This window comes from Mirounga angustirostris, unplaced genomic scaffold (assembly GCF_029215605.1).
Source record: "Mirounga angustirostris isolate CCGP_5_RB_7025 unplaced genomic scaffold, mMirAng1.0.hap1 SCAF_1, whole genome shotgun sequence".
NCBI lineage: Eukaryota > Metazoa > Chordata > Mammalia > Carnivora > Phocidae > Mirounga > Mirounga angustirostris.
This window is the reverse complement of record NW_026991709.1, coordinates 122101947-122174035: the sequence shown is the minus strand read 5'-3', so window position 1 is coordinate 122174035 and position 72089 is coordinate 122101947. Positions and strand designations below refer to the sequence as shown.

The following is a 72089-nucleotide window of genomic DNA, read 5'->3' as shown; positions in this document are numbered from 1 at the left end:
TGGGATTCCAACCCATACAGTCTGACTCCAGAAGTCCCCAAACGAGTCAACTCTCAGAAAAAAAAAAAAATAGTTTCAAAACGTAGCAGGGAACTTTGTAAGGCTGCCTAACTGAATACAAACAAAAACAAACAAACACAAAACAAAACAGACTATAAGTGAGCACAAAATTTAAAATAAACAATTAAAAATTGAGATAATAAATTTCAGTAAGCCTGAAGGCATTGGGATTTCACAAATACTGATGCTTACACAGATCTGAATTTGTCTCCATAATAACCGAGTACAAGTCAGGACTTGGGGGCTCAGGTTCTCAACTAGTAGAGAAGCCGCTCTTCCGGCTAGGTCTTGCCCTGAGCCATTAACAGTTCCTAAGTGTTGACCCAGAAGCACAAGCCCTTGTTGGTCATCAGTCTTCATGGGTTCCAAGCCTGAGACAGCCACCTCGCCTGCATTTTCCCCTTCCTCGCTAACAACATGAATCAAGAAATGCAGTAACTGAGAGCTTCTTTAATTTGTTACCTCCATCCCCTTTCTTCTTTTCCTACTAACCATTTCAAGTTCTCCATTGGATTTCCTGATTCTGGAACTAAGGCTGATACTCACTTCAGTCCATTCACTTTGGAGAGAGGAATAAAGAAAAGAATGGGAAAACAAAATTTAATTCTTTTTAAAGAAAGAAACGGTAACACACAAGCCTCAGTGGATAGATGGGAGACCAAGTTCTTTTTGTTCTGTAACAATCACCGGGAGAAGCAGGTGCCATCATGTTGCACAAGGTTGCAGTGCAGGGTCCATTGTGTGGGATGTGAATGAGTATCTGTGCCTCTGCCTCCAGAGCCTGTTCTGTGCTCAGAATGGTGCCCATTGTGCCCATGTTGCTAGAAGGACTTAGGCTCACCAATGGAAAACCCTCGTTCCCACCTTCCCCCAACCTCTGCCGTGCCATCCAAATCTACTGTTATGGATATAATGCGGACCTCTGGCATTCGGGCTCTTGCCCTGTACTTCTGAAACAAAAGCTATTATACTGCACCATGAAAGCATGGACACAGAGAAATAAAGCCTCCTGGAAAACTAGTCTAAGAGGGGGAGTGTGAGCTGCATTTGAAGCTTAAAACCCAACGAAAACAAAACACTTCCGATTAAAAATGGGCTTTCATGCCTTTGTGTACACACATATATGTATTCGTCAGAACATTTCATCTCAATGTTCACGACAAAAGCGAGTGACCTGTCCTTGCTTTCAGAAACCAAGAGAGGTATAGCTAGAGAAGAGGGGTAGAAAAAAGAGGAATTCAAGCTTGCCAGATAAAGCTTGTTCTGATTAAGGGGCTCCAATACAGAGTGGGGAAGGAGGTAACGTGTGCTTTTACTAAGACATGGCAGACAGGGAACATAATGTGTTTCATGCCTCTGTACAAATGAAGGATGCAACCAGAGCATTTATTTACAGGCCCCCTCCTTTTAGGAGAGAAGTAGCAAGAAGCAGGTGGAGTTTTGCTTTCACTGAGGGAAATTCAGGGTGTGCGGAGATGCTGAAGGCACTACCAAGTGGTTGAAGTGTTTGGCCCTGGAGTTTTTCTGTTTGGGGAGTTTTTTGATTATTACTCAATCTCTTGACTCATTCTTGGTCTTTTCAGATTTCCTATTTATTCTCAATTCAGTCTTGGTGAGTTGTGCCTTTCTAGAAATATATCCATTTCTTCTCAGTTATGTAAGTTTTTGTTCATCATAGTTCTTTCAAGTTGTTCATAGTAGTCTCTTATAATTCTCTGTATTTTTATCAATTATAATGTCTCCTCTTTCATTTCTAATTTTATTTACTTAAGTCTTCTCTCTTTTTTTCTTAGGCTGAAGGTTTGTCAGTTTTGTTTATCTTTTCAATCAACCAGCTTTTAGTTTTGTTGATCCTTCTATTGTTTTTCTGGTCTCTGTTTCATTTATTTCTGCTCTGATTTTTATTATTTCCTTCCTTCTGCTAACTTTGGGTATAATTTGTTCCTATTTTTCTAGTTCCTTGACATGTAAAGTTAGGTTGTTCATTTGAGATCTTTTAAATTTCTTTTTTTAAGATTTTATTCATTTATTTGAGAGAGAGTAAGAGAGAAAGAGAGCACTAGAAGGGGGAGGGTCAGAGGGAAAAGCAGACTCCCCGCTGAACAGGGGGCCCCCAGATCATGACCTGAGCCGAAGGCAGCCACTGAACCAACTGAGCTACCCAGGCACCCTTAAATTTCTTAATATATGTGTTCACTTCTATAAACTCTCCTATCAGAACTGCTTTTGCAACATCCTACAAAATTTGATGTTGTAGTTTCATTTTCATTTGTTTCAAGATAATTTTTTATTTCTCTTTGACTTTTTCTTTGACCCACGGTTGTTTAGAAGTGTGTTGTTTAGTTTCCACATATTTAAAGATTTACTCACTTTCCTCTTTATTGTTGAGTTCTAATTTCATTCCATTGTGGTCAGAGAAGATAGTACGATTTCAGTCTTCTTAAATTTGCAGAGATTTGTTTTGTGGCCAATCACATGGTCTATCTTGGAGAATGTTTTATGTGCACTTGAGAAGAATGTGTATTCTGCTGCTGTTGCATGGGATGTTCTATATATTGCCTGTTAAGTCCATTTGTTTTAAAGTATAGTTCAATTCCAGTGTTTCCTTGTTTATTTTCTGCCTGGATGGTCTATCCATTCTGATAGTGGGGTATGGAAGTCCCTTACTATTATTACATTGCTGTCTATTTCTCCCTTAAGATCCACTGGTATTTGCTTACTGCATTTCGGTGATTGGATGTTGCAAGTGTATATATTTATGATTGCTATATCTTTTTAATGTATTGACACCTTTATTATTATATAATGACCTTCTTTGTCTCTTATTACCATTTTTGGCTTGATGTCTATTTTGTCTGATATAAGTACAGCTACACCCACTTTCTTTTGGTTACCATTTGCTCGGAGTATCATCTTCCACTGCTTCGATTTAAGCCTATGTTTCTTTGAAGCTGAAATAAATCTCCTAAAGGCAGCATACAGTTGGGTTTTGCTTTTTAATCCAACCAAGCACTGTGTGCCTTTTGATTGGTGAATTCAATCCATTTACATTTAGGGTGATTACTGATATATGAGGACTTACTGCTGCCATTTTATCTTTTGTTTCTAGTTGTTTTGTATCTCCATTGTTTCTTTTTCCCTTGTGTTTCTGTCTACCTTTTTAAGTTGGTGGTTTTCTATGATGATTTGTTCAATTCCCCCTTTTTTGTGTTTTGTGTCTTTGTTCTCTATATTTTTTAAATTTTTTATTTAAATTCAATTTAGTTAACATATAGTGTATTATTAGTTTCAGGGTAGAATTTAGTGATTCATTGGTTGCATATAACACCCAGTGCTCATTACATCAATTGGCCTCCTTAATGCTCATCACCCAATTACTCCATCCCCCTACCCACCACCCCTCCAGCAACCCTCAGTTTGTTCCCTATAGTTAAGAGTCTCCTATGCTTTGCTTCCCTCTGTGTTTTTTTTTAAAGATTTTATTTATTTATTTATTTGAGAGAGAGAGAGAGAGCATGAGCAGGGGGAGGGTTAGAGGGAGAGGGAGAAGCAGACTCCCTATTGAGCAGAGAGCCTGAAGCAGGACTCGATCCCAGGACCCTGGGATCATGACCTGAGCTAAAGGCAGATGCTTAACTGACTGAGCCACCCAGGCGCCCCTCCCTCTCTGTTTTTATCTTATTTTATTTTTCCTTCCCTTCCCCTATGTTCATCTGTTTTTCTTCTTAAATTCCACTTATGAGTGAAATCATATGGTATTTGTCTTTCTCTGACTGATTTATTTTGCTTAGTATAATACCTTCTAGTTCCATCCATGTCATTGCAAATGGCAAGATTTCATTCTTTCTGATGGCTGAGTAATATTCCATAGTGTGTGTGTGTGTGTGTGTGTGTGTGTGTGTGTGTGTGTGTACCATATCCTCTTTATCCATTCATCTGTTGATGAACATCTGGGCTCTTTCCAAAGTTTAGCTATTGTGGACATTGCTGCTATTTTTGTTTTGTGGTTACCATGAGGTTGGTATAAAACATCTCATAGACAAAATAGTATTTTTTCTGCAGATAGAAACTTATTTTCATTTGCTTATAAAGGTTCTGTCATTTTCTTCCTCCCCTTTTATACTTTTGTTATCACAAATTGTCCCTTTTCATGCTGTGAGCTCATTGTCAAATGGTAGTGGCTATAGTTATTTTTAATGTTTTTTCCCTTTCATTTTGATGCTATAAATTGTTTAACACCCTATTCTAAAATGGAGTTACAATTTTCTGATTCTATGTGACTATTTAACACCTTACTCAAAGTGTTGTGTGCTTTTGTCTTATTGTTTCAGGTGGAAGAGCTCCTTTCAACATTTCTTGTAAGGCAGTTCTAGTGGTGATAAACTCCTTCATCTTTTGTTTGTCTGGGAAAGCCTCTATTGTTTCTTTGTATCTGAAGGATAGCTTTGCTGGATAGAGTATTCTTGGCTAGCAATTTTTATCTTTCAATACTTTGAAAATGTTGTTCCATTCTCTCCTGGGTTGTAGAGTTTCTTCTGAGAAATCTGCTCAGAGTCTAATGGGAGTTTCTTTGTAAATTACTTTCTCTCCTCCCCCAGCCCTGGCTGCCTTTAAGATTTTTTCTTCATCATTAATTTTGGCAGTTTCATTATAATGTGTCTTAGAAAACTCTTTTTGCATTGAGATAGTAAGGCGATCTATTCACTTCATGGAATTGTATATCTAGTTCTTTCTCCAGGTTTGGGAAGTTCTCAGCTATTATTTCTTTAAATAACCTCTCTGCCCCCTCTGCTTCACTTCTCCTCCTGTTATGCCCACTATTCTTATATTGGCTCTCCTAATGAAGTCTGATAGCTCTTGTAGGGTTTCTTCAGTTTTTTAAAATTTTAGTTCTCTCTTCTCTTCCACTCAAATCATTCCTAGGTTCTTCTCTCTGTTCTGCTCTATTACCAATGCTTTCTTTTTTTTTTTTTTTTATTATTATGTTATGTTAATCACCATACATTACATCATTAGTTTTTGATGTAGTGATCCATGATTCATTGTTTGCATATTACTAATGCTTTCTAATGCATTTTTCATCTATCTATTAAGTTCTTCAGCTCCAACATTTCTTTTTGATTCTTCTTTGGAATTTCAATCTCTTTGGTAAAGTACTCCTTCTGCTAACTAGTTTTATTCTTGAGTTAATTGAATTGCCTTTCTGAATTTTCTCGTAGTTTACTGAATTTCCACATGAGAGCTGTTTTAAATTCTCTGTCAGTTAGGTCCCAATCTTCCATGACTTTGGGTTTGGTTGCTGGAGAATTGTCATTTTCTTTTTGTGATACTGTATTACCGTGATTTTTCATGGTCTTTGAAGAGATGTGCCTTTGCAATAGTGAACACCTTTCTTATTTAGGTAAAGCTTTGTAAATTACTTTGATTTTAGCGGTTTAACCAGTTGGCAACTAGAGGTCTTTCTTTTGTCTTCCAGCCGGTGGCGCTATAGCACAAATTTACTGCCACAAACTTACTGCCAATCCCTTCTCCACTCTACACCTTAAGTGAACATCCTCAAATGCAAATCAGAGGCTTTTTTCGCTTATGATTTTTTTAAATGTTTTCTCACCATTTATAGCTATGGCTTTAATCAGACCTACTAAATAAGAAATTTCCAAGGGTCGTAAGGAAACAGTCTTTAATAGGGATACAGATAGTGTACAGTTGGAAATACATGAGGAACAGACTGACATCACATAGAAGGACAGCTAAGCTGGGATAACCTAGCTTCTGAGATAAAAAAAATGCATTTTTAGTTGTAACTGCAAAGTTATAAAAACTTCTCCAGCAGGGCTCAGCATTCTGTCGTCGGAGGTGAGTTGGTAATGGATAACGTGGGTTTACATATAGGCTACATCTAACAGTTCACCCACTGACCGCCCAATTCAGGATTGTACAAAATATGACCTCAACATGCCTTTCTTTTTTATATTATTATTATGTTATGTTAATCACCATACAGTAGTACATCATTAGTTTTTGATGTAGTGTTCCATGATTCATTGTTTGTGCATAACACCCAGTGCTCCATGCAGAACGTGCCCTCCTTAATACCCACCACCAGGGTATGTGCTATGGTGAGTGCTGTGAATCGTGTAAGACTGTTGAATCACAGACCTGTACCTCTGAATCAACATGCTTTTCTAGCTTTATCTCCTATGCAGTCAACCCCCAAACAACTAGGTTCTTTCCTGTTTCCTTTAATAGCTCCCTCATTCAGACTTTGCTCACACTCTTCCAATCATTTGAAAATCTCCCTCTCTAGGAACTTCACACCTGAAGTCCCTGCGGCTAACCAATTCAAAAAGAGATCGCTCTTCTGGTTTCCTTCTTACCAAAGTATAAAATGAATTTGTTAAAATGGTGTTTGTAAATATGGCTCTCCTTATGCCTTGTAAATAAAGAAGAACAAGGGGCTGTTTATGTTGGTCAAGTATTATGAACAAGAAGCAAAAGTAACAACTGTATTTTTTTAAAGATTTTATTTATTTATTTGACAGAGAGAGACATAGTGAGAGAGGGAACACAAGCAGGGGGACTGGGAGAGGGAGAAGCAGGCTTCCTGCTGAGCAGGGAGCCCGATGCAGGACTCAATCCCAGGACCCTGGGATCATGACCTGAGCTGAAGGCAGACGTTCAACGACTGAGCCACCCAGGCGTCCCTAAAAGTAACAACTTTATACCAGCATCAAGTATTTACACAGGAATAATTTAGTTCCAGTGTTTTACCAAACTTACTAAGGAAGGTAAAATAAGAGAGCCAATGAGATTTAGACCCCTGCTTCTACTAGGTGGGCCTTACATATATAACAGCCAATGAAAAAAGAGTACCAGCTCCTGGATAACTACCCTGGGAAGAAAAACATAAGAGAAGTGAGCCTTGGTCCCAAAGTGGCATCCCTGCACCGTGCATCTTGCATCCTGCTTCATTGGAAGACATGTTGATGTTTCTGAAGGTGGAAAGTCCAGCAGCTGCCAAGACTCGATCTGAGAGGTCATCACCATCACGTCTGTCAGCAGCCACATCCATCCTAGACAAGATCCAGAGAGATTAGGGAGAGTGCAGATCAGTCTTTGCTTCTTTCTGTGTTGTACCCACAAAAAGGGCTTATTTGGGTTTGGTTTTGTTTAAAGGTTCTGATATTAAGAGTGCTTGATTAGAATGGGACATAAGGGTGGGTTAGGGATAATGGACTAGTAGATTTCCTCCAGCTCCAACTCCCCTAAATAACCCTAGCAAACAGCTTCATTGACCCTCATCCTCCTCCTTCCAGGGAGTTTAGCACTGAGGTCACAGGATGTCAGACCTGTGAACACCTTAAATCCAGTCCCATTTAATCTGATCTTTCACAGTCTGGCCTCTTCTTAGGACAAGACATATTTGAAAGCACATTTGAAAAAACATTGTCTCCCAGTAAGGTTATGGAATGATATCTGCACATACCACCTGATTGCCCAGAGTTATGGAGACTCAACGAATCTGTGTGCTGCACTAGGCTGGGGCCATGGATCGGACAGTTAAAGAGTTAAATTCTAAGGGGCAACATGAGTGGAGGACCATGGGTGCTGGGAGACAGGATCCAGTGTGGCAGATGAAAGTGTGGTTTGATGCAACAACAGCAGAAGAGAGCACCTGGATGGAGCCGGACGCGAGGACTTCCCCAAGGAGGAGATGCTCCAGCTGAGCCCAGAAGGAAAGCCTGGGTCTTCTGCAGGATACCTTAAGCCCAAATACGGATAGGAAATGGCCACATCTATCTTTAGAAGCAACTTCAAGTCTTCCAGAGTGGATTCCTGCTGATTCTATGAACTAGCATGGGGACAAGTGGATGGCTCTATCCCTTGATAAAGAAATAGTTTATGCCACAGTTAGCTCCACTCACTATTGAGATATCCTTCTCAATACTATTTTTATATCAATTTCCTGCTCAAGAATTTACCAGACTCACTTCTGTCCTTTGGGACTAAAGTAATCCAAGTTTCAATGCCATCTCCATGTGTACATGTCCAAATTATTTTTTATTCCCAACCTCATATTTTGTTTCAGCCAAACCTGTTGTCTGACTCATCCCTGCTCCAAAAATGCTTCTTTCCTCCTCTTTATCTTAGATTAGACTGTCCCCCCATTTGGACAGGAAAGAAAGGAAGGAAGGATGGAGGACAAAGGGAGAGACAGAGGACGAAAGTGGTAGAGAGTGAGAGAAGATGGAAGAAAGAAAGAGAAAAGGAAATAAGGAGTTCCCCCTGGGTTATCTAATCCCTCCCAGCAGGTGCTTTGTGGTTTTCCTCCCTACAGAAAGGAAGCAGGTCAGTTGGTTGACATACTTCCAGTAAGTACTGAGTGTTCTTCCCCAAAGTATTTTATCTGGTCTAGTCGATTCTTTCTGTGATTTCTATGGTCAGCTCTACCCTTTAGAAAATGACACAGAAAGAAAACAAGTTAACTTTTAGCCAGAGATGCAAGGAGCAAGATAGGTCCTCTTAGACTCCTTTCTTTACCCAGCACTTGGTCCCTTGTGTATCTGTATTTCCTTTTGTTCATTCCCAATCCTCGAAGCAACTGCATGTGCTAATCTGAGCTATAAACTGAAGCAAAGATGCAATATACTGGGTTTCAGCAGAGTTATCTCCAAAGTAGTGATTTCTCAAGTGAGTTCAAGAAACAGCCTATATATCCATGGCCATTCTCCTTTCCTTCTCAGATTTGGCACTCCCACCAAAACCCTGCCCCTGAAGCCTCCTCACATGTGTATATGTGATGGCAAAGCACCAAATGAAGGTGCAAGTAATTCAATCTAAAGCCAAAGCCAATTCTCAATGACTTGTCTTGACAGAATTAACTGAATTTGCCAAATGTTCTGATGTTCTGTAACTATAATTACACTTCATAATTTGTTGCAATACAGTCACTTGGAGACAGAAATGCTGAATTAATTGTACCATTTTTGTGACCTCTAGACTTTCTCCATTAAGACCAAGTTCATTTCTCAACATGGGAAGATTCATTTTGTGTGTGTGCAGAATAGTATCAGTAATAAACCCAGAGCATAAGTGAGCAGTGGGCACAAAGGGCTGCTATCAAAAGCTCTGTGATCACACCCTGGTTCCGCTTCAATGCAATTTATGTCAAATACATTAACAGAGGATGTGGTGAGTATTTTATTTGTTTTGGCTTTGTGGGGAAATAGCATAATTTCTCAAGGTTTTGGATATGTGTTTGTGATGAGGGAAAACTAGTAAGTGGGAGTGCTCACCAGGACGGTCGATTATGGGGTCTTCATGCATTTCTGATAGATAGGTTTCTCTGTGGACACACCTGGGGGCTCTCTCGTCTGAGGCACTGCAGATCAAGAGGCCATTAGGCATGTGCTGCTTTTGAAGACATCTCTTCATCCTTCAGGTTTTCCCTAAATGTGTGGACAGCAATTGGACAATCCATGCCAACCCCTTGGGCTGAAGCTTTAACACCAATGTGTCTGCGAGGCAGGCAGGACTGTGGCCTGACAGTCTGGCTATGAAGAGCACTTTAGCTGATGACTTAACAAGAAGCTTCCTTCAGAACATCATTCTGTTGCAGACTGAGAAGTGACCCATGCACTGGCCAGGAGCTGACCAAGCTCCATCTATTTCTCCACATAAGATTCAGGATGGCAAAGGTTCTCACTTGTGGGTAATGCCAGTAACCAAGGGGAGGGACTTAGAACTAATCAAGACAAGTATTCAACTCTCCATAACTTCTGAGGGACTGGCCGATTTTCCTTTAGATGATGTGTTATTTTTCAAAAGCTAACATCAATTTGGTTTGGTTTTAAGTGAGGAGTGGGGGATGTAATCTAAATTATTCATGGCCTATTTTAAGTCAGCTAGAACTAGTTTTTCAGATGCTGTCTATTGTTTAGATTTTTTTCCATTGATGATGTTGAGTATGAATGCTAGTTAATTCTAGGACATTACACGGTGATAAAATTTATGTTATTTCTACTTATAAATTCTACTTAACTCTAAACAGTAAAGGTTAGTTTGTGTCAACAAAATTATTGATGAAAAAATAAATCAGTAACAATATAGCCTTAAAAGTGATTTAAACATACATTATCAAGGAATCAATCATTCAAGTGTTACTATATCAGACATTTGTAAATCACTTGGGACAGGTTAGTAATCAGCATACTGTTTTTTTCTTATTTCCCCTGAAAAATGGGGAAATTAAGCTAAATATCTGATACATGGCAAAGGTCTGACATTACCATGATCCAGAGTTTTCTGGGAATGGCATGGTAGCATCCAGAAACCACAGCCTGGAGGGTGGAAAACACACAAATATTTAGAGAGAGGAAAGAATGCTGGTGCACTTAGGCGTCCTCAGAATATACCCCAAGCCATGAGATCCTAGGTTTGAAAAATGACCCCTTTTTAATGAACTGTGCTCTGACTGAGAAATATCAGTACTCTTTTAAAATCTAGAGTTTCATGTGTGATGAGTAAATCTGCATGTATGTACTCAAAAGCCAGAAGGAAATATGGAGACACTCAATGTACTACTAAACGTCTTTGATTGCCATAGCTCTTCTGGGGATTTTTCAGATGATATGGTCAAACTTAGGATGAAGTGAGTTTTTCTGTCACCTGGAATGAAATGGTTTATAAGGCAAATTAACAATGCAGAGATAGGATTTCAGATGAAAATTCCATATTGAGTAACTATTTTATGTATTTTTTGAGTAACTATTTAAAAAATACTCTTCAAACACATCAGAAGCAGTAATATATATAAAATAAATTATAAGCTAATTAAGTTTGCTTGTCACTTACCTGAAGGTTAAACTCCCCAAAACTTCAAGTACAAATGTAGCCAAGAATCCAGAAGTGAACACGACCATACTCCCATCCTCCAGCACCCAGACCAAGCCTCGCCTCTTCCAAGAAGCTATACACCCTGCTCCCAGAGAGCCATTGGCCCATGCTAGCATGTGCTGAACACTGATTCACTTGGAGATCAGATGCTTATTTTCCTGGATTCCCCCTGGTGGACTGGGAGCTCTCTGGGAAAAAAAAAAAAAAGGACCATGTCTTTTATGTCTTTGCCTAAGCCTGAGCTCCTGACATGGAGAAGGAGTCAATAACTGCAGGAAGAGAAAAGAGGAGGAGGAAGAAGATCAAAGGAAGAGGAGGAGGAGGTAGGAGAGGAGGAGGAAAAGGAAAGAAGAGGTGATACAAAGAAAAAACAGAACCACTTTTAGGTTATATGAAAATGGAGTATCACATTATGAAAAACTACATGCCAGTGTAGGCAGTAAGAGAACAGGGACAGCAAACAAGAAAACCTATGTGAAGCAGGTGGATTCTTCTCTGTGCTTTGTGATTTAAACACAGCAGCCCAGACCACTTGGGGTAAACAACCCGTGTAGAGCACAAAACTGAGCAGTTACTGGAAATAAGATACAAAGTGGGGGTTTAGTCATACATGAATATGAAAATCTAGTTACTTAGATCTGGAGTACAAGGACTGGGCCCAGATTCCTAACTGGGGCCAAGTTAATGGCACTAGTTGGCAGGCTTAAAGAAGGGCAGAAGCAATAAGCCAAGAAGGTCACTATACTTACTTTAACTCTCTATAAGTCTTCAATTATTTTGATATATGCTAAAATAATTTTTCTTGAAATGGTGGTAAGGCCTGGAATTATAATACAACTAGTATATTTAAAGATGAGAGACAAAATGTTACTAGTTGGATTGTCCAGAAACAGACACCTGAGATGAGTTGAGGTACAATATATTTTTTAATCCAACCAGAGGGATTCAAAGGGTGCCGAGATAGGATTTGACAGAAGGAGAAGCCAACCTGATGTGCAGCTCTAATAAAACCTCAGCCAACCCAGGGGCGCCTGGGTGTCTCAGTCAGTTAAGCATCTGCCTTCGGCTCAGGTCGTGATCCTGGAGTCCTGGGATTGAGCCCCGCATTGGGCTCTCTGCTCTCAGCCTGCTTCTCCCTCTGCCTCTGCTGCTGCTCCCCCTGCACGTGCTCTCTCTCTCTCTGTCAAATAAATAAATAAAATCTTTAAAAAAAAAAAAAAAAAACTTTGCCAACCCAATGAAGAGATCTAGAACAAATAATGCTGGTCATTATTGTCCATGTCAGGTCAAAGTGGCTAAGTTGTATGCCCCAGCTTTACTCAGTAATCAGGGGCAGGCTGTCCCATAAAATTTTGACCTGAGACAACATCACTCTCTAGCAAGAGAAATTTTACTTCTTCCTGTATGATTTGGGTGACTTATTTCTTTTTCTTGCCTGATTGCTCTGGCTAGGGCTTCCAGTACTACAATGAGTAGAAGTGGTGAAAGTGGGCATCTTTGTCTTATTCCTGATCTTAGAGGAAAACCTTCTAGCTTTTCACCATTGAGTATAATGTTAGCTGTGGCCTTATCAAATATGGTCTTTATTATGTTGAAGTAATTCCTTCTATACCTAATTTTTTGAGAGTTTCTATTATGAAAGGATGTTAAATTTTGTCAAATGCATTTTCTGCATCTGAGATGATCACATGATTTTATCTTCCATTCTGGTAATGTGGTGTATCATGTATATTGATTTGCAAATGTAAACTCTCCTTGCATCTCAGGGATAAATCCCACTTGAGCATGGTATAGGATTGTCCTGTTGCATCACTGAGTTGCTACTGCCCTCTAGTGGTTATAAGATGATTAGTTTTCCTCCCCCCGTCCCCGCAAAAAAAAAAAAAAGAGTAGCCCTTGGACTGATTACTTTGTGGGGACATAGCAATACAGTCTTCAGGTCTCTCAACCACATAACGAGAAAGCTTTATTGTCACATACTGTTAGGATGCCACAAGAAAAGTGCAGACAGTGGGTAAAATGTGAGACAAATATCTGGCTAATTTAAAATACAACAAGTAAATCTCACAACTGCCATCAAAACTTGATAATACCAGGGTGCCTGGGTGGCTCAGTCGTTAAGCGTCTGCCTTCGCCTCAGGTCATGATCTCAGGGTGCTGGAATCGAGCCCCGCATCGGGCTCCTCGCTCCGTGGGAAGCCTGCTTCTCCCTCTCACACTCCCCTTGCTTGTGTTCCCTCTCTCGCTGTCTCTCTCTCTGTCAAATAAATAAATAAGATCTTTAAAAAAACTTGATAATACCTCAAATATATTAGTGACATAAAATAAGTCCAATTGGTAGATAGACACTATGTTCCTTGTAATATTTTAGGATCCTGTTTGGTACATCTTAGTGTAAGTCAAGATTTGAATCAGAACTAAAATAGTTTTCAAAGTATCCTTACTTTATAGCAGCACTATGTCATCCATTTCCATAATCCCCACCATATAGCACATGGTCTAATATTTAGGAGACACACAGTCAAGGTTTTTGAAATGGATAAATGAGTCCACATGATTGCATATATCAAATGGCTCATCCCATAGGCAGAATATTAACCGCTAATATTCAACAAGCACTTAGCCGTGTGCTGGACACATTTGTAAGCACTTAACATGCATTCCTTATTCAGTTTTCATGACAATTCTATGACATAGGTACAATCATTATCATTACCTCTTTACAGATAAGGGAACCTGTGCAGGCTTCAAGTAGGATGGCACTTACTCCTGAAGTTAGGCACGACCACGTGACTTGCTTGGCCCAATGAAATATGAGTGGAAGTGATACGTCGCTTCGGGCATAAGCTCTAAGAATCAATGCATAATTTACTACATTATTTTACCCCTTCCAAGGTGATCAAGGAAGCACATATCAAGATAAACATCTGTCAGCCTGGTCCCTGAGTAACCAATGTAACAGATGCAATCAAGGTGCTAAGTCCTTTACATAGTTCATCTCATTTAATTGTCAAAATATTGCAAGGTAGATATTATCTCTGGTTTATAGTTGGGCATGTAGCCTTGGAGACACTGCACAGCCTGACCTATTCCCCCAGCTGCTGAGTGGTAGAACCTGCAAAGTACATTCAATCATCATTTATCGCGTGCCTGTTATTAGCCATTCACTGCATGGGTTGGAGAGGAATGCACAACACTAATACTACATGTTCTTAATCAAGGAGGTTGCCATCTTACTTGGAAAGGCAAATAAAGATAAATAGCCATAAAAAAGGAAAGCTAGTGGTCTGTGATGTCCTGAATATTCAAAGAAGATTAGTATGGGAGGTCTGGAGGGGCAATCAGTATTGGGGGGAAAATATATTTATGTTTGTGGAACATGAAAAGGGTATCTCAAGCAGAGCTAACGGCATAAGAAACATGGATAATGGCAGGAAAAAGAGCATTCTGGTAGGGAAAAAGACCAGGCTGGCTAGAGCATAAGGTTCAAGTTGAAATGGAGCAGCAGATAAAATCAGGCAGGGCAAAGCCCAAAGAGGATGGAACATGTGTGTCTGGGGGAGGATTTTTATTTATTTATTTATTCATTTGTTCACCCGACAAAGAATTTCTAACCACCTGCAATACGTGTACCCAGCATTTAATAGGGCCTCCCTCCATTAAGGAGGAGCCCTCAGAGGTGGTAACTCAGTGCCCAGCCCAGGACAAGAAACTCACTAGCATCTGAAGGCAGAAAAAACTAAAGTGGCAATTTTAAAGCAATATATTGGCTCTTCTATTACCTATAGAGGTCCTTACATGCAGCTGAGCCACCATCCCCATCTTCAAAGAAGGTGATTAGAGACCCCACACTGAGCAGCTCACACCCTAAATGAATCCACTGCTGGGAAAAGCTGTTTGGATCAACTTCGCGCCATGAAACTAAGATGGTAATGTCTACTTCCAGGCGAGATGAGGAGGAACCCTGCCAAGGTGTATGTCCCCATGTGGAAGATGGGACCGGAGGCTTGCCCCCCTGCCTACCAGAGGATGCTTGGATACAGTACCCAGAGCTCAGCTTCAGGCCTGACTTGGAGTTGGCCTTCAGAGAGTATCCCTGGAAATGAGACTAATAACCATATCTTCCCTTAAAAACACTATGCTAAGCATTTTGCTTCACTTCATTTAATTCTCACTACACTTGCCATGGTCATCTTCCAGGTGTAAAAACGGAGCTTCTGAAAGGTTAAGTAACTTGTCCAAAGTCAAACAGCTAGTGAGTGGGAAAGTGATTCTAAACTGATGTCCTTAATCATAGTTTCTGAAATTGAGCCTGTGCTGAAAATTCTCCCTAGTTATGGGTCCAGAAAAGAAATTGTCTTTCCCCAGAAGACGCCTGAAAGTCTCGGAAGAACATCCTTACCTTACAGAGATGCAGACAGAGCACTTTTCAGCAGAGAAGTTTGGGAAATGAGTAAGTAGAAGATGAAGAAGTGTTTCTCTCTAGTTTAATGACTGAGAGCTCTGGTATGGAACTCAGAAATAATAGTCACTTCTGTGTAGGTAGTAGGAATTAACACTGAGGACCTCCTATATGCCAGGCATTCTCCTAAGATAGTGAAATTAACTCTAGTATATTGGGAATCACAATACATGTAAACAAATTATATCATTACATTTACCAATTAACCGATGTAGATTATAAAATTTTTTAAAAGACCAAAATAAAGTAAAACCACAAGAAAGATGGAAAATAAAGGAATCTAAAAAGATATAGCATGAAAATATTACCAAAAAGAAAACAAGGCAAGCAATTTTAATTGCATCAAAAAAGATTTTAAGATTAACAAAAGGAGGAGCAATATAATAATAAAAGGAACATTCAAACAAAAAATATGTGATAATAAAGGCAGCAAATATGTACCTAATAATATGGGCTCTGAGGCAGATTGTATTTTCCAAAGCTGGCTGTGAAAATACCTCCCATCCCACCCGCTCTTCTGCAGCGTGACCCTGGCACTCCTTATCAAGAGGTAGAGGCTGATTTCCCCACACTTAAATCTGAGTTGGCTTTAGTCACTGGGTTGAAACCAGTAAGACTCAACAGAAGTGACTCTATGAGACTTTTGAGGGTCAAGGTCAGAAGAAGCCTTGCAGCTTTCACCTTGGTCTCTTGGAATGTTTGCTCTCCAAAAACTCTCCCTTGGGGAACTCCCTTCAGGACCCAACTGAAGACCATGCTGAGAGAAGGCCATACTCACAGAGGGGCCATGTGTAGGTGCCCCAGATATTACCCAGAGCCTTTGAGTCACCACTGCTCAGACCCTAGACATTCAAGTGAAAAAGTCTCCAGGTGATTCCAGCACTCAGCCACTGCATCCTCAGTACTGGGGCTCCACATGTTGTGGAACAGAGATAAGCCATCCTAATGTTCCCTGCTCAGAGTCCTGACACAGAATCCATGAGCATAATAAAAATGGGTGTTATGTCATGCCACTAAGCATGCTCTGTTTTGATAACCAGAATAAGCTCAAAGAATAAATCAAGTAAAAATGAACATAGGCTCAATATGTATAATGTAAAAAGTTACAAAATTACAAAGAAAACTAAAGAATTTATAATCACAGTAGGAAATGTTAACATGGCTCTATCAAAAAATGATAGATCAAGCAAATTTTAAAAATTGTAAAAATAAAAAACAACCTAATTAGCAAGTTGATCTAATAGATAAAAGAAAAATTCTGAATCCACAAAAGAAATAATACATTCTCTTTACAAATCCAAATGCAACATTTATTTTTAAATTATTTTTTAAAACTTGACCTTGACCTTGTATTAGGTTACAAGAGAAGTCTCAAATAATCTCAAAGAATAAAACCAATATAAAAGGCAACATTTCTTGATATAACACTATTAAATTAGGGATAAATAATAACAAGTTGATAAAATATAAAATATTATATCTATAAAATTCATATGTATGTATATATGTATAGAAATACATCTGTAAGTAATTCATTGTTTAAAGAGGAAATCACAATGGAAACTGGGAAATGTTTAGAACTAAAAGCAATGGAAGTGCTATTGGGAAAACTAGTAGAAAGAAGCTGAAGTACTACTTGACAGCAAATTTAAAATTTGAGATGCATTCTTTTTAATTATGGAAAAATTCAAACACAGGTAGAGATAAGTATAAGGAACTTCTATGTGCCCATTATCCAACTTTAACCATTATTCACATTTGACCATCTTGATTACTTTGGAGCAAAATATATCATCTCATTCCATCCATAAATCCTTCAGTCTGTATCTCTAAAAGATAAGCCTCTCTCTCTTTTAAGCAAACCACAATTCCATCATCACACTGAAAACTAATAATAATTCCTTAATAATCTTTTATATTATTATATATTATATAACTAGTTAGTTAGCTAGTTTGAAACATAATTCTAAGCAAGGTCTTTATATTTTTTCCATATTTTATATTACATTATGTGTCTCTTAGCTATCTTAATCTATAAATTCAACTCTCTCTCTCTTCTTTTTGCTAATCATTTTTCAATGAAGCCTGGTGTTTTTTATGCAGAATTTCCCACAGTCTGGATTTTGATTCTCTCTCCATGGGGTCATTTACCATGTTCCTTGGTTCCCTGTACTGCTTATAAACTATTAGTTACATGTTGAGATCTAATTCTATCAAGGTTTGGATTTGGGGCAAAAATACATCATAGGTAGAGATGTGTACTCCCAGCACTTCCACTGAGGATCACTGCCCACCTCTACTTGATCGTTAAGGTCTGCAAAGTGGTGATCTCCTTTGAGATTATATAACTCTTTATTTATTAACTAAAATTATCCTAAAAAGAACTTTCCCTCATCAACTATTTAGTTACCCTGGGGAATAGTTCGTATAGGAAAGGCAGGATAAATACTGATACCTTCCCTTTTTAAAGGGTTTTCGGAATAATGAGTTGATATCCTAACATCAAAGATTACCATGAAGGATATTTTTAGCATCATTATGAGTTCATGGATTTTAATATACATGATGTATTTCAATCCACTGCAGATATTTTTCTTTTTGATGGCATATTGTCCCATCTTTGGCCAGTAGGAATGAACCCCTTTAATTAGGCTTCAGGGTCCTATTGTTATGACCCTGGTAGTCTTTGATAGCTTCTTTGTTATCTATTGTGACAGATGTTCCAGGCTAATTTTGTACATTTTCTGCCCCAGATCTGGACTCAACCATTCTTCAAGAAGCCCTGATTCCTTTCAGAGGGAATGATATTTAGAGAAATGCATTTTTTAATGGATGGATTGGAAATAAATTAGTTATGTGGTTATTTCAAGAAGCTAGAAGCAAAAATTGCTTTAGAAAGAAATGGAAGAATATTGTAAAGTTAAGTGCAGAAATTAGGAACTAAAAGATGGCTCCTTGCAAAAACTTATCAAATCAGCTTAATAATAATAAAATAGACACACTTTTAACCAGAACCTTAATCAGACTGAACAAGAATGAAAAGGCAGAAATAAGCTATATTATGGGGGGGGGAGACAAATTTACATCTACAATCAGCTAAAAATTATAATTTAATATTATAAATAATTCAACTCAATATTTGGCAAACAGATATATTAGAAAAGTTCCGGGGCACCTGGGTGGCTCAGTCGTTAAGCGTCTGCCTTTGGCTCAGTTCATGATTCCAGGGTCCTGAGATCGAGCCCCGCATCAGGCTCCCTGTTCCGCAGGAAGACTGCTTCTCCCTCTCCCACTCCCCCTGCTTGTGTTCCCGCTCTTGCTGTCTCTCTCTCTGTCAAATAAATAAATAAAATCTTTAAAAAAGAAAAAGAAAAGAAAAGTTCCTAGGAAAAATCTAAAAAAAATTGAAGAATAGGAAGCAAGAATAAACCAAAACCCATGAAAGAAGTCGAATTGGAAGTTGAAAGTCTCCTCCCTACTCCCAAAGACCCAGAGCCAGAGGCACGTGGTCCAAACATTAAGGAATGTGTGAAGCAAGACTTTAACTTGTCTGTCACCATGTCCCTAGGACTTGAAGAGGGCCTGGCATATAGTGAGTATTCAAAAATATGTACTATGTAAACAATCTTCCTCAGACATAAACTGTCTCAGAGAACGGAAAAAACATAGAATGATGGAGGTTAAATTATGGAGCAGAGTAAGAATACTCTCAGTATGAAGAAAGGGAGGAGATTATAGATCAATCTCATTTATAAAACCAGATGGAAAATTCTTAGGCAAAATAGCATTGAATTGAATACAACAGTATATTATGATAAGATAGGGTATACATCAGGAATGCAAGGAAATCTGTTAATACGATATACATACCACAATACCAGATTCATGAAAAGCGATGCAATCATCTCAGTAAATGCAAAAAAGATTTGATGGCATTCAGTACTTATTCAGTGTTAAAAATAACTTCTGATAAAACAGAAACAGAAAATAATTTCTTTAATCTGAGACAGCATTTATCAAAGCCTAAAACAAATGATATTCTTAACAGCGAAATATTAGAGGTTATCCCTTGAAAATCAAGAACAAGGCATGAACAGTTACATCATTGCACATATCCACACTGTATTGAATATAAGCAATTCAATTCTAACACAAGCATAAGAATTGAGAAGAAGAAACAAAGCTGTCTTGGGACGCCTGGGTGGCTCAGTTGGTTAAGTGTCTGCCTTAAGGTCATGGTCCCAGGGTCCTGGGATTGAGTCCCGCATCAGGCTCCCTGCTCAGCAGGGGCCTGCTTCTCCCTCTCCCTGCCGCTCTGCCTACTTGTGCTTTCTCTCTGACAAATAAATAAATAAATAAAATCTTTTTTAAAAAGAGAAAAGAAATTAAGCTGTCTTTATTTGCAAGTAAGAGAATTCAGCAAGCTTGCTAGAGACAAGATTTATATACAAAAATCAATTGACATTCCATACAATTGTAGTAATCAAATAGAAAAGATAATAGGAAAAGATTCCATTCATGATACCAAAATATTAAACTCTGTAAGGAATCTTGGAATAAATAGATGTGCTTTATGAAAAAACAATTATAAAATATTATTGAAGTACATGAAAGGAGACCCAAATAAAGAGGGATACTCCGCATTCATAGATAGGAAGACTTAATCTCATAAAGATGTCAAGTCTTCCCCAAAGTAACCTATAAATTTAATGTAATTCCAATCAATATCCCAACAGGGGCTTTATTTATGGAATGTAACAAGCTCATCCTTAAATTCACTTGGAAGAGTAAAGGGCCAAGAAAATCAATGACTCTTTTGAAGAAGAGGAACAAGGTGGGTGGGCGGGGAGAGGGTGGGACTGTGGGATGACAGAGGAGCAAAGGAGGCAGGTCCTTGCCCTACCAGATATCAGATTTTCCATAAAGCCATTTTAACTAAGAAAGAGTAGTACTGGTGCCAAGAAAATCCAACTCTGCCACTTATTAGCTATGTGACCAGGAGCAAAATTCTTAGCCTCTCTGAACAACTTCATTAATTGCATCTGGAAACTTAATTTTATAACATCTACATCATAGATATGTTATACAAACTATACATATATTTTTAAAGATTTTATTTATTTATTTGTCAGAGAGAGGGAGAGAGAGTGCACAAGCAGGGGGAGTGGCAGGCAGAGGGAGAAGCAGGCTCCCCGCAGAGCAAGGGGCTGGTTGCGGAACTCGATCCCAGGACCCTGGGATCATGACCTGAGCAGAAGGCAGACACTTAACCGACTGAGCCACTCAGGCGTCCCATATATATAAACTATGTAAAATAACTCATGTGAAGTGGTCAGTTCAGTAGGAAATAGTAGGGACATATTAAAGGGTATTTAGATAAACATCCCAAAGCCAAAAATAGTGATTCAGCTGTAACAAAACATTAACTGGGAAAATTATACTTCCAAATGTTCTGGCTTCATCTAGTCTTTGTGGTCCCTCTTCGCTCTACTGTTAACCTGTGTTTAAGGGGAAAAAGATCTAGAAGTTCCTGAGCCAGCTACTCACTCGCTACAAGGTCTTGACCACCATTTTGTTTCTGATGCTGGTCTGCACCAACCACAGCTCCTCATTCTCCTCTGAATCAAGAAGTTCTCAGAGGTTTCTTTGTCCTGGGCACAAAAACAGAGGGCTCAGTAAAATCCTTGGTCCTATCCCTGGACCCCAGAAATAAAGCCTTCACAGAGGGGGATCACACAGCCCATCTTCCCTGCAGCTGTGGGCCAATAAAATGTTCAGGGTCATAGGGATATCGCTATCTAACTTTAACTAGAAATAACTTTTATAACACTAGAAAGTATTGCATGAAACTCTTAACAGTGGTTAGAGGTAATTTGATTTGATTTTTTTTTTTTTTTGCCTGCATGTGTTTCCCAAATCTTCTATTTTTTACAATTAACATATTATTTTATAAGCATAAAAACCTAAGATACTTTGGAGGTATCAACAATATCAGATAGTATTTTTTTTAAGGGAAAAAATATATTGCAATAGTACATCTCTTCCTTGCAGGAAGGGACCATTAGTTTCGTCTGAGTTTCACGGGCAGGGTCTGGTCCACAGCCCAGGCCCCAGATTTCATTACTGCCATTGCCTTCCATTTCTTGAGGCATAATTTTCCTCCTCACCAGAGTCAGAATTAGGTCAGAGAAACCGGACTTTGTTACTAAGGAACAAGAATTATAAATGATTTCTTTTAATTGTGTGAGTTGAAAACTTCTTGCATGGGGCATGCGTGCCTTCAAGAGCACAGAATAAAACTGAGGTTATTGACTCAGAATATCCAGTTAAAATTGGAGGCCAACATCAGCCAGTATTTGGGCAACAAGTAACCCTTCCACTGCCTCTCTGAGGCCAAAAATTGCTTTATATAGCTCTGGTTCTCACTAAAGGTGGTAAGCAGGGCTCTATGAAACCGTCCAGGTTGGATCTAGACCCCAGAGGTCCTGAATCCTTTTTTCCACCGCCACACACACGAGGGTCATACTCCAAGAATATGCTCTGATTCCATAATAAGAAGCAGCAGCAAAATAGGCTGGTGTTTATGTGTAACTCCTAGCAGTTCCTTCCTCTCCGCCCTCAAAAAAAGCACACTAAAAGCAAATAAGATCGGTTTTAAAGGGAAAACCCTGACACTGCTCTAATTTTTAAATGAATTAAATTGCTCAAAACTTGGCACTTTTCTTACAGTAATCGTGACTGTCCTAAGAGCAAAGGTGAGGGCTGATCTAAATATAGAGCCTCAGGTGTCAGCTCTTTTAGTGACGCTACCTTCCACTAGCAAGAAAACTTCTTTTCCTAGCAGTCCCAAATTTCCAGGAGCCTTCTCTCTCCGCCTACACCCGTGGTCACCGCCAGCAGGCCCCCGCACATTTTCGTGTTGCTCGGTAACCCTCAACACGATGTCTAAATTTCATGAAACCATTCCTGAAGGCTGGAAATCAAAATCCTGTCTGGGTTGAGTTTAGGGTTTTTCTGGTAAAAGGGGAAACAGGAATCTTTTGGTTCGGTGGCCCTTTTAAAAAGAAGTTTAATCGAAGTCTGAAATGTTGTATAAATGGAAGATACAAGTTTTAATTGAAAAATAATTACAACCACTTTATCATTTTTAAATGAGGGCTGTAATTGCAGTCAGCGCACAATAGCCACATACAGACATTGAGATTTCCGCAATAAAGCAGGGATGGTACAGCTTGATTTGCTTAATAGCACTTCCACTTCTCCTCCCTTTTGTCTCAAAGATTAATTCAGGCAAGGGCTATTAGTGCTGTTAATTGGTTCTGCAATTTAGACCTTGCGCCTGTGAATGAATGACTGATATGGCCGCTCAACCAATCAATGCGAGCACTTCGTCAATGCTCCCCATTGTCCGGCAGGGTATCCTCCGGGCTGCCCAGACTCCCTCCCGCCGGCCCTTGGGGACAAAAAGCCCAGCGCCTCTTCTGGGTCACAGCTTCGGCAGGACCAGAGATGGGTCAGCAAGATGCCTTTGAAATGAGGCCTACTCACTGAAGCTAATGGATATTCAACGAGCGCTCTGCCCCGCTCACCAGAAGGAAGGTGGTTTGCTGTTTTGAACAGTCCTCTCACCGTGAGGCTGCGAAGGAATAGAAGGCACAGTTGTTAGGAAGCTTGGCAAAAGAAAGCACCAACCATACCATGAGCTTGGAGATAAATATACCCCAGAGCTCAGGGAGAAAACCTTCTTTAATTGCTGCAGCGTCTTCTTGGCATGGGCACCCCATCCCCAGGGAGGCTCCGGACAGTTATCAGGCCCGATGTGAGGGACCACACTAATTGTGCCTCCCTCTGAGGACGTTGAAGATAATTGCAAGTTGAAACACCACCAAAGAGGCGTCCTGATTGAAGACTCATTCACCAGTGGTCATTTGCAAAAAAAAAAAAATCATTTGGATTTCACTATTCAGAAAAATTTCCGTGCCCTACAAGAGAGCCCCTTCTCTACAGCTGCAGGCCCTCCCCCCTGTCACAGATACTCAGATCAGTGCTTTTCAGAGAGGAGAATTTGACAGGCAGTGGCCTACCTGCTCATTTTAGCTTCCTAGAATAGCCTAAGGCCAGCAAGTGCCGAAGCAGATGAGAGTGTGGAATGCCCTGAATGGGGGGAGGGAAGTGAGGATGAAAAGGACCTATGACCCACCTGCCATTGAGCATGGACATCCCTTAAATTCTGTGCAGTTGCGTACTGAGTATACACAGTTTTGCTTCTGCCCCGGGGGGAACATCCGTGTTCAGTTTGGATCCCATTCACAAAGTGATCCTTCTCTCCAAAATAAAAGTTTAAAATTTCTTCTATCCATGCAACAGAAAGTGCACCATATGGGAAGAAGATCCAGGGTTCTTCGGAGATGAGCGAGAGGAACACCATAGCACAAAGAAGCAGTTTCTGGAATAAGAGGTTCCTGAGTACAAATTTCCAGTCACAAACTCAGATGGTTAAGAAAGCAAGTTTGTCCATTCTTTAATAAGTGAGCATAATTTCTACTTCAAGCCACATTTCACTCAGTGACAGAAATGGGGATCTTCATTCCTATGTTTTCCTGAAGGTTGAAGCCAAACTTGGGAGCTTGTATGGCACCAAGGCATCAGAGATGCCCCGTCTGTAGAGAATTTAAAAGCAATAACAAAATCTACTCAAAATCAGATTTTTTAGTATTATCTGTAGCAATTCTATATAATTTATGTCGATGAAAAAATTCTCCTCCAAAAATATTTTTTGTTGGTTTAATGCTTAAACAATCACTGTGGTTACTCTTGAGTATTAATAATATAAACACAGGCTTCAAATTAGCACATTTTCATTACTTCACTTTCAGTAAACATTTTCTACCTCAAAGTTAACTTCAGAAAACACCTATGGATTCAGCTCCTACACTGTATTTTGCAAAACATACCGGAGGGAAAGAAAAGCCTGAGCTTTACCCTCGGGATTATACTGGGCACCTACACGGAACTGAAACATGATGGAAAGAGCTGGAAATGTCTGCCAGCAACAGGGGCCACCATTACCCCTCATGTAAGGATGTGCCTGGACACAGAAATAACTGCGGAGACACACAGAGCTGGTCCCCAGAAACCTGGTTGCTGCCAACAGGCCAGAAACCGCTGTTCTAGTCATCATCCCAGGTGCAGACTTTCAACAAGCTCCTTGGTGAAGAGAAAATCGAAATTGATCATAGAATCCATCTGTATATGCTTAATAACATTTACATTTAACAGTCCAGTAAAAAACTGAGTTCAGTCTCATTAACAACACCCTTTCAGTCTTTCTAAACATCTCTCAAGATTGTTTCAAACAGATCTGAACAGCCTGACTTCCAGAATCAATGAGCGGGTCCTGCAGAGGGGTGAACCAAGTAAGCAGCACCTGCCCCCACTAAAGGCCACGCTCACAAACTTATTTCTGAATGAGCTTCATGCTACACTTAAACTCTTCTTAAAAAACAAAAAACAGAAACACCGTAAAACCTCGAGTTGCACAGAAGATAAAAATCTGAGAGGTACTCTAATCCGAAACGGTAATTGGAGGCATTAATTTTATATATAATTGGAGGGTAAAGACCTCTGCCCACCAATCTGACATTAATTTCACTAAAAGAAGATAATGGAATTATTAATCTGATAAAAATTTTACTCACCACCATGAACAAGCAAATCAAAGGAGAAGAAATAAAAATGTCCACAAATATAGGAAAAGGTACTCACTGGGGGACAATAATTGCAAGTTAAAATGGGACATCCCGCCCATCTATTCTTTCTTGAAAGTAATAAGAATATTAATAATCCTTAGTTTTCAAGGATATGGAAAATTGTCATTAAACATTACATTTTTTAGCAAATGTATAAGCTGATCTAACTTTTTGAGAGAACAATATGATCAAAATTTTAAATGTGCATTTTTTTTATGTTTGTACTACATACTTCACTTCAGGGAGTTTGTCCTAAGGAAATAATGAAACAAGTGGGAAAAGATTAATGTTCTACAATATCATTGTTCTTTATAATAAAAAACATTGGCAACTGAACATATATTGATATGGAACTGATTAAATAAATTATAATATAATAATATATATTATATATAATATATATAAATTATATATGCAGTCTTTTAAAAGATTGAGGAAAATTTTTATGTAATGGCATAAAAAATTATTCCATGATATATTAAAATAAAAGTTAAAAGGTTACAGAATACAGGAGGTGACCAGTACATTGAATAGACACCACTGTGGATATAATAATAATCCAATTTTTTTCTTGGGTCTTTTCTTACCACTTTAAAATATGGTCAGTGGGTGTAAATTTTCTCTGCAACTAGATGACAACACCAGCAGGCCCCTGATTTTTCTGTTCACTCTTGGTTAGACAAATCTACAACCACTTTAAGTTATAATTACTGTCTCAATCCAATGGTTGGTCCATGATATTAATCAAAACTCCAAACTTGATTTAATGTCATTTATGTGTGATATCTATTAAGATATTAGTCATTGGTCTGTTAGCTTTTCTCTTGATGTTTTACTATAAAGTAAATTTGTTTCAGGTCAGAAGCCTAGGATTGCACAGGAGGATGGGGTTGTCTTCTTTGCTCTTCCCCACATAGAACTTCTCCTCTCCCCCTCCTTCCAGCACCCATCCCCTCAGGAAGAGCTGTCAGCTAAGTCTGGCTCCTTGGGGTAGGACAGGAGGAGTGGTGAGGGGATAGGGAAGGGCCTTATTTGAACTAGTCCAATGGTAAACTCCTTGCTCAGTCAAAGACATTGAATCAGAAACAATAGAGCAATGGGACACCAAAGAGAATCTAATCTGAAGTCCATGGGAAGTGTGGGGCTGTTGGTTTAGCTGGCCCAGCTCTGATAGAGGAGGGACAGAGGGGAAAAGGAACAGAGGAAAGCCCAAGTGGCAGGAAAGGAATGGACAGCGGTAGGGAGATGAGAAGGAATGACCTGTGCTAGAAACAGTAGGTAGCTCTGGGAGTTAGGAGAGGGAGCGTAGAGAGAGGGTGAGGAAGGGAAAGACCACAACCACCCAGCCCTTACTCTGCCTTATGTATATCACCACCTCCTAAGCAGGCTGTCTTATTTGTCCTATAACAAATGGCATCACTGAGGCTCAGAGAAGTTGAGTCAACAACAAAGCAAGAAGTTAAGTCCAGGACTCCTGATTCCAAATCCCCTGTTCCTTCCACATGTCAGTGGTTCCCAAACAACCAGTATCAGACTGGCTGCTCAGAATCACTTGAAGAAATTTTTAAAATGCATAATCCATAATCCCTGGCCTCATCCCAGACCTACAGAATCAGAATCTCTGGGAGAGAGGATCAAGAAATAGGATATATTCATAAGCTCCTTAGGTGACCCAGTGGTGCTGCCAAGTTGGGGAACTAATATATTAGGTGTATCGTATTACCTCCAATATATATATCTGTAGGGCAAGGGGGAAATGAACCATGATTTCCTGAGCACCTGCTTCTTTACCTTGTTAAGACATCTCCTGGGCACTGCTTTAAGCATATGATCACATGTTGTCCTTCCTTGACATGGTGATGAGCCTGATACGACCTCACACCAGTGAGGAGGCTGAGAGCGGTTATGTGACATGTTGAAAGAGCCCTTAACCAGTAACTAGCAGAGCTGGGACTCAGAGCTCAGTCTGTGGAGCCCTGGTTCCCAGTCTTTGTACCTTTCCACCCTGCTATGGTGGGGAAGACCTTATGTCGGTGGGAGGGAGGAGAGATACTGCAGATGAAAGGGATAATTACAGAGCAGTTTAACAGAGAGATCTGCCATAGTGACCCAGACTGGGGGACACCTTGACTGGGAAAGCAAGTGGGACAGAAACTGAAGAACAGGTCCAGGTGCTCTGCCTGTGGATTCACCCAGCATCTCCGGAGTCCCTGCCTAGTGAAGACCAGGTGGCTTGGAGAAGCCTTTATTCCAAGAAGCTGGCTCCCTCTTGTGGCAGCTGCCGCCCATCACTGAATGATCTGGGTCCAGGCAACCTGGTAGAGCGCCCGTGGCGACCTCGCTGCGTATTGGAATCACTGGGAATGGAAGCAGTTAGAACATACCCATGACCCAGGCCAATGAAGTAAGAATATCCGGGGAGACCTACATCTACCCTGTCCAACATAGTAGCCGCTATCCACACGCAGCTACTGAGCACTTGAAATGTGGCTAATTCGAACTGAGATTTAAGTTTAAAATACACACTGGGTTTCACACACTTAGAACAAAAAAGAGAATGTGAAATAGCCATTAATAATTTTACATTAATTGTAAGTTAAAAAGGTATTTGGATATATTGGCCAAGTATGTTATTTAAATTAATTCACCTATTTCTTTTGACTTTAAAATGTGGCTACAAGAAAATGTAAAATTACATATGTGGCTCACGTTTGTAGCTCAGATCACATGTAAGATTGCCAAATTTAACAAATGAAAATGCTGGATGCCCAGTTAAGTTTGAATTTCAGGTAAACACAAATAAAGTTTTTAGTATACTTAGTAAATTTTTAGTATAAATATGTCCCATGCAATATTTGGGACATATTTATATTAAAAATCAAATTCATTGTTTATCTGAACTTCAGATTAAACTGGGTGTCTTATATATATGGGGCCCCTTAGTATGTCTACTGGACAGCACCAGTCTAGACTCCTGCTACTCAGAATGTGGTCTGAGGACCAGCAGCATTGGTCTTACCTGGGAGTTTGTCAGAAATGCAGCATCTGAGGCTTCACCCATAGCTACTGAACCAGAATCTCCAATTTAACTAGATCGCATGTGATTCATGAGGACCTCAGTGTTTTAGAAGCACTGAGCTTGAGAGCCATCAGTGAAGTGGCGGGGTACAGGAAAAGGAAGGTGGGTCTGCCCAGTGTCCTCAGCCAAGGCAGACAGTCCTAGATTTCAAACTCTGAACCCACCCACCTCTCTCCTCTAGCCCCACAATATGCAACACATAAAAGTTCTGTTGAGTAAACAAGTTAACTATGAATATGTGAGTGAGTGAGTGAGTGAGTGAATGAATGAGTGGTTGAATGGGTAAATAGTGAGTGTATGTTTGAGACAGTGAAATAAATTCCAGAGCAACTAGGATGATTGAATGGCAAAATTCATAGTGAACTATGGACTCTGGACTTCAGAGGCAGATGACTTAGAAAGAAAAGTGCCCCAAAGGGCTATCCCTTCCCTGATCCAGGATGATCCCATGAAAGGATATGCACTCCTCCTGGCTCAAGACCCACCATCTGCAGCCTAAGAAGAGTGGGGAGCACTTCCTTCTCTCTCCAAGCCAGCTTACTTTGAACTTTTATGGGACCTAAATACATAACTCCTTGCTCACCCAGGGGCCCCCGCTGCCCCCTGGTCTGATCTAACGGACTGAACTCATATCCCCTCAGAGCACAGCCAAAATTGCAGGAAATGTTTTAGATTTCCTTTAATTTTGTAAAGTAGGTCAGGTTTTAATTAATTATTTCTTTTTCCAAAATGGTAATTTCTTTCTTGATTTTTTCCTTCACATTATAAACATACTATAATATCCTAAATATCCAATAATAAATCCCTTCCTGCTTACATCACCTGGAATGGATCCTGTTTTCTATAACTAAGAACCCAGACTAATGCAACCTTCTAAGTAAATCTCAAATCCACTTGCTTCTCTCCACTGGCGTTGCCATTCCTTGGGTCCAGGCCACCATGAGTTCTCGCATGGTGCACTCAAGAGCCTGCTGGATTTCCTGCTGTTAGTTATTACCCATTAGTCAATTATTCTCCATATGCAACCAAAGTAACCCTCTAAGATGCAGATACGATCATGTCTCTTCCCTCCTTAAACCTTTCCTTGGTTTGCCTTTACCCTTGGGTTGGAGTCTAAAATTCCTAATGAGCCTTCAAGAGCCCCCATGGCCTATAAGGCCTCCATGTCTTGGCTTCTGCCCAAGTCCCCAGCCCCTCTCACCACCCTGTGCTGCAGCCATTCCAAACCTCCCTTAGCACCTGGTCCTTTCTTCACTCCCAGGCTTTGCACAACCTGCTCTCTACCTGGAATATTCTTTACCTGATTCTTCCCACCCTTTTATGGCTCACTTCCAATCATCCTGCAGGTCTTTACTGGTTGCCGGTTTTTTCCAGGAAGTTTCCATAACTACAGAGGTCAAAAAAAAAAAATTCTCTGGAGTATCACTCTGCACTTCATCTACTTTGTGTTTTTGGTAACTTCTTAATTGTCTTTTCCTGCCTCTAGACTGAGCTCTCCAAGGGCCAAGAGTATGTCTGTGTTATTCACCATTGAATCCCTAGCACTTCACGGAATTATTAGGATGCTTACTAATTTTTTAAATAAGTGAATGCTTTAATAAACATGCTTGCACATAAATTGTACCTAATTTCTCAGTGCTTCAGTTTCTGCATCTGTAAAGTTTGGATATTGAAGTTCCTATCTCATAGAGTTATTACAAAGATTAAATTGGGCAATACCTCTAAAGTTGTTATAATAATGCCTGGTACAGTGTACGTGCTCAATAAATGTCCGTGGTCATTATTATTATTTCTCCACCTAGGGATGCTCTGTGTGTTAGTATTGTGGAAATTGAGGAAGCAGCTGAGTTTGACATCTGGGTGTAGATGGTACGGGACAGGAATAGCTACATGGGCACAGGATCCCAGCGGCAGAAGTGATGAGATCATAAGACCCTCAGAAGATCGCGGAACTTTTGAGCAGGGCTTTGGAGACCATGAGCTATAGAATGAAGACTAAAACTAGTCTTACTTGGATCTCAAGAGGTTGAGTGTTCTGGGTAACCATGGTATATACACGGACATGCATATCCATACCCAGGAGAACAAACCTTAGGCAAAAAGCAGTTTCACTTCAAACTGAGGAAAAAAGCTTTTTTTTTTTTTTACTCCATTCACTTCTCCTTCCAAAAAAAAAAAAAAAGTCTGCAGACACAGTTCTGACTCAAATATACACCAAAACAATGTACCTTAGCCATCAGGATACTTGGATTCTCAATCTACAAACATCTCTATTATGGTTGGTGGTGACACCACGTTTTCCCCAAGAATAGTAAGTGGGTAAGTAATTCCAGGAACGGCCTGTCTTGAAGGAGTAGTAGAGCCCCTCCCTCTAATGTAATATAAAACTGCTTACAGCTTAAATGCCAGTTGGTTCAACTTCTCTCCTCAAGTTTTCAAAAATCAGAAGTTCTGGTTTCTCAAAAATCATATTACACATAAAAAGTAAAGCTTGCAAATAACCTAAATACTCAACAGTGGAGGAAAGGTTAAACAAACATGACACATCCACATATAATCAAATGTTAAAATTTATGCTTGCAGTGAATTTTGGATGAAGAAATATTTTTTGATAAGTATAAAGTTAAATGAAAAAACATGATAAAAACTGTGTGTTTAGTATGCTCTCAACTACGTAAAAAAAAAGATACGTAGTCAAAGAAAGAAGACTAGAAGGAAATAAAGCCAAAATGTTAGCCATGGTACTTCTTAGAGGTGGAATCATGCTTTTGTTTCTCAGGTTTTCAAAAAATTTTTCCTTTTATTTTATTTTTTAAAAGATTTTTGTTGGACTTTTTTTAGAGCAATTATAGGTTCACGGCAAAATTGAGGGGAAAGTACAGAGATTTCCCATATACCTCCTCCCCACACAAGCACAGCCTTCCGCATATCAACATACCCACCAGAGGGGAGCATTTGTTACAAATGATGAACCTACATTGACACATGGTGTTGTACACTCTCTGGGTTTAGACAAATACATAGCAACATGTATCCACCATGATAGTATCATACGGACTAGTTTCGCTGTCCTAAAAATCCTATGTTCCACCTATTTGTCCCTCTTTAGGTCTTCAAACTTTTCTTTATTTTAAGATTTTATTTATTTATTTGACACACAGAGAGAGAGCACAAGCAGGGGAAGCAGCAGGCAGAGGGAGAGGGAGAAGCAGGCTCCCCGCCGAGCAGGGAGTGCCATGCGGGGCTCGATCCCAGGATCCTGGGATCATGACCTGAGCTGAAGGCAGACGCTTAACGACTGAGCCACCCAGACGCCCCTAAACTTTTTTATTCTTTAACATTTTCTACCATTTTCTATTACTGTTATGATAAGAAAAAAAGTACTGTCATTTAAAGAAACCCTTTTGTGAAGGTAAATGCAAGTTGAAGCTTCCAGTTTCCCCTTGACTCAGAAACTCTTTGGGTATCTGTTCAGCTTCCCTGAACAAAAGCACCCACCCAAAAGTGAACCTGCAGTTTGTGTGTTGAGTTTCAGGAGGAGGCAGGGAGGCTTGAGGACCTACAACTAGTCAAACAGAAACCAGCCGTCTCCACCTTGTTTGCTCTCTTGCCTCATTCTCTCCTGAGAGCATGAGACACAAAGTACCACTGCTTCCTGATTCTGAGTGGCAGCTCAGATAAGGTGTGTGCTGGTGGGTAAATGAAAACCGCAGTGATCCTCACCCCAACCACTTCCCATACAGGGGGTTATTGTATACATTAACTAAAGGTGATTTAATTTTATATCTTAGTATTTTTTATTTCCATTAATCGAAAGTTAGCAGGAAAACAATCCTCCCCAGTTCATGTACACAAACTCTTTAGGAAAACAGCATCACTGCACTCACTTTTATTAGTCCAGGAGGACTGGCAGTCTATTTTCCTTCAGCATAGCTCCACTCTCCAAAGCGAGATTTTGCTTTCAAATTCTCAAATAAGATGATTTCTTGGGAGCACCTGGGTGGCTCAGTCAGTTAAGCATCTACTTACAGCTCAGGTCATGATCTCAGATCCTGGGATCAAGCCCCGCTTTGGGCTCCCTGCTCAGCGGGGAGCCTGCTTCTCCCTCTCCCTCTGCCTGCCACTCCCCCTGCTCGTACGCAACCACTCTCTCTCTCTCTCTCTCTCTCTCTCTCTCTCTCTCTCAAATAAATAAATAAAATCTTTAGAAAAAAAATCAGTTGACCATAATATGAGCATTTATTTCTGGACTCTCAGTTCCATTCTATTGATCTATATGTCTGTTCTTCTACCTCTACCACGCTGTACTAAGATTTGTAGTTAAGTTTTGAAATTGGAAACTGTGAGCTCTCCTGTTTGTTCTTTTTCAAGATTGTTTTGGCTAGTCTGGATCTTTTGAATTTCCATATGAATTTTAGGATAAGCTTATCATTTCTACAAAGAAATTTGCAGAACTTTTATAGATAATTGCACTGATTCTGAAGATCAATTTGAGGAATATTGCCATCTTAACAATATTGTCTAATTTATGAGCAGATGTTTTTCCATTTATTTCAATCTCCTTTAATTTATTTCAATAATGTCTTACGGTTTTCAGAATATAAGTTTCGTATTTCTTTCATTAAATTTATTCCTAAGTATTTTGTTCTTTTGGATGCTATTTTAGATGGAATTATTTTCTTAATGTCATTTTCAGATTTTTCATTGCAAGAATATAGAAATGCAATTAATTTTTGTATATTGACCTTGTATTCTGCAACCTGCTCAACTCATTATTAGCTCTATTAGTTTTTTCATGAATTTAATATTATTAGTATTTTCTATATTTAAGATCATGCCATCTGCAAATAGCAATAGTTTTACTTCTTCCTTTTCAATCTGGATGCTTTTTATTTCATGTTCTTGCCTAATTGCTCTACGTAGACCTCCAATAAAATGTTGAAGGAATGATGAAAGTAGGTAGACATCCTTGTCTAGTTCCTAATCTTAGGGTGAAAGCATTCAGTCTTTCACCATTAGATAGTTGTTATTTGTGGGGTTTCCATGGATGTCCCATATAAGATTTAGGACATTTGGAGTCATATTTTTATTTCCAAAAATATTCCTTTAGAATTTTCTTCGTTACACTTCTGCTGATGGAGAACTCACTCATCTTTTTTGATTTTTTTTTTCTTTATCTTTATTCTTGAAAGATGCATTTGCCAAATATATATAAAATTGTAGGTCGGCAGCTATTTCCTTATTGCACCTTGAAGATATCATCCCACTGTCTTCTGCCTTCTGCTGTTGCTGACAGTCCAACTGCCGCTCTTTTGAAAGTCATCTCTTTTGCACTGGCCGCTATTAAAAATTCTCCTTATATTTGATTTTCAGCAATGTCATGATGTGTCTAGGAGTTTATTTCTTCTGATTTATCTTGCTTGGGAATTTGGGGCCTCTTAAATCTGTGCATTGGTGTCTTTCATCAGTTCTGAAAAATTCCCAGTGATTATCTCTTCAAATACAGAATCTGCTGCGTTCTTCCCCACTCCTCCTTTGTGGATTGCATTAAACATATGTTTGTATCTTATCACTTTATCTTCTATGACTCTTACCTCTTTTTCTTTCTTTCTTTCTTTCTTTCTTTCTTTCTTTCTTTCTTTCTTTCTTTCTTTCTTTCTCTTTCTTCTTTCTTTTGTTCTTTCTTTCCCTCTCCCTCCCTCCCTCCCTCCCTCCCTTCCTTCCTTCCTTTCTTCCTCCCACCCCTCTCTCATTTATCCCCATACTATATTTTGGATAATTTCTTCTGATGGATCTATCAGTTCATCAATTCTTTCTTTGAGTATGTCTAAGCTGCTGTTGTGTTGGGTTTTATTTTTGCTGGCTTTTTCTCATGGAGTCTGATTTATGTGTATGTCTGGTTATCTTTGGCTATATGTTGTATATTACATTTTTAAAATTATTTAAAGGAATAATTTGAGGCTCACAATAAAGAGACAGTGCTCAAGGGAGAATTTGAATTTCCTTTATGCCAAGTGCTCGGGGTTATTGTTAGTATGAAACTACCTTAAGCCAAATTATCTGTAATACTAGGGATTTTTTAAAGCTGCAATTCTGGACTTCTGAATCATCCTTATCTTGAGCGTTTACACTTTCGGAGTCCCAGTTTAATGTGGGGTAGTGTCTTGTCTGTCCACATCTAGTTCTCATGGAACTTTGATTTTTTCTTCTGCACATATCCTACCAAGTTGTCAAAACAAAGATCCTAATTTTGAAGCATCAGCAAATGTCCTCAGTTAAAAGTGATTTCCATGCTCATTTACATCTCAGGGTTCTGTTTTTCCTTCACTTTTGGTCTGGTAATTCTTTGTTATCTTGTCACTTTATTATGTTTTCAAGAAGCTATTTCTTAATATTTTTCAGCTTTTTAAATAGTTCCTCGTAGGTGGTGCCTGGGTGGCTCTGTCGTTAAGCGTCTGCCTTCGGCTCAGGTCATGATCCCAGGGTCCTGGAATCGAGCCCCACATCGGGCTCCCTGTTTGGCGGGAAGCCTGCTTCTTCCTCTGCTGCTCCCCCTGCTTGTGTTCCCTCTCTCCCTGTTTCTCTCTCTGTCAAATAAATAAATAAAAATAAAAAAATAATAATAAATAGCTCTAGTAGAAGGTTCGATCAAATTACCTAGCCCACCATTCCTAAAAATAGGAAACCTCCCCACCTGGCTGTCATTTCTATCATTTCTACTGCCCATCCTAAAGATAATAGACCAGTTTTCCCTATACTTTTCAAAGCATCCTTTCCTGAAGATTCAGAGATTCAGCTTCTTCTCCTGTTCAGTGATTCTCAGTGCTACCACTTTTTCTCTCCAGAGCTGGATTAGGGCCAGGCCAACCAGGCAACTGATAGTGTGACAGTCCATATGGGATATTAAACCATCACTGAATACATTGGAAATACGATGTCAGTTAACTGAGGTTTCCTTATACAACTCCTTACCTTGTTGGTGAAAAGTTAAATAGACCCACTCCCTCCAAAGCAGAATATGCCCTGCGGTAAAAAATTTTTAAACACATCTCTTCAGCACCTATATTTTTCTCTGAACTTCTCCAACCCAGAGCCAGCCTGCTAATGGTTGCTGAAGCTCTCTGTTACAGAGAACTGAAATTACAAAAATGAATCATGCATGGCATAGGGCCATTTCCTGAGATTTATTTTTAAATTTTTAAACTTTTAATAAGCCTACCAAGGAAATGTCTGCTTCAGAAAATAATAAAATTATGCAGGAGAATGAAAACTACAAAAAAGTGAAGAACATTTTATGGAATATTTTTAGGGCAGCTTTAATCAATGGAAGTGAATTATTCATAAAAATAAGTTGTCCTTGCCACTTCTAAATAAATGGTGAACAAATATTTAAAGATTTTAGGTTGGACAGAGGGCTCTCAATTATTAGTCTGCCTGGATGTTCCTTGATTTTGTCTTCCCCTAGCTTTGGTGCTCCCCAAAAGACACTCACAAACCCACTTTTAATGTAGTTTTTCAGAATGTTGCTGTTAATCACTCTAGGCAAGGGAATAAATGAAAATAAAGGAATAAATACAATGAAGTGACAAAAATCTGAAATTTTCCAACCCTCTTATAGCATTAGTTCTGCATTACCACTCCTTACCACTTTCTGAAATAATAACCAAGACCCATCAGACGTCAGTTCTCCACTTTTATTCCTGACCATTAAACTCCATACAACTACTGATTATCTCCTTTATCTTAGGGAAGACTGTCCCCAGGCATCAAGATGCAGAAAGGTGCATCTATGAAAGATGGCTTCTGGGTAGGATAAAATGCATTTCTTACCCTCTATCTGATCAGCACAAGCTCCATTTGTCAGGACTCCATCAGTTAAAGGTAGAAAAACCCAATTCAAACTGGCCTGAGCAAAGGGTAAAGTGGGACAGTGGAGCTGGAAGGGGATTTGTTGGCTCACATAACTGAAAAAATTTAAGAGTAAAGCTCTCTTCAGGCATGGTGTAGTAGAGGGACTCAGACATCACCAAGAATTAATATCTCTTCATCTCTCCTTCCTATTTTTCCCCAAAATTGGCTTTATTCCAGATTCCAATGGGAGGCTCCAGCATCTCCAAGCATTCACCAGACTCAATGCCAGAAGTCCCAGCACACAAGCCCCTCTTCTTTCCCAACAGTCCCGACAAAACGTTCAAAATTGAGTCTCACTGACCTGGTTTGCCTCATGTGCCCATCTGTGATCCAACCACTGCGACAAAGGAGGTGAAAGACGCTGATTGGTCAGCACCCAGTCACATGTCTGCCTCCAGAGAGGAAGCCAATCCACTGGAACCTGGTGGATTGAGAAGGATACAGGGTTGTTCCTCAAAAGAGCAGGCAAGGTGCTATAACTTAGCTGACAACTATCCCAGTTTGCCTAAAACTGAGGGGGTTTCCCAGGTCCTTTGACTTTCAGTGATAAAAGTAGGATGGTCTCAAGCAAACCAGGATGTCTGGTCACCCTGATGCTGGTATCAAATGATTCAAAAAGCTAACACTAAGCCACAGTGCCCTGTGACCTATATATCTGAAGCAGGGTAAGATTCACCCACAAAATGTATGGCTTTTCCCTCTTTCAGGTCTCAGGTAAGGCCTTCCTGCCCTGTCTTCTGTGGTTAAGCACACACTGTCAGTCTTCACTGTATTACAATGAAGGATAGATAAACTGCAGACAGACTCAGTCTCATGCTGCTCACCTAGCTAGATCCAAATGAGCCTGATCCACTCCAACCAGAGTTTCAAGTGCCCTTTCTGTTGGTAAGCTCTGCCTTGAAGGTCACTCACTAGGTTTCTTGATCACTGTACTTCCCCCAGGCCCATGTCCACATTCCTCTCTCTTCTCTTGCTTCATTTCACTTCTCTTCGCTTTTTCCCTCTTTTCTCTTTGATCCTAAAGAACAAGGGCCACTCTCTCTTTGAGCCCATGTCTATTCCTCAGCCTTATAGTAATGCTCCTCCCTCATCACTCATACTTGCCAGTTTCTCTCAACTTACTTACAACTGCCTTGGCCAATAATTTCCAAACAGGGAATGTACATAGCCCAGGGATGGACCAAACAATCCACTGGGGTACAGAAAGATAATTTCAGAACTTCTATTTATAATCACTTTTGTATTATCTTTCTTTCATTTCCATGTTAGGCTATGTTTTGCAATGCAGTACATAAACATAGTAGCACATATAGATCATTCATGATTATGCAGATCTGGGGACCAGGATGGTACCTTATTCATTTCCATATTCCCAGTGCTCAGTGTACTGCCTGACTCAACAATTGCTTTTTAGACAAATGCATCTGTGAACAAATCAAATCAATCAATCAATGATGTTTCTTAGTCTCTGTCCCCAAAACATTCTAGATGAGTGTTTTGTAAGGTCATAGTCACTGTCTTTAGGGACTTTTCATTGCTTACCTTATCTTCCATGTTTGAGGTAAATGATTTTTTACCAAACACACCACTCCCCCTTCCACCCACCTCAGTCCCTGTCCTTTCCACAAGACAGGGACCATCTGAGTCCTCAAGATCTCCTATCTTTGTCCATCTACATCTCCTCCCAAAGTCAGCACCTCCCCTCAGGATCACCAAAATTCCCACTGTCACCTTCAGCTCAAGAGCCACGTCTCTGCCCGTATATCCTGGCATTGCTCCCCTTCACAATCTTAGTGGCCAGCATCTCACCGGCTATAAGACAACTCCTAGTCCTCCAGCTCTGGGCTTCTGTACCTGTGCTGGTCCATGGCAATGGTTTTCTCATCTGAAAATAAATAAGGGAAAAGATGAGGATAATGTGGAACATAAATACAAATATCTATGTCCTAGCTATCCATGACTATGCTTTATTCTCAGATGGTGGTTTTCTAGTAAAATATTCTTTTTCTTGTAAATGAGAGTGGTTGTTATAATTAGTTTTTGCCTTACTGGGCAAAATCGAAATCCGGTGTCCTCTTTGAGTCCTGGAATCTTTTATATGAAAATTTTCCCATTCATACAATTCAAAATTCTGGGGATTACCAAACCATCAGCAAACAGAAAAGGTTTTGTTTGACTTGTTTTTAAGGTGGAGAGAAAGGAAATTGATTCATGGGGTGAAATACAAATAGTTCAGAAGCAAGTTACAAACTAAGCCGTGCCGTTCAATCATCAGGCTTTAGCACACCTCTTTCCTAATAGCAGAGTTTAGAGCTGGGAGATCGGGGAGCATGAGGTGCCCGGAACACTGAGCAGCAACGAGGAAGGGATGCTCTCAAAGACAGACAGGTGAGGGCAGGGCAGTCAGGCTCATCTGTGATGTCACCACACTAGTGCCAAGGGCTGATTCTGTCTGAAAACATTTGCCCTAAAGGGGCCTCCTGTATTGCAGGCTACTCCTTGGTATTGACATGTGCTGGCAACAGGAAAAACCTGGACATTGTGGACCATGTCCACATTCCTGCTGCATCTTGCTTTATCACCAAAGGGGGCAGTGTTTGGGTTTCCCAATTGAAACTGTTCAGCAAACAACTAGGGACGTAATTCTTGTCTTGCCTGAGAGGATGCATATGCATAATGCTAGGCATATTTTTATTAAAAATCCATATACTATTAGTCACTCAAACTGAGACTCAAAAACGGCCAGATCTAGAGAACCAACAAACACTGGGCAGTATCGAATAGCCATGCTTATAGGCTTTAGAATTAAATCTCAAGACTGAAGTGGCATAGGGTACTTGGGGTATTTATACCCTCTGTCCACAGTCAGGGGCGTTTTATCTTGTTACTCCCACAAACCAAACCAAGTGGAAATGAGTCACTAAGTGGCTGAATCCTGTCCTCGGAACACCCATATTAGGCTGAAACTCAGGGTTCAGCGGTCATTTTTCTGAGTCATATCTGACTCGGCAGCATGAACTCATGACAAGAACATGCTGAGTTTCTCCTACAGGTTCTGGAATGGACATTTCACCTGGAAAGAGCAGGCTGGTTCTCTCACTTCTGGAAATTTTAATTTGTTTTTTCGAAGCCCGCACTCAGTGCTAAGGACCTCTGGACATAGTGGTATGCAGCCTGTGTTTTCAAAATATTCCTATACAGTAGATAAAAAAACATTCTTTATTTCTCTGGGAAACAGAGGCCCAGTTTTGGTGAAATGGTAAAACAGTGTGAGAGTTAAGACATAAACTTCTTCACATGTTATCATTCATACCAAGATAGCTTTGCCTCTGATGCCCAGATTTGGTTAATAAAAATAAAAATTCCTACAAGTTTCCAAGACTCCTTGACAAATGACCATCTGGAGAGAAGGTTAGATATAAGAAGTGTTCTCTTGACTGCAGGACTAAGGTTTACATCCAGCAGCCAGAAGGGCAGAGCTATAAGGAACAAGCCTCACAGTCAACTGAAGGGCATTTTGGGTCAGAATGCTCTCTTCCCAGTTGAGGCCTCACAATTGCCCAATTATGGAGCACATCACCAAAATAGGATGCTTTTTCTACTAGTCATGTAACTGAGATTTCTCCTAGGCAGTTCCCCTCTCCCTGAAGATCTAAAGGAGATTGTTTTGAGCCCTCATTCCACTTTGGGGACGTCTACTGCCCACCCCAAGATTTCACAGAATTTTACATTTTCACACCCACTGCTGACTCCAAGTCCCTGCCCATACTGAAGCCTTGTTCTCTGCCCTTCCAGAGCTGTTCTTCCCTCTGCACTCAAGTATCCACCCAGATATAGAGCTCAGCCCTCAGATGTTATTTGTTAGAGCAGTTTCAAGTTCACAGCAATATTTTTTTATTTTTTTTATTGTTATGTTAATCCCCATACATTACATCATTAGTTTTAGATGTAGTGTCCCATGATTCATTGTTTGTGCATAACGCCCAGTGCTCCATGCAGAACGTGCCATCTTTAATACCCATCACCAGGCTAACCTATCCTCCCATCCCCCTCCCCTCTAGAACCCTCAGTTTGTTTTTCAGAGTCCATCGTCTCTCATGGTTCGTCTCCCCCTCCGCTTTCCCCCCCTTCATTCTTCCCCTCCTGCTACCTTCTTTTTTTTTTTCTTAACATATATTGCATTATTTGTTTCAGAGGTACAGATCTGAGATTCAACAGTCTTGCACAATTCACAGCGCTTACCAGAGCACATACCCTCCCTAGTGTCTATGACCCAGTCACCCCATCCCTCCCACCCCACCCCCCACTCCAGCAACCCTCAGTTTGTTTTCAAGTTCACAGCAATATTGAATGGAAAGCACAGAGGGTTCCACATACTCCCTGCACCCACACATGCATCGCCTCCCCCACTATCAATGTCCAGCACCAGAGTCCTACATCGTCACAATCAGTGAACCAACACTACATCATTATCACCCAAAGTTCATAGTTTACATTAGCATACACTCTTTTTTTTTTTTTTAAGATTTTATTTATTTATTTGACAGAGAGAGAAATAGCAAGAGCAGGAACACAAGCAGGGGGAATGGGAGAGGGAGAAGCAGGCTTCTTGCCGAGCAGGGAGCCCGATGTGGGACTCGATCCCAGGACCCTGGGATCATGACCTGAGTTGAAGGCAAACGCTTAACGACTGAGCCACCCAGGCGCCCACATTAGCATACACTCTTGGTGCTGTAGGTTTATGGATTTTGGTAAGTATATAATGACATGTGTCCACCCATTGTAGTTTCATACAAAATAGCTTGCCTTAAAAATCTTCTATGCTCCTTTGATTAATCCTCCCAGAGCCCTGAGTTCCTTGCAATCACTGATCTTTTTTTATTGCCCCCATAGTTTTGCCTTTTCCAGAATGTCATAGAGTTGAAACCATACAGCTTCTTTCACTTAGTAATATGCACTTAAGGTTCCCCAATGTCTTTTCATGGCTTGATAGATCATTTCTTTGAGCATTGGATAATATTCCATTGTCTGGATATACCAGTTTATTTATCTATTCACCTACTGGAAAACATCTTGTTACTGTCAAGTTTGGGCAATTATGAATAAAGCTTTTATAAATATCTGATGCAGGTTTCTGTGTGGATGTAAGTTTTCAGCTCATTTGGGTAAATACCAAGGAGCACAACTGCTGGATCTTATGCTAAGAGTATGTATTTCTGTAAGAAACTGCCAGACTGTCTTCCAAAGTGGCTGTACCTTTGCATTTCCACCAGCAATGAGTGAGAGTTCCTGTTGCTCCACATCCTCATCAGAATTTGGTGTTAGTGTTTTGGATTTTAGCCATTCTAATAGGTATGGATTAGTATCTTGTTGTTTTAATTTGTGATTCCCTAATGACATTTTCTCCTATACTTATTTATCATCTGTATATCTTCTTTGATGAGGCACTGTTCAGATATTTTGCTTATTTTTAAATCAGGTTCTTCATTTTCTTATTGTTGAGTTTTAAGGTCTTAGTAGATTTTGGATAAGAGTCCTTTATGCAAGTATGTTTTTTGGATATAAAATGTTTCTTTGAAAATATTTTCCTTTTGCAAATATTTTCTATCTGTGGTTTGTCTTCTCATTGTTTTGAGGTTGATAGTTACTTTTATTCTCAATCTTTAGAGATATAATTCTGTCATCTTCTGGTTTCCTATTGCTGCAATTGATATACTGACTATAGTTCCTTTCTTTCAGGTTTTTTAAAGGTTTTTCCCTTTATCTTTTGTACTTTGCAATACTACAATGCACCCAGATGTTGATTTATTTTTATTTACCTTTTGTGGAACTATTGGACATCCTTAATGTGGAAATGCTACTTTTCATCAGTTCTGGAAAATTCATAAGCAGTCACTTACCAAATAGTGTCTTTCAGTCTCTTTACTCTCTTGTTCTGGAACTCCTATTAGATATATGTTGGAGCTTCTCATTCTATCTTCCAAGCTTCTTACTGCTGTTTCATGTGTTCCATCCCTTTATTTCTATGTTTTGCATCATTTTCTCAGTCCTATGTTTTAGTTCTATTTAATTCACTGAACTAGAGCAGCAGTGATACTTTGGGAGGGCCTCACAGGCGAAGCCCTTTCATCTCCAAGTATTTCTGAGGCATGACCAACCTGCAGGCCCTTCCAGGCAGCGCCCTCTACGCCTGCTTTACCCTCCATGGAGGGGAACCTGGCTAATCAGGAAAGAAACTCCCTCCGAAGGTCAACAGTGAGTAGAGTGTACATATGGTAGAAAACAAATGGCTCTTGGTACCATGTTGTGGGAGTTATCTGGCTTGGCTAGATAAAGGAGGAGGACAAGCTCAGGTGGCACTCTTGAGTCCCCTCCTCCATTGCATGGCCCGTTTGTGACGTGTGCACCAGCCTCCCCGAGAAAGCTCCGTCCCTACACCCTGCACACTCAGAACCGGGCCGTCCCTCTGTCGTGTGGCGCTCTGTGTCAACGCTGCACCCCACCATGGCCGTGACCGCCTGCCAGGGCTTGGGGTTCATAGTTTCACTGATCGGGATTGCGGGCATCATTGCCGCCACCTGCATGGACCAGTGGAGCACCCAGGACTTGTACAACAACCCGGTGACGGCTGTATTCAACTACCAAGGGCTGTGGCGCTCCTGTGTCCGAGAGAGCTCTGGCTTCACCGAGTGCCGGGGCTACTTCACCCTGCTGGGGCTGCCAGGTAAGGGCTGGTGCCAGCACCCTGGCAGGGGGATAGAGGCCCCTGCCTGGGGCCCCACAGAGGGACCGTGGGGAATCAGGAGCAGCAACTACCACCACCGGAGTCAGAACAGGAGTGTAGGAACCTTAGGGGCAGGAGCTCTCTGAGCTGCCAGGGCTCTTGTTCCCCTCACTGGATGGTGCCCAGTTTTTCCCAAGGGGTACATCGTTTAAACAACTCCTATGTGAGCAATGGCATTGAGACTCAGTCACACATAGGAACAGGACTCAAGAGGCCCAACTTCAGCCCCCTCTTTCCTTTAGCCCCAAGATTCCGCCTCCCTGAAATGGGGACTGTGGATCTCATGAACGGAATTTCATCTCCAGACCCTTTTGTGCCTGGGCCCGGCTTCCAGGGAAGCCTAAGCCCGCAGAAGCAATAGAAAGGGGCAGAGGGAAAAGATACATACAGAAAAAGAACTGAGTGCTGTGTTTCTCTGAGGTGTGCCGGATGAGCCCCTTCTGTGGGGATCGAGGCTCCTGACCTCCAGAAAACATTGGCCACATGGAATCAGATTCAGGGTGCTCTCTCTCTCTGCTCAGAGGGCTTCAGCAGCAAGGGATCTCTGCCATGCAGGCAAGGTGTGTGGGCTGTGATGCCCGCTCCCCCAGACTGGTATTAAACACAGAAGGGTTGTGTGTTTGTTGGCTTTGTAGATTGGTCATTTTCACTTGAAGAAAAATTCAGGTCTCAAGAGTAGGTGGTAAAAGTGTAAAAAAAAAAAAAAAAGGAGAAATGTTAAAAGTGTCTTTCACTCATGTAACAGAGTAAGACAGTGAATAAACATCATTTTTATTTCTTAGTTCTTTTTTCCTTCCATAAATATACATCAAGTTCTTGAGAGGGACACTGATCCAAGATGGGCATTGGAAGGAGCACCAGAAATAGAAAACGGGGTTTTCCCCTCCAGGAACTTGCCATCTGACTATAGGGTCAAGACTTAGAAACACACAGAAGGTAACAAGTAAAGACTTAAGTCACACAGTGAATCATTCTTTTATACACTCCACACCTACTGATGGAGAGCTCACTGCAACCTCAGGATTCTTGGGGCTAGCACCCTCAAAGTAATGAAAGTGCACCCCAGGCTGGGTATGACAAGGTGCCAAGTGAGGCCGGAGGGCTAGTGCTGCAGAGATGAGAAGAGTATGGAAGTGCTCAGGAAAGGCTCCACTGAGGAGGAAATACAAGTGAGCCTTAAAAGGCAGGTAGGGTTTGGAAAAGGCAGAGACACAGAAGGAAAAGCAGCATGAGCAAAGGCAAGAGGGTGCTACCACCCGAGTCTTACTTGGAAGAAAATCAAAGAGCGACCTTGGCTGGAGGAGGGGGTTTGTGTGGGCACAGTTATGGAAGGCAGTGAATACCCTCTTAGAGAGGTGGGGACTGGGTATAAACAAGAGGACATGAGTCAGGTCAGTGGGTGACCAGCTGCGGATTCAGTGAGGCCTGTCTCCACTAGGGACGGGAGCAAAGATGAGCCTCTCCCACATCCCTGTATCCTGCTGACCCAGCCTTAGCTTTGAGTCTCCCTCACCTCAAATGCAAAAGCTCATGATCTCTCCAGAGACTAGGACCTGGGTCCATGCAGAGCTAGAGGCCTTGGTGGAGGCAATCAGCCTGGAGCTGACCTCTGGCCACACAGAGCACCCATCTCAGGAGTTCATACTGCTCCACAAAGGGAGAATAACAATGTACTAGGACTTGAGTAAACAATTGGCTTGCAACATTTTGTGTAACCTCTGCAAACCACCCTGTGAGCTTGGTGCTATTATTATCACCCTTTTAGAAACAAGGAAAATAAGTCTGAGTGACTTGCCCAAGGTCATATACAGATGGAGCCAGGGCTCAGACCCTGTTCTGCCTTCACCTAAGCCTCAGTGGGTTGCCCTAATATGGAGTCCTGAGACGCTCAGGCTCCAAACAGAAATCTCTCCTGACCCAAAGCAAAAGCCCCCAGTGTGGAGGGGCCTTCCTAGCCTCACACCTCGCCAGAACCTCGTATCCCAGCCCCACACAGACTTCTCCTTGGGCAGCTGTCGTGGACTAACAATAGCTGTCAACATGCCCCATACATACTTTACAGATGGAGCCTGAGAGGGGCAGAGCACTTTGCCCAAGCTCACAGAGTTAGAATTGGGCCAGACCAAAACTGCCTGTTAGGCCTTCTCTCAGAACCTTCGAGTGCTGTGTGTGTGCATGTGCATGCGAGCGTTTATAAATCCTGTCACTAGATAGTTTAGAGAACTATTTTTTAAAAAGAATTTTATAGGAATCCCTTTTAAAGGAAAAAAATTCTTACAGACCCTCAATGTTCACTTAAGTTATACTTGTTTTAATGTTATTTTTTTTCTTTTTTTTTTTAAGATTTTCTTTATTTATTTGACAGAGAGAGAGAGAGAGACAGTGAGAGGGAACACAAGCAGGGGGAGTGGGAGAGGGAGAAGCAGGCTTCCCACTGATCAGGGAGCCCGATGTGGGACTCGATCCCAGGACTCTGGGATCATGACCTGAGCTGAATGCAGACGCTTAACGACTGAGCCACCCAGGCGCCCCTTTAATGTTATTTTAATGTATTCAAGTATAAACACTAGATTTAAATTCCTAATGCATGTCTTCTACAAGTCAAAAGGCACATTTGCAAATGTAATATAAATAACACTGAAAAATTAATCAATCCAAATTTCAAAATTAGTTTGGTGTTAGGGATAGTGTTCATTTGCATTTGGAGTTTAACAAAGATATAGCCTCAAGGCCGATTTTGCATTTTACCTGTTTCAGTGTTTTGACTTCATTATCATTAACACAGATTCTCTACTTGCATAGGTTTGTTTTACAAAATGGTGTTAATAAGTTTGAGGTACTCACGTCTCACACTCACGTGCAACCCCTGGTAATGAGGTTTCTGCGGCTCGATAGCTCTTTGCAGTGGTCTTGTTCATTTGAAGTAAGGTTGTATTGAAATATGGCTCTAAGATTATCAACCCAATTATTTCTGGAATTGGGGAGGGAAAGTTCTCTGCCGTATATTTACTGCCACTGATTGTTGCAATCAGGTATGTGCAAAGACAGGACAGTGCAACGCTTGCCGGTGAAGCTAGCGGGGTGTTGACCCCAAGGCACAGGGGCCCTAGCGTGGAGTGTCAGTACCTCAAAGTGGGGAGAAGTTCCCCTGACTGCATTTTCTGTTTGAGCAAGAATGAACCCTCTGTTCACATACCAGTTGAGACTACTTAACTGTCCTCTGGTATAAACATAATCATTAACACCAACACAAGCATGAACCATAAGGGGCCAGCCTGAGGATCTGGAACATTCTTGTTTTAATTTCCTTTCCATTGTCACTGAGATGAAAGTACAGAATTTTTAAATTTCCACTGAGAAGATACACATGCCCCAAAATGCAAAACAGACTCTCAAGCTCAGAGGGAAGAAGTCAGGCACAGCCAAACCTTCCAGAGAAACTGTAGGCATAGGACTGGCAGTCAACCTTCCCAGATAAAATCATTTCACTAGGCCCATAACTGACAGCCAACCTGTCTTGGGCTGATCGGGTTTGGACAAGTGCCCCTCTTGGCAGAAACATGGAAGCCAGATTTTCCTCTGTGGACCCCCATTCACTCTTCAGCAGTGACCCGTGAAGCAGTGGTCCGTTCATTTTATAGCACAGAAAACCCACTAGGAAGTGACAGATTCCATCTTCCAGATGTTTGAAAACCTACCAATATCTATTTCACATTTAAAAAGTACGTAGACTTAAATTTTTTTAAAAATGTGTAGACTTACATTTTCTCTCTATTCATTCAGTATTCTACTAGGTAGAGGTAGCTTTAGTTTATCCTTTAAAATTAACTTTTCCAGGGCGCCTGGGTGGTTCAGTCGTTAAGTGTCTGCCTTCGGCTCAGGTCATGATCCCAGGGTCCTGGGATCGAGCCCCGCATCAGGCTCCCTGCTCAGCGGGAAGCCTGCTTCTCCCTCTCCCACTCCCCCTGCTTGTGTTCCCTCTCTCGCTGTGTCTCTCTCTGTCAAATAAGTAAATAAAATCTTTAAAATATAAATAAATTAAATTAAATTAACTTTTCCTTCTCCCAAAAAATAAAGTCACTGTCACTTCAAATAAGAAAGAAAGCTAATTCATTATTACCTGAATAACTGTTTTTCCCTGGTCTTGAAATTTTGCATAAAGCATTTGCATAGGGAAGGAGGAGGGGAAACTGCCATGAGTGAGAATAGATAACTTGTAATAACCTATTTCTTTTATTTTTTCAATTTTCCATCTACTATTTCAGTGGTATTATAGGTATGGGGTGGGTGTTAGACAAATGTCATAAAATGAACAACTGGAAAACAAACTCTTTATAAATAAAAACCCTGAATCTTGGCTGAAACAAGAGCAAAATGACTCTGTCCACAGAAACAGTGGCAGAATCATTCTTGAACCCTTCCAATATTTTCCAATCTAATTACTCAATCCCCATCCAGCAGCAGAGACCGCAGACACTTCTTCTAGTTGCTCCCTCCTCACCTTTTGGACTTGGCCTTGTAACTCAGTTCAGGGAAAGCAGACACCAACGCTGTTTCGACGAAAGTGATATAACTCCTGCTTACTCATTTTTTGAGTTTTCTGGCTCATGATTCACTCTCTACACTGATCACAGAACCTAAAGGAAGATAAGCACTTCAGGGGAGTGTGGAGTCCATTCAAACTAGGGGGAGACCTTCCATATTTGCTTTCTGTGTTTGCTGGGGAAAAAAAAGAATGGGAGCAGTGGCTGGGTGCACTCAAGATAACACTGAAATGTCCAGATGCAAAGGTTTGTTTCCTGGAGAACCCGTACAGGTTAGAGATTGGTATGTTGGGTGTGTTTCCAGGCCTGGAGATCCAGAGTTGGGGAAGCTATAATTAAAATGGTTCTGGGGGTGCCTGGATGGCTCAGTTGGTTAAGTGTCCGACTCTTGATTTCAGCTCAGGTTTTGATCTCAGGGTCGTGAGTTCAAGCCCCATGTTAGGCTCCATGCTGGGCATGGAACCGACCTTAAAAAAAAAAAAAAGATGGTTCTGAATTCAGAGGCAAGACACACAGGACCCCCAGGAAGTAGCAGGTCAATCAATTCTCTTACAAAATCGAACTGGGTAGGCAAAATGCAATGGTTAATTTCTGGTCAGGTCTCTCTTTTTCGTGATTATATAATTCCTGATATTTTGACCAACTGTAGTGAAAACCTTTCTGCAAAATGTGGAAGACAGTGTGTGAGATCTGAAAGGGCGATGAAGTATTCTACTTTAGTATGCAAATGTTACAGATGAAGAAACTGTGACCTGCAGGGGCTGATCAGTTTGCACAAAATCATCTAGCACACAGCGTGTTAGTGACTGTGTCAGGAGCAGATCCCAGGGCTCTCAGTAACCAGAACAGGGGCTTGGGCCTAGCCAGCCCTGAGCCCTTCTCTGGCCTTTTTAGAACCTTCTGTGTCTGCCATGTGGTCTCCATGTGGTTCTCATGGTGTGAGTGAAAGGGTGACATGGAGGTCAGCAGGATGTCTCACTTCTTCCCCTCCTATTTTCCATACCTGTAAAACAAAAGCAGATCTCTAGGATTTGACTTCCCGTTCTCAAAAGTGGGGACACCTTGCCTACCTCTCCCACTCCACATGGAAATAGAGAAAGAGCACCAGACCAAAAGTGGGGACTGGAGCTCCATCTTTGCTGACTTGAATGCATCTGTGGTTCAAGGCCCTTTGGACAAGTTCCTTAATCTACCTCACTTGCCTCAAAATACATATGGGTGTGGGATAATGATACCTACTCTACCCATTTCTGTAAGGGCAGAATGGAAAGATGTACATGAAAAGTAGTTTATGAGTTGTGAGGAGAAAATACCGAGTCTGGTTTAAGACGCAGAGTCCTGGGGCCTCCTGTGATGAGCAGAGCCTAAAGGAAAAAGCTTGTTGGGGCGCTGGACTGGTCAGCTTTCTCCCCAGGTGGTGGCCAGCGAGCTCAGGGGGCAGAGCCAGAGCCGGGGACCCGGGAGAGGCTGCTCGGCCTTGGGGCAGAGCGTCCATTCGGACCGCTCTGCTCTCAAACCAGCTGGGCCTGCGCAGCTCGGTAGGACAAGTGTCTCTTGGGGCGGCTACCCTAACAAATGAAAAAATAATGCCCTTGAACCAAGAGTGAAACTGAACTATCTAAGGAAAACACTGTGAGCAAACACCAAGAGCTGAGGGAAACCATCTGATTAGGGCAGCCGGGCTCAGGAGCACAGCCCGCCCACCCACACCGGCACAGGAGGAAGGCGCAGCAGGTCCTCAGCCCGCGGTCGGAGGGCGCGCGGCTAAGGCCATGTCCACCACCACGTGCCAAGTGGTGGGCTTCCTCCTGTCCCTCCTGGGCCTGGCGGGCTGCATCGCCGCCACGGGGATGGACATGTGGAGCACTCAGGACCTGTATGACAACCCCGTCACCTCCGTGTTCCAGTACGAGGGGCTCTGGCGGAGCTGCGTGAGGCAGAGCTCAGGGTTCACGGAGTGCCGGCCCTACTTCACCATCCTGGGCCTTCCAGGTAGGCCGGGGGAGGGGGGGGTACCGAGCAGGTGAGGGCCGGGGAGGGGATGGCCTGCAGCACCAGGGACTGAGCGGCGCTCCCCACCTCTGGGTGTGACCCTCGCAGCGTTGGCTCAGAATAAAAGGTGTGAATAAGAGAAGTTGGCCCCGTGACAAAGAGGGCTATAGTCACACGGGAGAAAATCGGCGAATTCATACTCGAATCAAAGGAAGTACGGGGGCATTAAAAAAAGGGGGGGATCTATTGTTAGGGCATGCATGCTGTGCTCGGGATGCTAGAATAGACTATTGTTCCTCAAAGGAGAAAATCGTGTGTTATGTATGTGCATGTGACTGCACGTACATGGGAGGAAGGAAGTAGGGTGGTAAGTATTTTTTTCTAGCCAAAAACGTTGATTGAGAGCTCATTTCCTTTCATTTTCAATTCAATTCAATTTTTCTTTGAAAAGTTGGAGTCTCTGTAGGCGCCAGAAAATATATATTGCCATTCAATTATAAAATATCCTTTTTCTTGCTTTGCATTGAGAAGTTCTAGTATGCACTCCTAAAAAACAATGTATGCCAGAATATTATAAAGTCATAATTATAATAATATCACAATATAAATATAATTATAAATGTGACATAATTTCACCTCTGAAGATGAAGTACGTTAAACCCCTGCTTTTAATACAAATTATTATTTCAAACATGCACATAGGAACTTTGCATTCCAGATATTCTGGGAGCTACTTGTGTTTAAAGAAAGAGGGTGGGCAAAAAGAAAATAAAAAGCCAGTCTAATCAGTGGCTCTGAGGGGTGGCCAAGATATGAGTTTGGTGAGGAAGGGAATAGTGTTAGGTTGGCCGCTCTGAAACAAGCACCTTGTGAGCAGGTAGGTGGAAATAAATTTGCACGACACTGGTAAAAGCCTGTGCAGCCCTTGAAATTGAATTACGAAAAGCAATTCAACCAATATATCTTCATTTTTGGAAAGAAGTAGAAGATGGGTGACAGAGTAGAATCGGGGTAATTACTGCATTTTTGGAAGCCACTTGTTTTTGGGGGTTTTTTTTTAAAGATTTTATTTATTTATTTGACAGAGAGAGAAAGAGAAAGTACAAGCAGGGAGAGTGGGAGAGGGAGAAGCAGACTCCCCGCTGAGCAGGGAGCCAGATGGATGCGGGGCTTGATCCCAGGACCCTGAGATCATGACCTGAGCCGAAAGCAGACGCTTAACCGACTGAGCCACTCAGGCGCCCCTGGAAGCCACTTGTATTGCAGGCCCAGCAGGATCCCTGACTGAGACCTGCTTAGGGAAACACGGCAGGTAGGACCTGGCCGCAGGGAAGACAGCCTCGGAGGAGGGATTATGCTCTGGTGTGAGGGGAGAGGTCAGAAGGCAGAAGGTGCCAACATGGATGGTTGAGCTGTTAGCCCTACCTTATTTTAACTATTTAGGTGAAGGAAAAGGATTGACCTCATACTCAAAATTAAGGGATGACATTCCATGACTTCATACCCAATAACGTTCGCCCAGGGCCCCACCACACATTACCAGTCTCTCACTCATTCTGTTTCTTTCCACACATGGGACCCCACACCATCCAGTCTGGTCATCCCCGCTGATCAGCCCCTGTCCTTCTTGCCTCTTTCATCTCTCCTCTTCACTTAGGCTTATATTCTCCTTCCTAGAAAATCTCATGATTCTGATCATTGTCAAATTCTGTCTCTCCCTGGGTCACTGACAACCAAATTAAAAGAATAAATTGTACTACCCCCTCTCACTCTTAGTCTTTCTCAGTCTGCTTTCCATCCTTCCTCTCTTTAGAGTGTTTATTCCTTTGACTGTGGCAGATGGTGGGGTAGAACCTTCCAATCACCAGCTTCCAGTTCTCATCTCCCTAGATATTTTAAAACCCAAACCTTCTCATGGTTCCCCCATTCACAGCTTAATTAGGTGCAGACATGACAGCCTGACACCCATGCCCTCCTATATCCCTCACCTTGCCTGACTTATCTCTTACTATTCCTCTGCCCCCAGGATGACTCTTGATTTCAGCTCAGGTCATGATCTCAAGGTCCTGAGATCGAGAACCCAGCGTTGGGCTCCATGCTGGATGTGGAGCCTGCTTAAGAGTCTCTCTCTCCCTCTGCCCCTCCCCTGCCCATCACATGCACTCTCTCTCAAAAATAAATAAAATAAAATAAAATAAAATATTTGGCTGACTAAAGTAAGGGATGGACAGGAAGATTGCCAGAAGGAAAAGGTTAAAAGACACTTCAAAACTAAAGGCTGAAATATAAGAAGATGGAACAGCCAGAGAGGAGTCCAGTGGGTGGCTGGTGGACATTTGTGGGGCTCTTGAGGAAGCAGAAAGAGGTAATATTAACCACCCAAGACCTAGCACCTATAGGGGACTTGGCCATTAAGAACAACTGCTGAAAACATTTTCTTGAGCATGACAAGGGGCATAGGGAAGAGAGACTTGAAGCAGAGGACCTGGGGGAAATGCCTAAAAACAGAAATGGAAGGTTGCAGAGAGTTTAATTTTGACCTAGAACTCAGGGGAAGACCACCCTCGAGCAGAGAAGTAAGCTTTAAAGTACTATCAAAGCATGAGGCAGATACCATTGTAATACTTCAGTTAACAATCATAGTATCACTACCAATTATTCAGTTCTTCCTAAGGATAAGCTCTTTTCTTCCAAAATCTCACATAACCCTTCATTCATCTGATAAAAATGTATCACATTTAGTTGGAACTTACAGCCATAGAACAATTTAATTCCATTCAACTGTATTATGTATTATGTAACCTACAGACAGATTAATGACGTAAGTGGTGGTAGTACAGGACTGTTTACCTGTATATGACCAGCTTTGTATAATGAATAGCCCAAGATTCCCTCTCATTGTATTCCAAACAGTTAATCTAGTATGTAGTTCTCCAAGGACAGTGCCCAGAAATAAAAACAGCTACCATTTATTGGACTGCACATAGACCCTCCAGTTTAATCTTCACAGCAATACAAGGAAATGTGTATTAGCTTTGTTTTTACAAAAGTGGAAACTGAGGCTCAGATAGGGAGACAAAGTAAGGTGCCCAAGCTCCCATGGACAGAAGATGGCAGAAGTGGGAAATGAACATGAGGCCGTAAAGCTTCAAGTCTGCATTTTTTACCCTGCCCATGCTCAGGCCCTGCTTCACATTCCAGCTAGAAGGGCCGCCTCTAACATTGAACAGGTTGGTGTGCACTTGAGCACAATAAGAGCAGAGGGTACACCAGCACCTTGACCCATTTATCGCCATATCATCACAAATGCACAATTGGGAGTACCAAATTTAAAGAATGGATGACCTGTGTGTCATTCCCTATCCCCCACCCTGGAGACAGTGGGGGGGGGAGGGCAGTCAAAGAGCACGGTGGAGAGAAGGCAAAGACCATGTCCCTGGTCCCATGATGACATCATGGTCAAGTAATGTTTGGTTTTTTTTTAAGATTTATTTATTTATTTACTTGAGAGAGACAGCAGGAGGAGGAGCAGAGGGAGAAGGAGAGAGAGAATCTCAAGCAGACTCCCACTGAGCACAGAGCCCAACATGGGGCTTGATCCCACAACCCCAAGATCATGACCTGAGCCGAAATCAAGAGCCAAACGCTCAACCAACTGAGTCACCCAGGCGCCCCAAGTAATGTTTTTTCTAATGTGTTTGCAAATATTTGGATTGAATTTGGTGCCATGGCAGGGCCCCACAGTTAGAGACAAGTGAGTTGGGATTAAGAGCATAGCTTGACCAGCTACGTCTCTTGACCTTGCTATCCCCATCTGTGGAATGCCTCACAATAAGCCATCTGTATGAAAGTGCTCTGCAATCCATTTACAAGATCTGACTCTTGGCGTCAAAAAATCATTACTGCCTTGTCTACATCACCCAAAGCTCTCAAAGAGTTAGGACATTTGATCTTCCAGGGTTTCTTTCTTCTCCAAAATCAAGCATCTTTTATGAATCCAAATACCCAAAGTAGAGATTATTTAGGGTCCTGTTTTTCTCCTATCAATCCCCCATTCCACCTGTGTTCTGGGCACATTACTGGTTTCCAGCCCCTTCACAGGCACTGAGGGTCTTGTTTTCTTTTTTTACATACAACTGGCTACATTTGCCCCTTTCTACTGCAGTGTGAAAAAACAACAGCTACTGGAAAGCTAGGGAGTTTCCCATCAACCCGGCAATCATATTTACACAGACAGGAATGGGGGTTTTCACGATATCACATTTAACCCAGGAAACAAGTCTACAAAATCTAAAGCAAAAATCCATAAAGGAAAAAATATGAAACTGCTTTTCAGCATCTTTTCTAAAGGAGCCACCTGCTTTATTTCTCCTTACTATTGGCTGACTGTTTCACATTAAGTCCGGTGTGCAGGATCCTGTGAAACGAGCTTGTCGTTCCCCAATGTCTGGTGGAAGAAACTGGCCCTAAGAGGGAGAGTGATTACAAGTTAGTTATAAACTTGAAATGAAATCTGGGGGAGCCTCTTGGATTTTGCTCAAGCTGCTTTCCTTTTCTTCCCAAAAGAAACATATTTTAGCCCAGACATGCCTTTTTAAATACGTGGACAAACATTTAAACGTGTACACACCTAATGTGTGTCTAAAGGAGATCCCACAGAGAACTGAGCACACATCTACAAGCCAGAGAGGATCTGTGTCTGAGGCATGAAATGAGGCTGCTTGCCCGATGCAGACCCAGGAATCAGAAGGCCTCCCCAGCTTGTGATTGTGGAGGCTGTTGCTTGGATAGCAGGGGCAGCCCCACACAGAGTATCATGCTCTAGCATGGGCTGGTCAGTGGTGGGCACCATTTCTTGGTAGGGACACACGTGGCCAGAGTCACGTAGTCGGACCCCACCTGAGAGTTGAAAAGGAAGGGCAATGAAGGCGGACACCACCGCCCCAGCCTCACCCCTCACCTGCTCCCCTCCTCATTGCCAGCCAGATCTTGAGTCCGTTTTTCCTGATCTTCCCACCTGTCTTGGTCCAGGCCTTACTGTTCCTACTCTTGTCCAATTTTCTTCCCCTCTGGCCCCCCATATTCCCTCATGCATGGCTTTCTCAGATCCTCAACCGTATTTTATCACCATGTGAGAAGATTCCGGTTTATGCAGTTAGTACCAACCAAAGCCATGTGGGGAGAGAGAAAGAACTTCTTTTCTCTTCTTTTTTTCTCTTTTCTGGTATTTGCTGGGCCTGGCTTAGTTCTATGCTGGTGCCAAGTAGCATCTCTATGCAAGAGACAGCTCTGCCCCACTCCAGATGTGCTCATGACATCTCTATGCAAGAGACAGCTCTGTCCTACTCCAGATGTGCTCATGACATCTCTATGCAAGAGACAGCTCTGTCCCACTCCAGATGTGCTCATGACATCTCTATGCAAGAGACAGCTCTGTCCCACTCCAGATGTGCTCATGACATCTCTATGCAAGAGACAGCTCTGCCCCACTCCAGATGTGCTCATGACATCTCTATGCAAGAGACAGCTCTGTCCCACTCCAGATGTGCTCATGACATCTCTATGCAAGAGACAGCTCTGTCCCACTCCAGAGCTGAGGAAACTCGGCTTCAGTGAGATTAAAAGGTTTGCCTAACGACGCTTACCTGGCTCACATTGTTCTGTAGGATTTCGCAAGATACAAAGGACTTCCATATTGGTTCCCTGAGATCTCAGGAGAATCTAGGCCCCTCCCACCTTGTTCTGAAGGACCTATTCTCTGAGGTCTGGCCTCAGACTTCCCTCCTCTGGGCTCCCCTTCTTTGGAATCCTCCATCAGCCCTCCCTGCCTCCAATCTGAAGCCACTCTGTGCCTGAAGCGTGGGTCCTCTCTAACCGCCACTAACAAAAGCCCCAGATCAGGCCTTTGTCTCGTAAGCCCATCCCCATCTAGCTCAGGGATGTCAGCCATTGGGAACTGTTTCAACTCGCCAGCCACTCTAAGCACCTCCTCCTGAGCCCTTGGAGGGCTGTTTTCCCAGATTATTCCTTGAAATTTTATGTTCTTGAACAATTAAATGAAAATCTCTAGGGGTGGAGGTAAAACATTTAACATTTCTTTAGAAGTTCCCCCAGGGGATGCTAAGGTACAACCTGGGTTGGGAACCACACCCAAAGGCACCTTACCTGTCAGTTCATAGCTGGTTTGGGGGAATTAGATATTTTGCAACAGGGAGGGAACACCAAGTTCCTGTTTTTTCTGTTTGCTTCTGTCAGCCCTGAATCCCATCCACCCTTCAAGCCCGATAATGCCTCATTGTTCACTGGAAAGAATGCTGTAGTCACACCTTTGGTGCAGGGAATCAGTCTACAGAGCCATTGACTCACCTGTTATCAGCTGATAAGCCTATATGCCTCCTGCTTGGAATAGCAAATAAGAGACAGAGTGGCTAAAAGAGAAACTTACCTCCTTTGGGAGCAGTTTCTCTGGTTACCTATCTATGAAGGATTAGAACTCCAGATGGTAGAATCTTCCAGAGGGAAAGGAAGTCGAGGTCACCCGCATGCATCTCCATGGTCATTACTAGACATAAGGGGTTTCTAGCAATGAGTAGTGGAGAACATTTCCTCCCACTTCCTGGAAGCTGCCCCCATCACAGCTCCCACTCTCAGAAGAACCCCTCCAGGAATCTCCAAAGCAAGGCAGACCTTGGTCCATCCATCCAGGCCCACTGTTGGGACTCTGGACGTGGTCCCACAAGATATAAAACAATGTTGTGTCTTTTCTGACCACAGGCTAAAAGAAAGGGGTAGGAGTAAGCTAGAAACAGAGTCTAAGAGGGCGCCTGGGTGGCTCAGTTGGTTAAGCGACTGCCTTCGGCTCAGGTCATGATCCTGGAGTCCCAGGATCGAGCCCCGCATCGGGCTCCCTGCTCAGCAGGGAGTCTGCTTCTCCCTCTCCCGCTCCCCCCTCTTGTGCTCTCTCTCTCTCTCACTCTCTCTCTCAAATAAATAAATAAAATCTTTAAAAAAAAAAAAAAAGAAACAGAGTCTAAGAAATAAAAAGGTGCTCAGGGTGAAGGTTGACCGTTGGTTCAAAGCAGGTGCCAGCATTCATCCGAAATCCAGAGATCAAGAGAGAGCAGGAAAGAAATAAGGCCTTGTCAGGCAAACGTGACCCAGCAGAGGCAAGAGGGCCTCTGAGAGCCTGAGACCAAGGCTGACCAGGACAGGCTGGCCAGGGCTCCCGTACCCAAGGGCTCCCATGGCGCCGCAGCAGCAACTCTCCACAGGAGGCAAGCCCACCGTGCTTTCACCTCCCACTTGCCCGTCTCGTCTTCTAATCCAACAGTGTCAGGCAAGACCCTGTGCCTCAGCCACGGCCATCTGGTGATATGTTTTCAGGAACAAAAATTAAAACTACTCAGTCAAAAGAGCCGATGACTCCACCCACACCAAGAGGCCGGGAGAAATGTAATGTTCTTGTAGAAGGAGGGACACCCTTTATCTTGCCTCGTTAATATTGTTTACTTGGTTTTTGTTTGGTTGGTGGGTTGGTTGATTGGTTTTGGGTCGTTTTAACCAGATGCCTTGCCAGGTGGTCCTCCAAAGGGATAAGTGATTTTGTTCTCTGAATAGTTTAAGGCTTAGAATGTCAGAATGAGAGCAGTGTTTAAAACCTCCAACGGGTTTCTGGGTGGATTTGAAGCCCGCAAGAGGCCCATGGGGATAAGATGAAGAGAAAGTCAAGTCCCTTTCTCTTCCCATATGTCCAGTTTTCTGGTAGTAACATACATATCAGTATAGCCTGGAGGATATTTCCTGAAGTCTGGGGCTGCCGCCAAGATGTCCTCTCCATAGCTGTCCTGAACCAGGCTTGTGGTGTAATTATATGTGTTAAAGAGAACTAGAACCATATCATGAGCAACTACGAGAAAGTGGGTCTATTATTACTTAGCCAAGGTATCCCCAGAGTTAAAAGAAATTTGAGGTTCAGGATTTCCAGTAAAAATATGATCTTCCCAGTTCTTAAACTGCTTGAAGGCAGTGATTATTTTCCATGAAACTTTATACCTCCTATGGCATCTGACAAAGGGTTTTGTAGAGAATTTGAGCTTTAAAATACTTGATGAATGAATGAATTCATGGATGAGCCATATGATTATGTAACATATGACTATGAGCATATACCAACATGTGCTGGATGCAAACACAAAAATGTAAATGAGTACACAAGTAGATGACACACACTTGCATTTGTTAATAAGGGAATGAACCGGGTAGGGTGTTCGTTCCCAGTATCCTGTAGGGCCAGCAAAGCCTTTGAGCAAGGCTTTAGAGAACACAGGTGACACTCTAGAGCCCTCCTATATTAGGAGTAGATCCAACGGCCACTCCAGGGCCCTCCTGAGTTCTCTTTGCCCTACTAGGGTCACCGTGGCTCTGGCATGAGAACTCAGCTGTAATCTCAAGATGCCAATGTTAATCAGTTCAGTTCTCCCAGGAAAGAATGGTCAGATCCTGCAGAATCGACCCACACCATAAACCAGCATATTTACTCTGCTAATATAGTTGCCAATAGGACCAAGATGGATGATGGCTACGTGTAGATTTCTCTTCTCAGCAGAGAAGCAAAGTTAAAATCAGAAGTTTCTTCAGGGAGAAGAGAATCAGAATCAAGTGGCGTAGAACTAGAGTGGCTGAATACTACCATCTCCACATAGAGAGACATCTGGTGAGAAAGTTGCCCAGGCCTCCATTCCTCTTGAATGCAGAAGGCTCTTGAGTTCTGCATGATCTACCTCTCCTTTTTCAACAGACTGCATTGATTGTCGATTCTTGCATCATAACCAGTTGCTTTGTGATACACACCTTAGAGTGAATAAGCTGGCAGCTCCAATGATATTGGCCATATTTGAGATGGAAATCTTCGTGAAGAGATTAGAGAGAAATTCCTCCCAGGAAATTCCTTGTCTTGAGAGTTACATTTAGAAATAATCTGCTGGGACAGGTTATTCCCCGAGATGATTTTTAGAGAATATTTCTTTATACATTTTTAGCATCCATTTGAGGGGATGATATTTCATGGCTGAGTCTCCAAGTTTGGAGGATACATTCTCTTAGGTGCTTACAGAGCCCCTTACCTTGATGGCAGCCTGCTTTTCAGAATTAGGTACCTCAAAGTGATGTACTGTGATGGGGAAAGTAACCATTTTGAGATCGTTCTGGGTTTGACCCCCGGCTCTTGCTTGTCCCTTGATATGTGTCCTTGGGCAAGTTCCTTAACCTCTGATTCTCAGTTTATTCAACTCTAAAATGGAGGTAATCGTATCATCTGCGTTGAAGGGTTTTGTTTTTTTTTTTACTGTGGATTAAATTTTTTAATATCCGAAAAGCCACTAATAGCTTTCAATCAAAAAATAACAATTGGCTATGATAACTAGGGTAGGACAGAGCTTTCTGCTTTGCTTCACACAATTCTTCAGTTCTGCTCTACCAGAAATACCCATGTTTGGGGCCCTTCCCTCTGGAGAACACCAAGGACTCATTTGTCTTTCTTTTGTAAAATGCATTATGCTTATAGTGGGCATGTTTAATGACTGTCTTACCCCACTTTGACATAAGATCCATGAGTGCAGAGACCATTTCTGACCTATTAATTACTGTCATCCCTGTGCCTAGTCATAGGAGCTTAGAAAAAACTGTTGAGATGAGTCACTGCATATTAAGGACACACTAGAAACCACTGTGGATATATCTGGAAGAGAGGTCACTGCTGGAGAGTCCCCGCAGGACCTACAGTTTCCATTGCTTCCTGAGAAGGGACTGCTGATAAACTGGTTGTGTTGAAAGGCCTGTGATTGATATAGCAGTCTTTACATATCACCTAAAACCTACAGCTCATCCTGACTGTAGCAGTCCCTTTGGAAAGAGACAAAAATATGGTGCCCTTGATATATCACCTAATAACCTTGCTCATTACATGCTATAAATGAATATTGGGTTTTCCTAAAGTGGACACGACAATATGAAGCTTTGAGCCCATATGAAAAGACTAGAGGAAAAAAATGTTTGGGTTAGAAGTCAAAGCCACACAGTTTTACTGTTAAGCTTTGTCAATAATTTTTCATGTCACCTTGGCCAAGCCATTTCCTCTACATAGACTGCAGATTATCAAGCTTTAAAATGAGGAAATGAGGGCGCCTGGGTGGCTCAGTTGGTTAAGCGACTGCCTTCGGCTCAGGTCATGATCCTGGAGTCCCTGAATCGAGTCCCGCATTGGGCTCCCTGCTCGGCAGGGAGTCTGCTTCTCCCTCTGACCCTCCCGACCCTCCCCCCACTCATGTGCTCTCTCTCTCAGTCTCTCTCTCAAATAAATAAATAAAATCTTTAAAAAATAAAATAAAATAAAATGAGGAAATGAAATAGCTAAATTCCATTGGCTGTCCCAGCTCCACAATGTTCTCATTCTACAGACAACTGTGTGCAGGTCCTTCAACAATCAGAGGATTGTACATGGTAGTTTTGCATTTCTCACAATTCCACATCCCCTGGCGATGACAAAGTTCACAGTTTATGGACTTGCTATTTCTCAGGAATTTGGTGCTTGTTGATTGTGGTTGCTTTATTTTATTGAACCGAAGCCTCATCAATCATGTAGAGGTGGTCTTATCTGTCAGCTTGTGTCTTGTCCCTTGTCCCACAGCCATGCTGCAGGCAGTGCGAGCCCTGATGATCGTGGGCATCGTCCTGGGTGCCATCAGCCTCCTGGTGTCCATCTTTGCCCTGAAGTGCATCCGCATTGGCAGCATGGAGGACTCCGCCAAAGCCAACATGACACTGACCTCTGGGATCATGTTCATCATCTCAGGTGAACAAGGAGCTGAGGTTCCCTCTCTCAAATGGGCTTCTGGGAGTGTCAAAGCAAAATCATTCTGGCAGAGGAAACACGGCTTCTCCCTACTGAGCATGGTTTGAACATGGATCAGAGCTTTACACACTGGGATTCAAGATCTAAGATTAGGACCCAATTACATGCTACAGAATTGTCATGAGTGTTAAGGTCCCCCTTAGCTGCCACCCCACTTTATTAGAAGAGATTCTCAATCCTAAGGGAGTCATGTGACTCAGTCCCTAAAGGCATTATTTTGGTAAGACTTTAGAAAAATGATTTTAAAGGAAGAGCACTTGACATCATCAAAAGACCAGGCCCAAAATATTTGTATTATTAATCTCTTGTCCCAAGATGCATGGAAAATCTCTTTCTGCACACATACAAATCCTTCCACAATTAGAGAGATAAGAGAGTCTAAGCACCTAACACAATGTCTAGCACATAGTGGGAATTCAATATCAATGCTTGGATTAGCCATTCTGTTACAGGAATGGAATGTTCTCCAGTCTGCTCATCTAAACTCACTTAAGCACACATTGCCTCAGAAACACTGTGATCCCTTTAAAGCTGACTCTAGAGCTTTCTCGTTCTTGGCCCGCAGGTCTCTGTGCAATCGCCGGAGTATCTGTATTTGCCAACATGCTGGTTACTAACTTCTGGATGTCTACAGCTAACATGTACACCGGCCTGGGTGGGATGGTGCAGACCGTTCAGACCAGGTAACCTCCTAATCTAGTCTTAGTATTCTGTGGTGAATATTGCTGTAAAAATCCTATTAAACACATATGCCTAATGTGACTGTCAGCGCCTGAAAGAGCAAAAATTTATCAGAGGCAACCATGCCATATCATAAATCAACTGTGATCTGTAAATTCATAAACTTCATTTCAGTGAAATATCCTTGGTGCTATGACTTGAGGCTGAGCTGACATTTGCATTGAAATACAGTGACAGTTCACAGTATTTATCTAGCATGCTTACACAAGCCCCATTGTGGTGGCAATGAAACAGGCACTATTAGCCCAGGCATGTAAATGAGCCTCAACCCGCATCTCCAGGTCATGACGGGAACCAGGCTAGGGACAGGTGAAAGCTTGAGTAGAATTGAGCAAGGTGCAGCACAGGTGAGAAGAGTAATGTTATGTGTCTTCCTTGTACAGCTGCATCTTCCTCTCATTCACACATGCATTCATTCTACAAATGTATGGAGTACCTGCTGTGGGCCAGCAACTGTTCTGAGTGCTGGGGATAAGACAAGGTCCCCATCCTCACGGAGGTTATGGTCTAGCTGAGGGAGAAGGTGTCTGAAGGAGGGTAGAACTTTTAAATGATGGAAGAGCAATTCCGACACCCATATTCATTTAGCCACTTCAAAGGGATGTATTTCAAAGCAAGAAGCAGCAGCAAATTCTTGAGGAAGAAAGATCTGATTCTGAGAGAGTGATATAAATATTATATCTAAGTGACCCATCATCTCTGGAGTGGATACACTTGGTATTTCTCCAGCCACACCATCATGGGATACAAACAGGGGATGAAGATGTGATGAATCCATTACTCTCTGGCTCCCTGGAACTCTAGTCCCAATCCATGTTCCTGCTTTGTTTCGGGAGAGGAGGAAATGATCCCCATAAGCTCCCCCCATCCTCCTCTGTGATCTTTCCATCATCTCTTGGTTACAAGAACAACTGAGAAGTATGCTGACCAGCTCATTTTGGGTTTCCTGGGACTTTACCAGTTTTAGCACTGAAAGTCCCATATCCTGGGAAACTCTTCTTTCATGGGCAAATCAGGATGGTTGGTCAGCCTACTTAGAAGATCCCACCTTATCTGGAGTATCTGGGTACCTAGGGTCACTGCCTCTGCCCAGAGGAGTCACCCACCCAACTGGCACCTAGACTAATGCCCTCCATCATTCTCCCACACCATCTCCCTAGAACCTGCCCCATCCCTTGGGCAGCCAAATTCAGTCCTGAGATCAAGACTATAGGATTATGAGAGGCCTCCTGAATGCCTTCTTCCATGGATGGGCGCAGCTTTTCCCTTCTTTCTGTCTTCTCATCCTCTCTACCCAGAAATCACACAAGACAGCACAGCTGCCAAGAGAGATCTTGGCAATCAGTTGAAGGGGCTTTCTGGTACCCCATTTGGCTTTCTGGTATCCCATCCTCTGCTATTGCTGCATTGAGTATACCTGACCTACAAACTGCCTGCCTTCATGCTATATGCAGCTTGTGAGGTGTTTCGTATTAGCCTAAACATTTCCTTTTATAACCTGAATTAATCACCAACTTTTATATTATATTACACTTGGTCATCAGGCTTATATTGCTTATATGGCTTACTTTGATCCTGCTAAAATGTGTGTACTTTTTAAGCACATCCAAAATATCTTATTTTCTTAGGTTGCAGAGGTCTGCATACATATTTCTGTCTTCCAACTACTGGTATAATGTTCTTAGTTTGTGATTTTTAAACATACCAGTGATTCATGGTGTTCCACAAACAGTCCCACGCTCCTTGATGAGCCCAAGGGGAAAACCTCCATCGGCAGGTATCCACTGTGCTGAGCTCTCCTTTTCTGCTGGGCTCTAGGAGACACCAGCTTAGGGAAGGGAAAGTTACCAGCTAACACTAAAATACCCATTGACTTCCTAACACTTTTTGGTCACAGTGTTCACCACCCACAAAGGTCCATTTGGAATCAGAATTATTTTATTCTCAGGACACTTTGTTCTCAGACAATCCTGCTCAGAGGTAACAAGTCCCATGGAGGCATCCCTCCTAGGGGAAGGGTACCAACTTTGGAGTCAGATGACCACAGGTTTAAGCTTCAGTGTGGGCTAGAACAGAACCACTGGGAAAGTGGAGTCTGTGTCTATCTTGTTCGCCCCTGTGTCCCAGTGCCTGGGCAGTGTCAGGCACGTAGTAGGAGCTCAATAAATACTTGTTGAACAGATGCGTAAACAATAAATGAAAGAATGAATGGTCACTTCACATTAGTTCTTTCTGAAGATAATGCTCCTACCTGCATGGACGGCTACCAGGGTACTTGATAGGTAAGATGAAAGCTTACTGGCCCACAGGAAGAACTCCAAAATTCCTTCAGAAATAATAACTTCAGACTGATTCCACATCTCTCAAATTCCTCTTGCCAAACCTTTGAGACACTCCCAATGACAATAGGGAGGGAGGTGGATTTCCAGAGATGTTTCTCTGAGATTAGAGACTTATAATTAATTCCATGCCTGAGTGATGCTAGGGGCCCGAGAATCCCACTGCTGTTTTGCTGACTAGCTTCAGTCCCAATTCTGTTCTCTAGGGCACCTCATTCAGTTGGCCATGACCCAAAGGAGAGTGTGTTCAGCAGCACGGGCAGGGATGGGTGTGGAACCCAAAAGAGCTGACAGAGAGGATGCGTGTGGCCAAGTGCAGTAGGTGGAGCCTGGAGGGTTGAGTTGCCCACATTCTTCGTCTCATTTTCCCTTCAGGTACACCTTTGGTTCGGCTCTGTTCGTGGGCTGGGTCGCCGGGGGCCTCACACTAATTGGGGGTGTGATGATGTGCATCGCCTGCCGGGGCCTGGCACCTGAGGAAACCAAGTGAGTCTCCCCATCCCAGTGCAATCAGACATTTAATCCGAGTCCATTTTAAAGTATAATTTGCAGCCAGAATGATCAGTGTAGGTTTATGGAAGAACTTATTAACTAAATGTTGCTGAACCTTCTCTTTTATGGGGAACCTAAAGAACAGAATAGGAACATTTCAGCTGAGCCGATTTAGGAATGATCCTGTTTGAGAGGAAAAAAAATATCGCGGTAGGTTCCCTCTGACTTCAGGATTCTGTAACTCAGTGGTTCTCAGCTGAAAGCAATTCTGCCCACCAGGGGATATTTGGCAACAGCTGAAGACTCTTGATTGTTGCAGCTTTGGGGTGGGGTGGGGGTGATACTGGAATCTAGTCAGGGGGGGACCAGGGATGCTGCTAAACCTTCCATGATGCACAGGAGAGGCCCTCACGACAAAGAGGCATCTGTTGCAAGCCAAAGTCCCGCTGCAGAGAAACCCCACTGTACCCCGCTACATGGACCTGGAGCTGGGAGACCTGGATCCTGGGCCGGATCTACTGCTAACTAGTCCTGTGACTTCTAGTAAATCATTTGCCTTCTCTGTTAGCTCACCCATAAACTGAGCAGATTAGAGGAGATGGGCTTCGTGTATGTGCCTTCCAGCTCACAAATTCTGTGATTTTTCTGGCATAACCATGTTCCCCTGGACATTGTTTCTGGTTCAGCTTTATTTTAATTGATTAACAGAAGGAACTCACTAGTCACTAATTACTGGCTCTAATACAAGGCAAGAAATTCTGCTCCAGTGCAGAGGGAGAAAAACCAGTGTCTCAAAGCCTGGGGCGATCAACCATTTCAGTTTGCCCAGGACTGAGGGTTTCCTGGGATGCTGGACTTGCAGTGCTAAACTGAAACATCCCAGGGTAGACGGAGTGGGTCGCCCTCTTACCAAATACATCTGTGGTCACGGAATGTTTCTTTTTTCTCTCAGCTACAAAGCCGTGTCCTATCATGCCTCCGGCCACAATGTCGCCTACAAGCCCGGAGGCTTCAAGGCCAGCACTGGCTTTGGGCCCAAGAGCAAAAACAAGATCTACGAAGGGGGTGTCCACACAGAGGACGAGGTACAATCTCATCCTTCCAAGTATGACTATGTGTAGCGCTCCAGGACACCTCAGCATGGACAGAAGACCCCCCAGTTAGAGCTCACTTGAAAAACAAGGAAATTTTACCTTGACTCCTGATGGCTTTTGACTCACAGTTGGAAGTTAGAAAAACCTTGATTTCACCCATGAGGAGGCCAGACGGTCTGGGCCACATGTCTCTAATGTTCCATCACAAAAACAGCTGAGTTATCAGATATGAATTCGAGGCAACAGTTCACAGTTTCCAATCTTCTATTTCTTTTTTTTTTAATTTAACCTTTCTAATCTGATGATAGATTGCGGTTTGAATTCCTATCAGACAATAGTGCATCGATGATCTATTTCCCAACTCGTCCCCCAGAACAATTCTGCAAGGAAAAAAGGAGAGTCCATCAAAAGACATCATTTCCTGCTATTTGATTTTAACCTCCCCCACCAACCTGGCTACTAATAAACACTGATTGAAGAAGAGGTGATGGGGAAAGATATTTGTAATGTCTCCAGCTCATTATCTGAGTTTTCTTACACTGTGATCTTGACATTACCTGGACCAAAGCGATTTCAGTTTAAGGAAAGCTTTCTGCTTTTGTTGGCATCTGCTAATTCCAGCAAGACGCCCCCAGGGGTCTCCTGGGCTCCCCACTGCAAGTCCTCTTTCTTTCATAGGCCAGAAAATGTCCCTGGAAGAATGAGAAAAGGATATTTGTGGGTAATCTGAATATATATGGTATTCTCGATATAGTTAGAATAAATAATATGTTAGTGAAATGATACACCGTCTCTGAATTAGCCTCACCCCTGCACATGAATAGAAGAAAATGAAAATATAATTGCTTTGATATTGTCTATATTGACTTTGTAAAATCACACTTAAGTTTGAGTTCCATGAAATGCTCACTGATCCTAATTGTTTCCCTTTGAACTCTCCGGGACTGTGACTACACAGGACACATACAGTGTGACCCTGTAAAAACCAAATGATGAAACTGAGGGGGTTAAAACCAGTTCTTTCAAAAGACAACAGCAACAACAAAGTGATGAGCCTGGAGGTAATGTTATGGCAAGTGACGCCTGTGCACCCTAGAAGGTCACTGTCAGTCGACAGGAGCACTTTCTAGGCACTGTGGTCAGCTTTGTTACTGGGAGAGCTCTTCCCTTCACTAACTTCACCTACAGTGGTTGGACCATTGGATGTTCAAGAAGTGAAAGCTCTTGGCAGCCACACACCTTCCCTGTGTTCACATCCCTGCTGCAGAAAGCCTAAACTCCTTCGAGGCCACCAGAATTCCATCTCAGCACCAGAGCCAGAATAGGTCCCCTGGGAACTAAAATAAGGGCAGTGTCTCAAAACTACCCAATCAGGGAGCAGCATTGGCACTGGGGAAATCTCACCATCGGGTTATTATTGGGGAAAAAAGTCCTTAGTACCAATAGTGCTTATGAAAGTGGCCTCCCTCCAGGGAGATGGGTGACTATTCATAGGGGTCTTCAGGCTCAACAGATTATGTCTGGGGAAAACCAGATCACAGCCCATTAAACAGAGAGGAATTTTGTTCACCAACGGCCAAAGCAAACTCAGAGACCCTTCTCACTGAGACAGCAATGGTTCTAGGCTACATCAGAGTATTCATGGAACTCATTGAGATGGGATAAAGGTTGGATAGATAATTCAAGAAGAGAAGAAAGAAAGAAAAAATGCAGGGATGGGGGGAAGACAAAACTGAGCAGTCCAGGGCATGGAGATTGTGAAGTTTCTCAGGATTTAACTTGAAGGCCATGGGCACAGTGAGCTCTTTTTCCTACCACCAGAAATTCCTTGGTCAGGTCTGAGGCACTGAGGTGTGTCTCAGCTGGGTTTTTAATCAGCACAGTCTCTATCCCACACTTCATTGTTTGAAAGCCTCCATGTAGTTAGATTGGGCTTTGTAATTTTTTTGTTGTTGCTCTGTCCTATTGTATATGCATTGACTATTGACCTGCATGTTTTGTGAACTAAATATTAAAATTACTATTATCTCACATTTGAACAGCTCCTGCTCTTTTGTCCTAAGCTTCGGGATATGGAGGGGGGGAGTCTCAGCACCTCAAAGCTGAGGGCGTCTTCTGGAATGTTTCTGCTTGCAGAATCTGTCTACTCAGCAGTAGCCTGGCTGCCTGGAGGCCAATGAGGTCTGATCCCATGCACTTAGTGGTTTCCGCAAGTTGAGAAGCCTGAATCAAAAGGAATTTCCAGAGCAGGCAGGCATGTGGCATGGGATCCAGGGACGACATTTAGCCTGTCTGACCCTCAATGCACCAGCCTAAAGTGTCTAATATCATTGGCCTGCCCAAGAGCTAGTAAAACAGGAGAGCCAATACCTGTCCTCTTAATGCTGTCGAAGGCTGGCTTTACCAGCTCAATTAGCTGTACTCACTGAGGCTGAATCAAGCTATGGAAACAACATAAGCCTGGGTGGCTCAGTCGTCAAGCATCTGCCTTCAGCTCAGGTCGTGATCCCGGGGTCCTGGGATCGAGTCTCGCATCGGGCTCCTTGCTCAGCGGGGAGCCTGCTTCTCCCTCTGCCTGCCGCTCCCCACCCCCCCCCACCACCATCTTGTGCTCTCTCTCTCTGACAAATAAATAAATAAATTTTTTTTAAAAAAGCATGAGCTACAGAGTCAGAACAGCCCAACCTCAAGGCAAGGCCACCTCACTTCCCAGCTGTGTTAGCCTGAGCAAAGCACTTAATCTTTCTGAGTCTCGGTTTCTATGGAATGGGGATAATAAGCATAGTGAAATCATGCAAGTAAAGGACCTATTTAAGTGACATGCACTCAACTTGCATGACTTTAAGACAAAGAGGGCATTGACAGGTAACTAGGTCATCTGAGGCCAGCATTGGCTTCAGGCATAGCTGGATCAAGGGATATGACCAAGATTCTACTTTTTTTCTGTCCATACCTCAGTTCTGCTTTCCTCTCTGTCAGTTTGCTTCTCAGGCAGGATGTCCTCACAGGCTGCTCATATTTCTAGGCATATGCCATCTTTCAGCTTGGGTACCTTGCCCAGAGGAAGTATCTCTTTCCTGATATCTATAGGAGAAGAAAATTCTGATAAAACTTATTGCACTATTTGAGTCATGTAGCCACCCCTAAACATCTTCATATAACCAGAGCCGTGGTATTCAGCTTAGCCAAACCTGGGTCCCACAGTCATAATATGGAGATTTGTTGTATGACACAAAGGATCCATCGTCCTTAGAAATCAGGCAAATTCATTGCTTTGCCTCATTGTTACCCCTGTGATTGAACCTGATCTCCAAGAAAAGCTTCAGAGGCACAACCTCTGAACCTCTCTGACCAGTTACCAAACAGCATAGTATTTATAGTACAGAGAGGGAGGATCTGAGAGATTACTCTGGTTCTCACAGAAAATGGATAATTAAAAATGGCCAAAACTTTACATTAAATTTTAAACAAATGGGATGACAAAACTGATTAGTAGAAAATTGTCCTCAGTTATATAATTTTGAGCTATTCAAATTAGATTTCCTAAGATTAGGGGCATTTTGAAGACTCCCATGCAAAGACATTAATGAAGGAATCAAATCATACCATATGTGCTCAAAATATGACTCACTGCCATTATCCATAACAATCCCCGGGGAATCCCAAGCTGCTGACTACTGAGTATTCCTGTCACCATCTTGAGGTCCAAAAGAAAGGTGGTTTAATCAAGGTCTCTATGGGATGGCCAATTCTTTTAGCTTTTTCTAGGGTAATAGTCAGCCCTGCCCTGCCCTGCCTCCACAGGACATTACATAGGGTCAACCACTGCAATAGCCCGTTTTTGCCAAAGCACCTGGCATCTCAGAACTGATGCTTTCTGCTGGTGAGAACACTGGACTCAGAATCAGAAACTGGAACTTCTTGTCCTGACTCCACTACCAACCAGCTATGTGAACTTGAAGGATCACTTACAATAATTCACCAACATGTTTTTGTTATTTTTTTATTGATTCCTTGTAATCACCAGTACTGCATTTAGGGCTTTACCTACCTCACCTCTAGTCCTCCAACAATCTTGATCTCACCCCACTAACCTCCAACCTACGACCAGTCTAAGTGAGCAGGTGAAACTTGTGGACACTGGTCAGCAACCACACGCACATACACGCACATGCACACTCACCTACATAAATGCACGCTCACAGATACCCACACTCAAACACCCAGTAATATCTCTGGATCCTCAGCAACGACCATAATTTCTTTGATTTTTCAACTCGTAGGCATTCGCAGGTGCCTCAGAACTGCTTTTGAACTATTCCACTCCTCAAGCCGAAGCCAGGCTGATTTTTCATACCTACCAATCCACAGTTAGAAAGGAAAGAGATTATTCTCTTTATAATAGCTCAAATTAATATGAAAGGAGCATTAAAATGTATTAAGAGTTGAAGATAAACAATTTCCTTTTGGTTTAATATTGAGTGCAAGATACTGTATCATGGAGACAAAATGTTCCTAAAGTATTTAATTTAGGTACCAAGAAAAGGTTCTAACAGGGACGGTTTTTAGTGTGCATACCACCACAATACTCAATAGTAAAAGCAACTACTACCAAATGACCAAATAAGATGAAATCTTTTAGCCACCACTACCATAGGGGTTGCTGAAGGAAATCAGACTTCTTCCTTAGAGAGCCTTTCAGGGAGAGCTGGGTCCTGTGTGGAGACAAGGAACACACAACTCCCTTCATAGAAAACATCATATTTTGTTCTATCAACTTAGATTTTTGGAGGAATAATGTTATATCTAATATAAAAGAAGGCTAAAAATATTTGTCCTTTAATTGGGCAATCCCTCTTTTTTAAATTTCCCCTAAGGAAATAATCGTAAATATTTATGCCCAAAGATATATACCAATTGTTTAGAATAGTAAACCTGGATCCAAAGTATTTTTAAAGTGGTTGCTTCTGGTTGGGATGTAATAAGGATACTTTTTCTTTATACTTTTCAGTACTTTCCAAGAATATCTTCATTTTATACCCATACCCAGAATAAACTCCCCTTTCCTGAACAGACATTAGAAATTAAGAAAAGGCATTGAATGACGGTGAAAGATCAGTTTGAGCCTAAAAAATACAGATAATTATGAATGTTAATATTATTGTAATTATCATCTGTTTAAATCTAGGAGATCTCAGATATAGCTTCAGGCACTTTTTGTACACTTAGCCCCAATCCTCAGAATAACCCAGGAGACAGGTACTATTATGCCCATTTCATAGATAAAGAAAGAAACCAAGGCTCAGTGAGGCTGTGTCTTGCCCAAGTAAGGTCGTCAACTGTCCTGGTTTATTCAAGATGGTCCTAGATTTAGACTCAAAGTCCTGCATTCCAGGAAACCCCTCAGCCCCCAACAAACCAGGACAGCTGGTCACCCTATGCCAAGGCTACATAGCTAATAGAAAAGCATGGATTCCAACCAGGGTCTGTCTGGCTCCACATCTCACTCTCTTTCTACTATGCCAGAGTGAATCCCACTAAACAAGCAAAATACATACATAGGAAGGAAGGGAGGGAGGAAGGGAAGAAGAGATGGAGGGAGGGAGAAACAAATCTACTTTAAAGAAGAAGGTATTTGCCTATGAATCCAAAAAGCATAATACTTGAAACAACATACTGTAAATTCAATTTTTAATTCTCAAGTTTAAAATAATGTCAGACAAGAGCAAATGTAAATGGTGGACAGATGGCGTGAAGTGTCTGCCTTTGGCTCAGGTCATGATCCCGGGGTCCTGGGATGGAGCCCTGCATCGGGCTCCCTGCTCAGCAGGAAGCCTGCTTCTCCCTCTCCCATTCCCCCTGCTTGTTTTCCGTCTCTCGCTGTGTCTCTCTCTGTCAAATAAATAAAATCTTTAAAAAAAAAAAATGGTGGACAGATGGTGGGAATGGAGGAGACCATCAGGCTAACTGGTCTCTTCCGAGCTGACACATTCACTTGAGCAAAGCTCTCAGGGTGCTCTGTGACATGTGTGCCCTTTTAAGGGCTCCCGGGCTGGAGAGCACTGTGGTGTGATGCCATGCGAAGGGCAGGGAAACCCCCAGGCCCCCTAAGTGCACTGTCTGCAGGTGAACTCCTCCAGTGGTGGCAGCTGAAGCCACCCAAAGGTCCTTGAGGTTGGGTTTAGGCCAAGACCCACGTCATCTCAGCCCTGCTCTTAGGTTGAAGCCCCCAACACTGGCTCTGAGTCAGTCTCCCCCAACCTTCTAGAGACTTCCCATTCCTTTCTTGTTTCAAGTGGAGTTGGATGTGACTGGCCTGAGGTTTTCGACCAGTCCAGTCTTGCCCTGTTATCAAAGCTGCCGCCCTCAGTCCTTGTTGACTATCAAAAGCTTATTTGTTTTATTCGACAAGCCATCTTGAATTTCCCCAAAGAATTTTTTGAAAGATGAAATATCAAACAAGTTAAGCACGTAGGACTTTGCCACCCATACTTAATGGCCGAAGGAGGACAGTTGCCATGGCAATGGCTCTGGTAAGGACGATGGAGTGAGGCTGAAGGGTGAATAAAATGCCATAAAGGGGCACAGGCTGCCCGGCCAGCCAGCCCCTTATGACGCTGGGAGTGTTTGCCCAAGTCTTAGGAGTTAAGTCATAATTTGGAGAGAGAGAAACAAAAATGTCCAGCTGCAAACAAACATGTTGAGGGGTGGGAGTGGGAGGTCAGGATAGGGGTGAAGATATTTTGAATGACAGTGCATGTGACTGTCACCTCACGAGGACTGGCAGAGCCCTCCTGCCAGTAGCTTTCGTGCAGACAGACTGTCCCATCCAGCTGCAGAGGGCACAGCCAAGAGAACAGAGAGAACCCAGTGAAGGCTTGGGGAGAACTGGCGTCAGAATGATCCTCACAGCCTCTCTGGCAACATACACACAAGACTCAGCCTCCTCATTCTCTGGGACCCAGTAGTTCCACTCCTGGGAATCTGCTCCGAGGAAGTCAGCCTGATTGTGGTCCTGCTGCTGAGGGAGCCGTCGG

The 72089-nt window shown here is 42.2% G+C and overlaps 1 protein-coding gene across 2 annotated transcripts; it reads left to right on the top strand.

Moving 5' to 3' along the window:
* The first annotated feature begins 42661 nt into the window (after nucleotides 1–42661).
* Nucleotides 42662–65079, top strand: CLDN18 (claudin 18). Of its 2 annotated transcripts, none has more exons than XM_045863720.1 (5): nucleotides 42662–42881; nucleotides 60162–60326; nucleotides 60952–61069; nucleotides 63842–63952; nucleotides 64911–65079. In XM_045863720.1, the coding sequence occupies exons 1-5, from the start codon at nucleotides 42662–42664 to the stop codon at nucleotides 65077–65079; spliced, it is 783 nt and encodes a 260-aa protein (XP_045719676.1). The 2 variants fall into 2 exon arrangements, with proteins under 2 accessions (XP_045719676.1, XP_045719677.1); XM_045863721.1 differs by lacking the exon at nucleotides 42662–42881 and adding an exon at nucleotides 49258–49477.
* Nucleotides 65080–72089: the final 7010 nt, after the last annotated feature.

What these genes read in the sequence shown, in the direction of transcription:
- CLDN18 (XM_045863720.1), top strand. Translation starts at nt 42,662, where the DNA reads ATGGCCGTGACCGCCTGCCAGGGCTTGGGGTTCATAGTTTCACTGATC. An exon ending in CACCCTGCTGGGGCTGCCAG is followed by an intron (nt 42,882 to 60,161) that starts GTAAGGGCTGGT and finishes CTTGTCCCACAG; the next exon opens with CCATGCTGCAGGCAGTGCGA. An exon ending in GTGCAGACCGTTCAGACCAG is followed by an intron (nt 61,070 to 63,841) that starts GTAACCTCCTAA and finishes TTTTCCCTTCAG; the next exon opens with GTACACCTTTGGTTCGGCTC.